The sequence below is a fragment of the Strix aluco genome, chromosome 2 (assembly GCF_031877795.1).
Source record: "Strix aluco isolate bStrAlu1 chromosome 2, bStrAlu1.hap1, whole genome shotgun sequence".
Classification (NCBI taxonomy): Eukaryota; Metazoa; Chordata; class Aves; order Strigiformes; family Strigidae; genus Strix; species Strix aluco.
The window spans coordinates 44,581,347-44,653,435 of record NC_133932.1 but is presented as its reverse complement, the minus strand read 5'-3'; the positions used below and the strand labels follow the sequence as shown (position 1 = coordinate 44,653,435).

General features: G+C 40.1%; 1 protein-coding gene across 1 annotated transcript; it reads right to left on the bottom strand.

Annotated features, from left to right (window-relative positions):
* Window positions 1–19,964: 19,964 nt before the first annotated feature.
* On the bottom strand, window positions 19,965–47,579 carry TMEM47 (transmembrane protein 47). The gene is made up of 3 exons (XM_074814585.1): window positions 45,282–47,579; window positions 31,404–31,544; window positions 19,965–23,772 (listed from the first exon to the last, which is right to left on the bottom strand). Exons 1-3 carry the CDS (start codon window positions 45,505–45,507, stop codon window positions 23,594–23,596), a joined length of 546 nt encoding a protein of 181 aa, XP_074670686.1. The 5' UTR covers window positions 45,508–47,579; the 3' UTR covers window positions 19,965–23,593.
* Window positions 47,580–72,089: the final 24,510 nt, after the last annotated feature.

Genomic DNA, 72,089 nt, shown 5'->3' with positions numbered 1-72,089 from the left:
ATTATCTTCAGTTCCTACACTTCAGAAAGTTCAAGAGCTGTACAGATATAATAAGTTTTGAATTCAAGTTATCAGATCTCAGCTAATGTAATCTGTTCAGATCAATTCATAAGATAGTAGTAACTGTGTGTGTATAAGGAGCCCAAACTTATTCACAATGGAGTTGTTACGAAAGCCTTCAGCTACATTTGTGGTTATATGACTCCTTCCACCACAAGACAGCATGCAGTGTTGTTTTGGTTTTTGTAAACTAACTGGATAAGCCTGGGCAATGCTAAAAGCAAAATATGGTTCTACTCTGAAATAGCTCAGTAGATTTGCTCCGTCAATGTTCAGCGAGATTTTGTCACTTTGATAGCAGTTTCTCAGATTTCATTAAAATTAAGGCCTAAAGCTTTATTTTCTTGGGTTTTCCAACCACATCAAGATGAAGAAGGTGACTGGGAAGAGCTGGATGGAGTTATCAAGATGCTTGACCAACCTGACTGCCTTCTACCAGTCACCTACCAGTTGTGAGGACTAGTAACATGGATGACAGGAGAGCTGTGAATGTTGTTGAACTTGGCTTTAATAACATCTTTGATGTGTTTTCCTACAGCAGCCTTATAGCCAAATTATGGAAATATAGACTAGAAAAACAGACAGTAAATACGATTGAAAATTGGCTGGACAGCCTGTCTCAAAGGTTCACCACCACAGTTAGTACTACAAAGTCCATTTAGTGGCCAGTAACTAGTGGTACCCCTCAGGGACCACCACTGGAACCAATAATGTTTGGTGGTTTTATTAATTAGCTGGACTACAGGACAGAAAGCACTCTCAGCAAGTTTGCAGATGACAACAAACTGGGAAGAACAGTAAAATATATTGGAGGACAGGGCTTCAATTCAGAAGGATCTCAATAGGCTAGGAATCTCACCAAAAAGTTCTTCAAAATCAAAGCAAAGCCCTGCATCTGGGATGACACAGCCCGCTGCACAGGCTTACAGGATGGGGAATGACTGATCTGGGAGTAGCTTTGCTGAAAAAGACCTTTGGATCCTGGTGAACAAATTCAACACGAACCAGAAATGGACCCTTGAAGGCCAACGGCCTCCTGGGCTAGTGGAAGTACAACCAGCAGGTCCAGAAGGGTGATCCTTCACCTCTGCTTGGCAACTGTGAGACCATGTGTGGAAGACTCTGCAGTTTTGGGATCCCCAGTACAAGAAAGACATTGACATACTGGAGCAAGTCCAGCACAGGACAACCAGTGTGGTCCAGGGGCTGAAGCACTTGTCATATGGGGACAAGTTGAGAGATCTGGGTTTGTTAAGCCCAGAGAGAAGATAGGTCAAGGGTCACTTGATAGGTCACTCAGTCTACAGCTATTTAATGGCAGGATGTAGAGAAGACAGACTCTTCTCAAAGATGCACTGTGGAAAGATGAGAGGCACCAGGAATAAGTTGGAACACAGGAAATGAGATGCAAGGATAGTGGGTAGTGAGACACTGGAACAGACAGAGGTCCAGAGAGGCTGTGGGAACTCCATCCATGGACTTACTCAAATCCTAAGTGGGCAACCTTGTCTAGCTGACCCTTTTTCTGAGTAAGGACTGGACCAGCTGGCCTCCAGAGGACTCTCCAAACTACATGATGACTATGAGTCTGTGATTCTAGCTCTGCAGATTCAGCAAACATAAAAGAGGTAAATGAGGTATCTCTCTGCGGATCTCCCAAGTGCCTCAGTGTTTCCACCTAAACGATCTACAGAACTGTTTTCTAAAATTCTGGTTGTTTTCACCCTTAGAAATGAACTCTGTCTACTGAAATGATCATTGGATCCTCTTTAGTATGCTTATCTGATCATGTGGTATATATCTCCTTATTGTTGGCTCCTAACCCTATTAAGTAGAAAGGTACCAAACCATCACCCCATCATAAGAATGAGGAAGACTATTATGAAAAGATTCAGAGATGCTCCCAGAAGCACACAAGAAGTTTTGGGGAGACCTGGGAATTCCACATATGCTCCCTGAATCTTAGGGTAACCCTAAACTTTAAAGTGATGTTTCTTCTTTGTAGTGAGGGAAGCAGACATAATTTTACAAAGGTCAAGCAACTTCTGAAAAACCCACAGCCCTCTCAAATTACCCAAGAAGAGTTAATTTGATGGCTGATTATTGCAGGTGACAGCGTGTGACTGCCATGGCCAGGGTGCAGGGCTAGAAAATGGAAGATAATGTAAATAAAAGTAATGCATAAGCAAAGTGAAAGAAATGCAATATATCACTGTGGAAAGTCTCCATACTTTACTTATATAGAATTAATTTCCCAAGTCTAGCCTCATTTTAAGCATTATATGTTGAATCAGCCAACCAGTCACGGGTGCCGTGGACTGAGTGTAACTCTTTTAAAACAGAAGCCATGCTTTTTAGTTCTGCCTTTTAAAGGGATGAGCTGGCCTAGCCAAATGCACAAGGCCATGTTCCTTTCACCACACAAGATAATGTGAAAAGCTCTTTAACATATAATATGATAAGCTTCTAGTGGTTAACTAGCACTGATAAATGTTTTGAGTGCATTACCTGGAATATATTATCCTCACCCTCTGATTCCCACAATAAGTTAAAAACTGGATCTGTTTTAATTGTATGTGTGTGGGGAGAAAGCTCAAATTCAACAAAGTGTGACTGTATTGTAAAGTTAAATGTGTAGGTAGTTCTCATCTTAAAGTTTTATGGGCTTGCAAAGATTAGATAATATGTCAGAACAGTTAGGAGGGGATTGGGAATCCTATTTGCAGTTCTTCTCCAGCAGGATCACTCCTCAGGCTGACCTGCTAATAAAGTCAACCCTGGACCATGGAGAGAACTATTGAAGCAGAGCAAGGTGTAATGGCCAGATGCAGTATTAATACCAATTGTGAATTACATATTATTTAGGCCAAACAGTAATATAGAAAAGGATATTTCTAGTGGTGGCTAAATGAGGGGAGAGAGGAGGAAATTGCTGACTTTAATCATGACTTGGTATGATGAAGGAATGTTTCTCTTTCTATGAACAACAGGAAAAAATACACATTTCTCAAACTTCTCCATGTGAAGAAGGCAGACCAAGATCTCAATAAATATCAGGGTGATATATCAAAGACTGGTGAATTGTTTCAAATAAGATGATGTTTTTCTAGGAATTCAAGTAAAGCAAATCAGAGACAAGAAATGGTGGGAAGTGGAACCAGGACAATGAGGACAAATCTTAGAGCTGTATTTTCATTTAAATACCTGTAGCATCTGTAAGCCATATGTACCAAGTATGTGTGATGTTAAGGTTAGTCATCAGTGTGGGGGTTTGTAATGAGTCCCTTGACATTTTCAGAGGGACTTGACTTGTCCAGCTGGTCATTGGAGACAAATGGAACATCATAAAGCAAAGCAATTCACCTTTTAAAGTATACTTCAGTGCTTCACTTCACCCAGGAAACATAAGGCTCCTCTGAAGAGTGTGGTCTTTGTACTATGCAGTATTAGTAAGCTTACAAGACTCTGCCCATGTACAAAAAGGAATTTGCACCAGACTTTTATGAAAATATATTTTCAGCTCTAAGCAAGCAAGATAGCAGAAAATCCATGGGATAAAGATTTGAAACAGTGCACAAAGCAGCAAAACTTATAAAATCCTAGTTAATATACATGAGACAATAATTAGTATGCATTGAAGCCTTGGGAAGAAAGCAGATGCACAAGCATTTTTACTGTAGATAAATGCAGTGTGGCTGCTGCTGAATGTAAAATACAGAAGACAACTTTTTTCTTCTCATTCTTCGTCATGCTTGATGATCTTGCAGCAGTTTGGGATGGTAATGAAGTAGTGAATTCATGGAAATTAATGTTTTACCTAGTCCATTTAATCTCATTTCCAGGATGTGACTGTATGGAATGGAATCCAGTATCCCTGTAGTATCCCTGTTGTCTGAAAGATACTACTGCTATATGCTGAGAAAAGATGCAGACATAATGATTCTCCACATTTAGGATATGAGAAAATTGTGGGAAGGGTGTGGACAGGTTCTGTACTAAAGACCAGTAACTAGCTCTGGCAATTATCATCATCGTTATAAAAAGTATTATTATTATTATTGTTATTATTATTATCATCATCATTATTATCATTATTATTATTATTATTACCACCTTTGCTTTCCCTGCTTTCCTTGCTTTTACTGCTCCATTGTACACATTGTTCATTAACACTCTTTTCAGGGTGTTTCAAGATCTCACAGTCTTCTAGCCTTTTGAAAGAAAAGTGGATAAATCACTCTACCACCATAAAAAGCTATGGATAAGACAACTTCCTTTCCCATTCCCAGAAAATGAATGTGCAGACTACACCAGGAATAGATATTCTGAGCAGCTGCCCCCATCTTGGTTTGAGTTTACTATAGGTATTCACAATATCTGGGATCAAATATAATCCTTCCCAGGTCTCTTGACTGGTGGATGATGTGGCGGTTGTAGGCCAACTAGGGCACAGCGATCATGAAATAATAGAGTTCTTTATTAGAGAGGCCAGGAGAGGGGGCAGCAGAACTGCCATCCTGGACTTCCAAAGGGCTGACTTTGATTTGTTTAGGCAACTGCTTGACAGAATCCCTTGGGAGATGGTCCTGAAGGGTATAGGAGTCCAGGAAGGCTGGACACTCTTTAAGAAGGAAGTCTTAGTGGCACAGGAGCAGGCGGTCCCCAGGTGCTGTAAGAGAAGCCGGTGGCAGAGAAGGCCACCCTGGCTAAACAGGAAGCTTTGGCTGCAACTCAGGGAGAAAAGGAGGGTTTACGGCCTTTGGCAGAAGGGGCTAGCCACTCACAATGTTTCAAAGACACTCTGAGGCTATGCAGGGTGGAAATCAGGAGCTCTAAAGCCGAGATAAAATGAATCTGGCTTCAGCAGTCAAAGATAATTGTTTCTATGAGTACGTCAACAGCAAAAGAAAGACCATGGAGAGCCTCCATCCCCTGCTAGACACAGGAGGAAACATGGCAACAAGTGCTGAGGAAAAGGCTGAGGTGCTTAATGCCTGCTTCGCCTCAGTCTTTATAACAAGACCAGTTGTACTGAGGGAATCCAGCCTCCTCAGCCGGAAGACAGAGACTGGGAGAACGACCCTCCCACAATCCAGGAGGAGATAGTCAGTGACCTGCTGCATCACATAGACACACACAAGTCTATGGCACTGGACGGGATACACCCGAGGGTGCTGAAGGAGCTGGCCGGGCTGCTCGCCAAGCCGCTTTCCAGCATTTACCAGCAGTCCTGGCTGACCGGGGAGGTCCCGACAGATTGGAAATTGGCCAGTGTGACGCCCATATATAAGAAGGGTTGGAAGGATGATCTGGGAAATTACAGACGTGTCAGCTTGACTTTGGTGCCCGGGAAGCTGATGGAGCAGCTCATCCTGAGTACCATCATACAACACATGCAGGACAACCAGATGATCAGGCCCAGTCAGCGTGGGTTTATGAAAAGCAGGTCCTGCTTGACAAACCTGATCTCCTTCTACAACAGGGCGACCTGCTTACTGGATGAGGGAAAGGCTGTGGATGTTGTCTACCTTGACTTTAGTAAGGCCTTTGACACCGTTTCCCACAGCATTCTCCTGGCGAAACTGGCTGATCGTGGCTTGGATGGGCACACGCTTTGCTGGGTAAAAAACTGGCTGGATGGCCGGGCCCAAAGAGTTGTGGTGAACGGAGTTAAATCCGGTTGGCGGCCGGTCACGAGTGGTGTCCCCCAGGGCTCGGTTTTGGGGCCACTCCTGTTTAACATCTTTATTGATGATCTAGAGGAGGGGATCGAGTGCACCCTCAGTAAGTTTGCAGACGACACCAAGTGGGTGGAAGTGTTGATCTGCTCAAGGGTGGGGAGGCTCTGCAGAGAGATGTGGACAGGCTGGAGCGATGGGCTAAGGCCAACTGTAGGAGTTTCAATAAGGCTAAATGCCGGGTGCTGCACTTGGGCCACAACAACCCCCAGCAGCGCTACAGGCTTGAGGAGGAGTGGCTGGAGAGCTGCCAGTCAGAGAGGGACCTGGGGGTGTTGATTGACAGCCGGCTGAACATGAGCCAGCAGTGTGCCCAGGTGGCCAAGAAGGCCAATGGTATCCTGGCTTGTATCAGCAATAGCGTGGCCAGCAGGGACAGGGAAGTGATCCTACCCCTGTACTCGGCACTGGTGAGACCACACCTCAATTACTGTGTTCAGTTTTGGGCCCCTCACTACAAAAAGGACATTGAATGACTCAAGCATGTCCAAAGAAGGGCAAGGAAGCTGGTGAAGGGTCTGGAGCACAGGTCTTATGAGGAGCGGCTGAGGGAACTGGGGTTGTTTAGTCTGGAGAAGAGGAGGCTGAGGGGAGACCTCATCGCCCTCTACAGCTACCTGAAAGGAGGTTGCAGAGAGCTGGGGATGAGTCTCTTTAACCAAGTAACAAGCAATAGGACAAGAGGGAATGGCCTCAAGTTGTGCCAGGGAAGGTTTAGACTGGATATTAGGAAGTATTTCTTTACAGAATGGGTTGTTAGGCATTGGAATGGGCTGCCCAGGGAGGTGGTGGAGTCCCCATCCCTGGAGGTGTTTAAGAATCGGGTTGACATAGCGCTGAGGGATATGGTGTAGTTGGGAACTGTCAATGTTGGGTTAATGGTTGGACTAGATGATGTTCAAGGTCTTTTCCAACCTAGATGATTCTGTGATTTTGTGATTCTGTTTCATCTATGACTAAAAGGTGGTTAAGCCATAGTAGCTTTCTTCTCACCTGGTACTTATGTAAATGCTAAGTACATTATAATAATGTTCTATAACATTCTAAGCAGAAGTAGGATTTGCCTTTTTTCAAGATTTGAAGTGCAAGAAAGCTATCGTTTGCTGTAGTAGTGGCAAATTTTAAAAGTAGATATAGATTCAAAGATACAGCCTATGACACAATGAAATACTCAAGAACTATTTAAGGTTGACTTTTCTGATACATAGCATAAAAGGAAATTGAAGTTTTGGTCTATTCTTTGTCATTGTTGAAGAGACACTGAAAAGAAAGCAAATCTAGGGCCAGACTGTAGCCTACACTGACAATTAAGGTGATTGATTTTATATTGGTTTCAAGTGCTTATGTTTGAACCCCAAATTAAGTCTTGAGGGGCTTTCATTGACTCTCTTCTTGACTGATGAGGCTGTCCAGCATCTAGCACACCAAGAGCTCAGTCTTCCCCCTGCACAACTGATGGCACTGTGCTTGAAGAAAGGTACAAGCCTGCAGAGACAAAGGGTTTCTGTGTGGAGAAAAGGAAGTGATAAAATGCAGTTCTGTGATAGTTTGTATAAATCTAATCATATTCCTAATTTCTTAACAGCCCTGGCACAGGGAGCAGCATCAGCATCTGAATAGAGGATATTGCCCAGTCTTCCTGTGAAAACCTTTGCCAGTGCCACCCACAGTCCCACTGAAAACCAGCTCTGAAACATAAGCACTTGTCTTGCTAAAGCATCCTTTTCTCCGCAGTAGTCCAAACCTTCCTTCTCTCTCTCCTTGTCATTAAGCGAGCATTACAAGCACATTCAGCACTTTCTGTTGTTCCCAGAAGCACATTTCTACTACTGAGTTATACAGCAGAAGTACAAGTAGCCACATGTTCATCAACCATCTTAATTTACACTCCCTCTGAAAATAGCACATATCTGAAACCTCATCAGTTTCTAAAACAAATTACACATCACTTCTGACTTGTATCAAAATTGAAGCAAAGCTCAGCAGGACTCATCAATTCTCAGCAAAGACTAAATAGTATAGTGAGAGATTTCTAATGCCTGTTTAAAGGTGTTTTTTTTTGAAATATGCATATGGACACCTTTAACTAGCATATTTCATCATGAGTACCTAAAGACAAACTGCAGTTGTCAAAATCAGAGAACAAAGAACATCTTTGTGATATATTAATGTTTTATGATAAATTTGTCAGTAGCACATAGCATATTATATCTATCTTATCTTTCTGATATTTCAGGCCAAATTGTACCATTTAGGAGCTGATTTCCACTGTCATTCTTTGTGCCCCTTCAAGTATCAGGAGAAATCTGTCCTGCTATTCTGGGGTACAAAGAATTCTCCAGTACCTTGAAATAAAAGTGTAAAAAGGATAAAGAGGAAAAGAGCTATCTTATGGGCTTTGTGCATGTATTGCAAAGAAGAATTTGTAATTTTGATTCAAGTTACTGCCTGACAGAATGAGATGCAAATGGAAGTGAAGCTCAGTAGCTCTTCCAAATGTTACCTACTCTGCATTAGTTCTTTAAAAAAATCTACCTTAAAATATCAATGGAACAAGAAGATATAGAACACACATATTTAAAATCAGTGTCTCCACAGAGTCAGCATCCATTCCCCATTGTCTATACTTTGACACGGGAGGTCTCTGTCTTCCTTCAGTTTTAGTTACCTTTAGACTCTTCAAACACTGTTGGAGGAGGCTGAGAAGAAGAAATTTCTGCCTGTTGGAGATGTTCCAACCAGACTCAGTCATAGGGCCTGGATACCCCTTCTGATGTCTCTCATCTCTTTCCCAGCATCCAGTGCTTGGACTCCCAAAAAGGATGTTTTTCTCTTCAACTATACCCCTGAGTGCTGCCACTCCAAGGCACAACCTATTGAGTATATTTCAGATTAGCATTTCAATTTACAGTAATTTAGGGTTACACCCATATCTGTGAAGTGTCATTCTAAGATGGTGGACAAAATTCACATCTAGCAGCTAACCATTTCAGCCCTGAAGTGCTAAGGCTTGGACAACAGGCCCAAGCCAGACTTGACCTATAGATGAATCCTGTATATTTTATAACTGATTACCATTGTGCTAGTAGGTATTGTGATAGGTTATAAAAAACCACCTATGCTGATGTAAAAAGTGCTCAAGTGTTGAAGTACTGAAGCCTGAACAACAGGCCCCGAGCTGAAGCTGCTAACTTAGCATGTAGTCATTAACAAAGTATGTATGCTCACTAGTGAAAGATGCAGCTTAGACAGAATATAACCAGTAGTGAGGATGAAATGCTGAGAGAATGTATCCAGCTTTCCTTTCTCACCCTTGTTCAAGGCTGAGAACCCAAGTATTCGGCCTTGTTAGAAACTCCCTTGGTTTTCCCGCCCTGAACCCTGGCCAGGCTTTGGGTGGAATCCAACAGGAGAATGAAGCCAGATATCTTCTGCTCAAAACAAAGGTGCCAGCTATTCTGGCTTGCTGATTTTTAGTATATAAGGCTGGACCCGCTCACAGCAACTTTGGATGACTCACCTACGGATGGACGCATTGCATAGGACTTCCCACTTGCCGGGACAGGCTCTCCAAATCCTCGCTGTAACCGGGGCTCCCCACTGACTGTGGATCTGGATGATGGTAACATATGTAAGTGGTGATGTATCTTTCTTAATCACTATTCTCTCTCATGTAGTAATGATTTGATGCATTACCCTATATTTTCCTATTTGTTTGCTTTAAGGCATTATTCTGTCTTTTCTTACTGCACGTTTTTTGTATTACTCTGTTACATTATTTAGTTATCACCAGTAAAATACACCTACTCTTTTCACTCTGGTGTCCAAGTTTAACTGGTATCCCTAATCAGCAAAACATGCCCAAAATTTAGATTTTTAAGCCCATATTCTATAGGCAGCCCTGAATGTCAAGGTGAGAGGATACATGCATGCGCATGCCTCTGTGGGCACACATGCAGACTGGATGTAACCTCTTCTATCTGAGGTGAGCTGTTAAATTAAAGATTGTAGTTTTGTTCTATGTAATTAGACTCATAGAAGAAAAGGCTAGGAAGCAGCTACAGTTCATTTGGGCCAGACAGAGAATATTACTCACTTTGGTCCAGAATTGTGTAAACAATTTACATTGATCGTGCAACTTATACTTCACAGATGCAAGCTGCTCTAAAACCCCCAAAGTCAAAAGAAATCTTTCCATTGACTTTAGTGGCTTTGAATCTAGTTCATACTCTACAGCAAAATCTGTATTTCCCCCTCAGATCAATAAAACACAAACCAAAATATTAACTATGTAGTGTAATCCATCGTGTTCCAGCTCTGTAACAGACAAATAAGATGCCGTTTATTGAAGCTCACAATGAATAAATGAGACTTTCTGCAAGTTTTATATGTTCATCAATGTTCATTACTTCTCAATTGATTTTCTAAGGTCTGAAATATTCTACCTGCATTTAATATATGCCCTTACTTTAGTTTCTTTGACTGCAATTGAAAGTCTCCTGGCTCTGATTCCAGGCTGAAAGTTCCCTATTTTTTTATGACTATAAGATGAAACAGTGCTAATTGCATCCTTCATTAAAGAAGGGTGGATACCTTATAACTCATCATTTATAGGCCAATGAATGAGTTTACTGAATTGCATATCTCTAGCAACAAAAAATTTCAAATTAATATTACAGAATATTCCCAGAAAACAAAACTGGAATTCAACCCTAGGGCAGCATTTTATAAATCCCTTTCTATGAATTACGTTCATTGAATCAAGGAATGAAAATGGCAGCACTACAAGTCACACAGATAATTTAAATTATCTTGACATTTCAAAGCCAAACATTCAGGATGACTATCTGACTTGTGCTTTTCAGACCAACATTTAGTTGCAAGAATTATTAATTATTTTGAAAGATAAGCTAGTTTCCACATTTTCATCTACTGTACAGTTTGTGGAGGCCACTGATGCAATAAGATAACAGTAAGGAAAATTACATGTTTCCGTATGAAGTATGGGAGAGTATGTGGTGGCCTGCAGATAGTTAAGACAGTCATGACAGATCTCCAAACATGAGGCTCACACAGCCGATCCTGCCACGAGTTGAAATATCTGCAGGCATTTTACAAACTCCCAATGCTGCTGCTTGCTGAAGATTGTGTTTCAGCCAGTCGTCCTCCCAGGAGTGCAGAGAGTGCACCTGAGGGAACTACCTGCAAAACGCTGGGCTCCTCACCCAGCTGTATGCTGTCACTCCTGGTCCTCCTATCCTTTAGCTGTGAAAAAACTCAAATTTTTAAGACACTTGGGATGTGGTTTCACACTGACTCCAGGCCTTGCCTCGTCCTAAACAGAAGCCCTGCTGAAATCTAATGACTGTGGGTTTCATCCTCTCTGGGATTAGCTGCCGCAACGTCCCAAGTGCACAGCAGCATGGATGCGAAAATGTGGGCACGTGAGGAGGTGACTGAACACGTGGCCTCTGCTTGGTGGGAACTGACCTTTTGGCAGCAAATGAAGATTTAAGCTCATCATGAGACTACTAGCAAGACAGACGTTACAAGGTTGAGCCAAAGCCATGCAGAGGCTGGATGTACTGCTCAAACAGAATTTAAGCAATTGCTGCAAAAATTATTGGGGGAGCCTCCTAAGTCTGTTGGGAGGTCTGGTTATATCGAAATAGCTGATTCTTACTTCAGACTCTCTGATTTTTGTTATTTAACATTTTCCAGGGCTTCTGATTCATCTGACCTGGAAAGGAGATATTCTTTGGAACAATCAACAGCAGAAATTAAGAGAATACCTGTTCTCTTAAGTAAGGGGTTGCAATATGGAGACTGAGGGTGTGATAATGTGGTGCGTTGGCCGCAGCAATGCAACTGGTGCCAGTTCTCCCCTGCCCGCTTGCGGGTGCTCATCCCTGCCAGTCTGTTGCTTAAACGGTCTGAGCTGGGAATACTCACTTCCTAACACCTTCATTGTGTAGTGAATCACTTCAGTGGCTCAAATTTATTATGCAATCCTGGAAAAATATTGTATTAGAACAACTGAGGTTGTGGATGTGAGTATGGTGAGCAGGAACAAGAAGCCAAAGGTAAAGGGAGAACTGTATGTCATTATACCATTAGAAACAAAATCTGCCTCAAGAAATCAAAGGAAGACCAGAGGCCCATTTTATATATTTTCTCCTTTAGCCTGAAAGGAATTTTTCTCTCCAGATGGGAACTAATTAATACCAAGTAAATGTCAATAAAGGTAGTTAAAATGATTTTTGGAGCAGAAAATTCACAGACGAGTCACCCTTTCGTCTGCATCCAGCACTGCTCTACTTAAAAAGCAAATACAACTGGAAACTCCACAGTATAGAGGGACTGGAAATTTTCAAGGAGCCTCCTCTGGTGTTGACTCAATGTTAGCACACTGAAGTCCTAGTCTTGGTTGGAATTCCTAACTATGATGAATATACAAGTAACTATAAAAATATTAATTTCAGTAATAATAGTACCCTTATTCTGATTGACCTCAATCCAAGAATACAAGTCCCAAAGATGCCAGTAGAAAATTTAAACACTCTTTTTCAAACAGTGCTGTTTTGTCCTGAAAATAGACTCTCACAGATACTAAAAATACATTCAGCATAAGGCTGTGGCATAATGGTCAACAGTTTTTAGCATTGCTTTGTGAATCATTTTAGCTATGCTGTTGTCTCCTAGAAGTGAAACCAAACTAATTTTATTTTTACTTCATTTTGCTTGGAAAGATTTTTCAATATAAGGTTGGGGGGTTCTTTTTATTTTATTTTTTTTTAAATTATTTTTTTTAAAGCACTGCTGTTTCAGGTTTTGATGGCAAATACTGCTGAACTCATTCAGTCTGTTTGCCAGAGTTAAGGTCAGTGCAGCTTTAGTTTTACAAAGAACACCATTTTTCTGTTTCTCTGTTAATCTTGGCCTGAAAAGACCACACATTACCCTTCCCAATTGAACAGTTTAGCCTTTGTTCCTTTGTTTGGGTTATACTATTAATCTGCTAGGTCGATAGCAAAAATGTGTGAACTGCTAGTGTGCCAGATGATTGACAGGCAATTAGCAGCTTCTAGAGAACCGTGCTTTGAATTCCACAGATAGGTGACTGCATTGGGAGGCAGAGGCTGCTGATCTGACTTTTTTTGTAAACTTTTGCTGCAATACTAAAAATGGGATCTTAAAAAAAACTAGTGTAACTATTCTCAGGAGCTTCAGCTGCAGGAGACCCACAAAATTGAATCAGAGGTGTGAAGAGCTTTACTTTAAGCAAATAATTAACCTGTATCTATTCAGATCTCTCAGAAAACAAGGTTTGAAAAGCAGCACTAGCTTTAAACTTTACCTGATGAGCAAGAAAACTTCCTCATCAAAATACGTATTTGAGAAAACTCTTCTCCAGTTGCCAGTTTTTGTGGGAAAGATGTGTAGCCCATGAATATGAATAATGAAACTTTCACACTTGCTAGTTTTTTGTGAGGTTCTCATTTTTTATTCCCTGTTTCTCCTCTTAATTTCTTACTAAGATGGCCACCTACTTTGTCTTCTGTTAGACTGATAAAAAGTAACAGTGTGAACAGCATCCTAGAATGGTGTCCCTATAGTTTCCATTGATACATATTCTGATTTCTTAAGTTTACACACTGAAAGCATGTATGTGTGTTTGATGGTATTCCATTTCTCTGCATATAGTATAAGTCTAGGATATGAGTTATATATCCTTCCCTGCCAACATTATAATATATTTTATTTTCTGAGAAGATTCTGCCTGTGCAAAAAGCTTCATCATCCTCAGTGTATGAGTGTAGATCTTTTGTTTATTACAGATACACATGTGCACCAGAGCACTGCCCACTTAGTGACAATTTCAACGTTCTTTAAAGAGACTTAAAAAGACTTGGTCAGTCACCACCAGGATAGCTGGTTACACGTTTACTTATTCACATTTTGTGTACAAAAATCTTCACCAACTCAAGCAGGGAAAAATCAGATACTTCTTAGTTCACAGTGGCTTTGACCATGTGAGAGCAGCTAGCCCAAAGCCCTTCAGCAGCAGTGGTGTTGGACTGCACACCCCACTGATTTGGAGAGTCGTTGCCCACAGACATGGACACGTCTAACTGCAGGGAGAGAGAATTTGTAAGAAAATTGAAATGGCTCCCTCCCAGCCCCCCTTCCCACATCTGCTGCAAAGACTTCTTTTGTATAGGCACAGAGCAGTCAAAATTTTGGTGGTTTAGCTTTTGTCCACAAGACTCAAGAATCGCAAGCTGCAAATAGTATCAAATGCACTTTGGCAGGATGAAGGCATGAGCTGAGTCTAGTTTGTATTTGCACCGTCCCCAAGAGAACTGACATTTTAAAACCTGAGGCCTAAACCATGTTGTCACACTCTTACAGCTTTAAAAACAGCCATAAAAATAAGTGTGTTAGAATTACAAGATGTTTGGTAGGGAGTATAATGGCATTGCACTTCAGTCAGGTAAGGATTGTTTTCAAACAAATGAAGTGCAATCTGTTCACACAGGCTTCTCAGCTTCTCTTTGCCTGTTTCTTTTGCAAGTTGCATGATCTTTTATGTTAAAATGTCCATGTGTTAAAAAATGCAGAATAATTCAGTACGTTTTTTTTTAATCCAACAGCTGCAAAGCTTTTCAGATGTTCTGCAGTTAAAATAATCTGCAGCTAGGGCTTCTTGTTTCATTACATGAATTCCTTTTGGTTTTCCCTCATGAAAATTTTATTGATGTAATAATTTAAGTTGCTTCCAATTAGGCCTTGGAAATTAGGTATTCTAAACATTTTCATTAGAAATGCTTGATATTAGTTTAACAAGTACTTTGTTATACAGTTTTATAGCAGGCGTACTTCAAAAGTTGATAACCAGGACAAATCCCGAAATAAATGTTTCTTTTCTTGTAGCATGAAGGGAAGAAATGGGAACAGATAGAAACAAAGTTGGTGTGCGTGGGAAAGAGGGGCCGTATTTCTTAGTTGCTATTCATTTCACTTTTTCTCAGACATTTTCATTACTGAGCTATCAGCTGATAGAGCTGAAATTAGTCCCCTCAGTCCTGTTATTCCAAGATAAGTATAATGTTCAGCCTTGCTCTCCTATTCTCTTAACTTCCAAGTGGCTCAAATATTTTAGCTTTTTCCTACTGATGAGAAAAATAGATAAGCAGTTGGAGGAAAAAAAAAGAAACCAAAACCTAAAACAGACATAGCAGCTAAGAAATTATTTTTAAAAAGTTGAAGTTTCACAACCTGAATACATTTAAGCATTTTAAATAAATCTAATATTATAAAGTTACCTGAGAAAAAACATGACTTGTTCTCAATGAAAAGAATTTAAGATAATGGTTCTGATTCTGCCTCTTGTGATAGCTCTTAGAACAGCAACCTGAAGACAAAGGTAAGTGTTTAGGGCCACAGCGGCTCTGAGTCACTCAGAAAATATTCCTGTTATTTAGGAAGGCATTTATGAATCCATTCATCATTGTTATATACCAAGGCTTGTCTGCTACTGCAGAAATTCTTTCATACCCCGCTGTACTGCTACAATTTATTTCAGTTACAGATAGTTTCATATTCACCAAGAAACACAGCTGTCTGCATCTAACCTTGAACTGTGGCAGGACTGAGGACCATCCCAAATCCCACCATGTCCTGCCCAGCTTAAGCTTCATTGCACAGTGGGCCACACCTCCCTTCAGGACAGGGTTTTAGTTATGGTGCACAGTACAGTGCAGAGATGCTCAGAAGGTATGTAGTGACCAAAGACACCTACAAGGGCAAAAGCATCACAGGAAGCTTACGTTCAGTGGGAATGTGTTCAGGGTTTGAGCTGACAAAAGCCTCCAAACCTGCTTTGGAGTCTAGCACCTCTCAGGGAATTGAAATTAACTCTACAGATCTTTTGGGAGTCTTGTAATATTTGTCACCCTTCAAGCTTGGCTCTGGGTCTGTTTCTTCTGCGAGCAAGAAGGTTGGTCACTCCTCCCAGGTGTCTCTCATACTGGCATGGGGCAACAGGCTCTGTTTACTGCTCACTCATGCTCTCGCTCTGTTTTACCCTGAACTGCAAAACCTTACCCATGTCAAGCATGCCTGGTCAACCCAGGGAAGGGCAGTCTCCTTTCAGAAGAGAATTAGATCCCATCCAGAGTGCAAAACATAAACAGACAACTCCTTTCCCTGCTGCCCTGTTGTACTACTTCTTCAGTGTGACATAACATACATGGTACCACTACAGTAAACACAATCAGATACACAATACAGTTCTGCTGCCTGTCCCAATACTCACACTTCAGGTATTTCAGCCATATCACTCTTCAGCATCTTCGACAAAAAAGTGCCAAATTATTACCTTCCCTCTCATAGGTGAGGGGGAGGAGGCTGCAAGGCAGAGGATCTACAATGCAGTCAGGAACTGAACCCAACTCAGATACTGTTCGTGAAATACAGAAGTCACCATTCATCTGTCCTAGGATACACTGCTTCCACCAAACTCATAGAATCATAGCATCATTTAGGTTGGAAAAGACCTTTAAAAATCGAGTCCAACTGTTAACCTAGCACTGCCAAGTCCACCACTAAACCATGTCCTCTTATGTCACATCCACACATCCTTTAAATACCTTCAGGGATGGTGATTCAACCACTTCCCTGGGCAGCCTGTTCCAATGCTTGACAACCATTTCGGTGAAGAAAGTTTTCCTAATAGCCAATATAAATCTCCCCTAGTGCAACTTGAGGCCATTTCTTCTTGTCCTATCCCTTGTTAATTGGGAGAAGAGACTACACCCACCTCGATACAACCTCCTTTCAGGCAGTTGTAGGGAGTGATAAGGTCTCCCCTGAGACTTTTCTCCAGACTTAACAACCCCAGTTCCCTCAGTGGCTCCGCATAAGACTTGTGCTCTAGACCCTTCACCAGCTTCGTTGCCCTTCTTTGGACATGCTCCAGCACCTTAATGTCTTCTTGTAGTGAGGGGCCCAAAACTGAACATGGTATTTGAGGTGCAGCCTGACCAGTGCTAAGTAAAGGGGGACGATCACTTCCCTAGTCCTGCTGGCCACACTATTTCTGATACAAACCAGCATGTTACTGGCTTTTTGGCCTCCTGGGCTCGCTGCCGGCTCATATCCAGCTGGCTGTCAACCAACACCCCCAGGTCCTTTTCTGCTGGGCAGCTTTCCAGCCACTCTTCCCCAAGTGCGTAGCATTGCATGGGGTTGTTTTGACCCAAGTGCCAGAACCGGCACTTAGCCTTGTTGAACCTCATACAATTGGCCTCAGCCCATCAATCCAGCCTGTCCAGATCCCTCTGTAGAGCCTTCCTACCCGCAAGATCAACACTCCCACCCAGCTTGGTGTCATCTGCAAACTTACTCAGGGTGCACTTGATCCCCTCGTCCAGATCACTGATGAAGATATTAAACAGAACTGGCCCCAATACTGAACCCTGGGGAACACCACTTGTGACCGGCCACCAGCCACTGTAAACTGGATTTAACTCCATTCACCACCACTCTTTGGGCCTGGCCATCCAGCCAGTATTTTACCCAGCAAAGTGTACACCTGTCCAAGCCATGAGCTGCCAGCTTCTCCAGGAGAATGTAGTGGGAAACAGGGGTCAAAGGCTTTACTAAAGTCTCGGTAGACAACATCCACAGCCTTTCCCTCATCCACTAAGCAGGTTGTCACCTTGTCATAGAAGGAGATCAGGTAGTCAAGCAGGACTTGCCTTTCAGAAACCCATGCTGACTAGGCCCAATCATCTGGTTGTCCTGTACATGCCACGTGATGGCTCTCAAGATGACCTGCTCCATCATCAGCAATAACAGGATCCTGTCCACCATGAACACCTGCTGTCTAGCTGTGTGCATTTAGATATTCTCTTGCAGTGGCAGGCCTAACATAGTCATTCATTTATGTATCAAATCTTATAGTTGAATAGAACGTGGGAGAAGTAAAATAAGCAATAGCAGATATTGGTGAATATAACTTTTGTGATTTTGCTATTACAATTCAAAACTTAGTTGAATACCTGTATTTCACTCACTAACGATTCATACATTCTTCACAGAAATTACAAGTTTCTATACACCAATCAAAGCAGTCGCTGTAAGAGTAGGCAATGCCCTACTGGACTGCAGACCCAGTTTATTGTGGGGGAACTATGTACAAACCATGCTGTTAATAAGACACTGAACTACTGTTTTCCACCTGGTTGTCTGCATTCAGTGTTTCTCCTGACAAAGCAAAAAACTTGGTGTACATATTAACTGAACAAAAGAAAAATCACAAAACTCATCCTTCCTGGAGGTTGCAATGCTTGCATGTTAAATTCCAGACAAACACTTGGCTTTTTTGGATAGCTGGAAGATTTAAAGTCCTCTTCGAAGCTACTGCCTGTTGGAAAAGCCCAGGAATACTGCTCTCCATCAAGAGAGTGCCAGGAAGTCAGTAACAAAGCAGAAGAATCTTCTGTATCTCCAAAATCCTACTGCACCAATACATTTAACACAAAAACATTGACTTGGGAAGTACTCCTTCAAGGTAGTGAAAGAAGCAAGCATTACAATTCCCTGTTCACAGACAAAGCACTAAAATATCAACTTAAAAGAAGATTTTGTGAAGTCCCGAAAAGTTTTGCTTTGCCTATGCTTGCCTGAGTTTGTATGCTGGATTTTCCAGTGCCACTTGCAGACCTCAAACCATTTGTTTCCACCAAGTGCTCTGTGGCTTGCTCATCCTGAAACTGCATTTTGGCAGGAACAAACTTGGACTTGTACTCCATCTTCCACACATTTTCTCTTGTTCACAACATGCTGTACATCCAGCCACACTTTACATGGTTCAAGCAGCAGAGTGCAACCCTTGTTACCAAACCCAGATACCAAACACATTGTGAGATGCCACTCAAGACTGTAAAGTCTGCTGGAATATCTTTGGTACGCCAAAGACACGCCAGCTCATGCCAGGCCAGTGCTCCTATCATTCAGCATGTTTGGATAGACAAGGTTTGAGTAAGGCACCCTCACCCTACACTTAATTTCTTCCTCTGGTAAGTCAGTGGGCCCCTCTGACTTTGTGCCAACATGTAGGCACACAGATGACCTAAAATTTGGGCATTGAACCCAAGTCAAAACCTTGGGGAATATGCCCCCTAAAGCCACACCCACTACAACCAGAATTTTAATGCAGACTTCAAGAAATACACTTTCCATCACCTCTGGCTTGCTGCCTCACACCCCAGTGGCTGTGGATTCATAGTTCCCCATCAACTTCCTCCCTCATTGCACTTGCATTTCAAAAGAAAACAAATCTTCAGCCACCCCTTGTCCTCCATCCCCATCATACTTGCTCCTTGCTCTGAATTCCTTTTTTATGACTTGATTTCCACTCTGTGCACCCCACCCTCCTGCCTGTACTCACTCATTGCAATAGTCCACTGAAGCCAAGGCTCCTGCCCTCCATTCTCCTGTCACTTTCTGCTGGTAGCCTCTTCTTCACACTGCTGCCTGCTGACGTGAGAGGTACCCAGCAATGCAGAGGATGAGAGTACATTACCAAATGGTAGAAACAACACAGTGTCATGTCTTTAGTGTTTTAAATATGCTTTTCCATTTTTGCAACACAACATTTCAGGTTCAAACACAGCATGGGGTTTTTGGCGGGGTGAAAAGGAACCTGGCTTTCAGAATCAAAATGGAAAAAAGTACTAAGTTATTGGAAACGTGAAAAAGAAACCAGTATATAATGAATAAACTCCCCCACTGGAAGTAGGTGCTCAGTACAGATTCCCATTTCAACACATGGCCTTGTTGTTTACCACATTAAAAGCAATTTGGTTTTCTGATGTTACAATACTTACATTTTTATAAAGGCAGTATGGGCTCTGTGACACCGAGACACCTAGCCTGTGCTACCTGTTCTATGGCCAGGTGAGATGGAGGGGTCACATCAGCAAGATCTTGCACCTCTCCCTCTCTCCCCGTGTGTATTTTGATAAGACTTCTTTAGTATGGTAACTGCATACCAGGCATATTCATTAGCCTAAGCCAACTGTTCCTTCCCAGCCTGCTCAACAGAAAACCACGTAATTTCACCTGCGTACATATTCTACTCAGAGCAAAACAGGCACATTTGGTTAGTGTAACAATTTTTTTATTTCAGTTACTTTTTCACATAAAACCATGTAAGCTACAAAAATTGTGAAATGCAGAAATGGTATTAAAACTGCAAACTTAAAAGTTTTGATAAAAAAAGTGTCTTTCCCTGCTAACAATGACCATTTAAAATGAACCGTATTTTGATGGATTCATTTAATAAACATACCATACACTTCTCAAAAATAAATAAAGAACAACATCAGAAAAACCAATACCATCAACAACATGAAGCATTGTCTTTTTTTTCCTTCAAAGACAGAAATGAAATTTCTAGGCACAGTTTTAGGCATTATAGAGGACACAGAGGCAATAGGTTAGTGTGCACTGCTCTGTACAAAAATACAGTCTGAATAAATTACATTGCTAGCCATAAGATTAGACTTCACTTACCAGTCAGTTCATTGCATGTTTAATAATATACAGTTACATGCTAATCCATATATATCATTTATATTTCAAACACATAGGTTCTCTATATTTATTTTTAAAATTTACAAAAGCTAAACGAAGTTGTGCAAGAAATCCAGAAGAGGTGCTAGGTACTTGTCAGCACCGGACGGTATACTTTAAGCTTAAAAAATACAAATAACTAGCCCTGCTTGCAAGTTTGCTATATATATATTTATTCATATATATTTGGAAGAAAAACAATGGATTTGTTGCATGAGTAAATCATCCTCCCAGTGAGATAAAGTGAAACAACTGAAATAACGGTGGCATGACACAAACACCACATACAAAATGATTAATTTGTCATATGTACACTCAAGACACCGATACGTATCCTTTTTGTGTCTAGAAACAAAAAATCAGCATTATGTTGTATTTACTTTTAATTCAGTGCTGAGAAACAGAATGCTTGCCAAAATAGGCCTTGTTAAGGGGGGGAAAAAAAGAAATAGTAGTAGCAACATAAGCTAAAGGTAGGTACCTAAACCCATGTACTGGATGCCCAAACACAAAGGACCTGAGGAGTTTGAGAGGTGGGTCCTAATAGACTGCATTATCTTCAACAGGAAAAGCAGCTGTTGAGACTGAAAATCATATCTTCGGCTCAAATATGAATGAAGAACCTTATCTTCAGGCATTGACGTTTGTAAATTTTTTGCCTGAACACCTTTCATATTAACAGCCGGGTGACTTTCAGAGTGCATGCCATTAATTTGCATATGCCTTAGGCCTGACAGTTGTTTTCGCTCAAACTCTACATAAAGAAAATATTTGGTGAATTTGTGGATACGATATTGGTTCAGCACTGTACCTTCTTGTCAGCATAGGCTAAATGCCATGCAATGTCAGCACCAAAACACTGTCCTCCCAGAAAGGTACAGACATCTTCTCACAGTGGGTTCTTCTATGTTCACCTAATTCCCATGCCAAACTACAATGTTCTCCATGCTGCTAAATAAAAGCAGAACTACATAGCTGTTCAGAAAGATACAGAGTTAACTATATACTGAATATCCGCCTTAAGTCAGTCTCAGGAAAAAAAAAAGCAGGGTTACAAATGCTTTGTGGTGCCTGTGAAACAAGTGGTCATAATTTTTTCTCCCATACTTTTTGTTCTCCAGCCATTACATACAATCCCTTCCAAGTCAAGCTATCGTTTTGCTCCATCTAATCTAATTAATCACAACCGGTCATGGAAAGACTGCTGATATGGAATATTCTGCCATGGTAGTAAAGATTTAACTCCAGAGAGCCCCAGAGTTTTATACTAACTCCAGAGAGCCCCAGAGTTTTATAAACCATCTCTGTACGTCAGCAATACTTTCACAACAACCTCCTAAAGGCAGCTCTGTGGTCCCACAGTCATTGTAGAACCTCTGTGCCCTGCAAACAGTGGCACAAGCATTAACACTGTAGATGCGGTCTTAACATCGAGTAATTCAGCAGTCTTTTCCGTGGAACCAGCAAAACCATTTGTGTAGAGGTGGATGTGCAACCCCAGCATATCTGCTTTTGCAGAGGTCCACACAGAATATATTTTAAATTCCTCCATTAAAAAAAATAGTTATTTCTAAAGATTAGAATTGTATAAAAATATGTTCATAATTAATTGAAAATATCCAAATAAGCAAATTGTAAACAAAAATAAACGTGATGCAGATTAAATTCATGTGAAAGTTTTCCCTATTTTATCTTGGGTTTCATTTCACAAGTACAGTCTCTCGATGTTTTAAGTGGGAAACATACTAAGCAAGGAGTAATTAGATGTACATAATCATCAGCCAGTCCATTATAAACTCAGTGTTTAAAAACAAGAGATTACCTCCTGCAGTGCTAGTGTTTTAATATGGACATGATGGGGTCTCAGCTGTATTCTTGATGATCAGGGACACTCACAACCTAACTAGATTTTTTAAAAATGGCCATTTTTTCTTTGTAACAGCCTTAGAAAAGGATTTTTAGTAAGTACTAGATTACACATGGAATAGCAAGTAGTTTTGTCCAGTTCTACCTTAACTTGATGTGAACTTTTAAGCATTTCCCATAACACAGAGTCTGTACAAGGGCATATACAGAAGACAAACCATTTCATATTTATTTTGTAACACCAACCAAAATTCGGGGTACCAATCCAAGACTTTCAAGAATGCGTACAAAGTTAGTATTTTAACCCCTGCATCACAGCTCATACTACAATTTTAAGACGAATTATCTCTCTTCCTCTGCATTTATATTTGTACTCTCTATATATTCATTTATACTAACAAATACTTTTCAAAAATATAACTGAACTTGTTCCATATGCATTCTTTTCATGACAATGTTCGGAAGTTAAATGGGTACTTAGGACAACTGCAATTCATTCATACATTTTAGATGCCTCAGGGAGAGATGAGGTCTTTTTCTACTCCCCCTTATTTCCACCCTCCCAGCAAAATACTCAATGCTGAGACAACTTCCAACTACACAGTCAGAAGCACATGTCTCCGTGTTTGGACTTCCTTCAACAATCTGCTACAGCTGGCACAGTGATGTCGATTACCAATTCATGAAATCCTGTGTGGTTGGTGGCTTGGTTTTGTTTTTTTAAATTATTCTCCCAGAAGACTGTTGAATGCAGATATTAGACAAGTCATTAACCAGTTACATTCACTGCCCTCAACACAGTCACTTGCAACTAATTCCTTAAGAGCTTTTTTGAGCAAGTAACAAGGGGCCAACACAGCCTATTGTACAAGATGCCACTGCCTGCTTATCAGACATCTGAATCCTCTATGATACAGGGAAACTTCTAAATGGAGACTATACCAGCTGCCCCCCTGAAGGCAATAGCAGATGCTGGCATTGCATTCTCATTCCAACTAGTTTTCTCACAATGATCGCTGTCACATAGATCCTTTTGCTTGTTGTCAGGAAAAATGAAGCTTATGTATCAGCAGCTTGCAGCATCTGCCTATGTAAGATCAGCAATCCTAGTGTTTGCAGTTCTTTTAAATGGTTGTAAAAGCGGGTTATAGTGTTCACACCCAAAAGGCAAAGGCTGTTTTATCAACAGAGCAGACTGTTTGGTGCTCCACGAGTGTTCTAAAAAAACTGTGAGTTAGAAAAGATGGGGTAATCCTTTTGTTATTTTTTCTTTTCATTAAATGATTCTAGTAATAGTCTTCATAGTTCTTAGGGTTCAGACAATAAAGAATGGCACCCCCAAATGAAAATATAGTTGCACCCCAAGCCAGGCCATAGCCCCAGTTGAACTCATGGTATATTTTCAAGCTGACCGTTTCGATGAACTTGATTGGGTAAAGGACTAAGCTGCACACCTGAAGAACAACTGAAAGAGGAAAAAAACACAAATGTCAGAAGAAGCCTTAATTTCCATAAAACAAGGAAAACATCACATAATTGAAATTCACATTTAAAATGCTCTTGGTGCATTTTTGGCTTCTAAGTACTGCTCTTTTTGAAAAACAGATCACCTTCATTTCATTCACAGAGAACAGAGTAGTTCCTCCATATTCCCTCATGGATGAACAAATGTTATTGCTATGGTATAACGATGATCCTTCACATGTCCATGAAATAAACAGTGAAAGCAATCTTTTCCCACTTCTTTGTATTTTAGTTTGCAGTCATTATTCCTTCCATAATAACAAAACTAAAATCACTTGTTCTATACCTATTATAAATAAGTCAAAATGAGAAACAAGAATGAATATTAAGAAATATAGCTCAGAATCAAATCATTTACTTAGCCTAGAAATAATTCATTGTAGTAGGTGATACATATTTATGTTCAGTAGAGACTCACTGAACTACATATTTCATATGCATTACTGTGTACTGTAATCAGAATTAATGATATTGTTACACAGAATACCAAGGAATCTATAAAGTTTGATCAGCCACTAAACTTCCAACTGGTAAGACATTGCCTTGTATTATGAATTTAGGGGGTGGGTCAGAAATGCTTCATGATAAAAAACAAGCTAATAAAACAGATCAAATCCAAGGCCATAAAAAGCATAAAAATCATTACTTTCTACAGCACTGTCTCTAAGAGAGCCAGATCTCCTGCAGCCTGATCCACATGTCTGCAGTGGAATTCAGCAAACCTGCTAGTTATTGTGCTACATCAAAAAAACCCACATACAGTAACCTGAAAAGGAAAATACACAGATGAAGAACCCCCATTTTCACAAAAAGATTTCAGTTTCATTGTCATCCATTCTCTTTTAAATTCAGGTGCACTGTTAACAGAAAATTGGGACAACAGTTTCCAAGGTTAGCAGGTGAAAATTACACATGAAGACAAGAACAAGCTACATGATGATTCTTCAGGCCTCTAGTTCTGCCACCCACAAAATACTAAACACCACAGGAATGTACAAAACATCCTTTTTGCCCCTCAAATATATGATATGGTCTTATCGCAATGCTCCCTTCCAGCATTTAACACTAGAAATTTTTAAAGACTTCACCACGTGACTGCCTCTGCAAACTACCCCAGCCCCCTGGTTACAGGCAGGGTAGGCACATCCACACAGTTAAGCACATGCTTAAGTATATGCAGGCCTGAGACACACTCTGATAAAAGTTCAATGGTGTGCAATGTAATGCCGTAACTACTTTCTTTAACACTGACTGGGTGGTTTTTTACAGTTTATTAGGTATTGTAAGAAGAACGACCACTATTTAGAGAATTGTTACAAAGCCAGCGCCAACACAAAAAGCCAGTGAATAACAGAGAGGAATACTACTTTGGACTACAGAAGCCCTTCTGAAATGCCACTAAGAAACTGCAGGAAAATAAATAACACTAATTATATTCTCTTACTGCTCGAACACTTTGCACACTCAAAATCTGTCATTTGCCTTTTCATTCCCACACGCACTGTTTAGTGTTGTCAAACCGGCACCTTTCATTAGCCCTGGAGACTAACGCTCACCCGCCCTTTGGATGGGATTGGCATGTGGAGATGATTTCCAATGTTCATTACACCCTCGGTGATAACACTTTACAAAACATGCATTGGAAATTTCTCCACCCCAGCCCCCCAGCCTACAGACTAGTCTTTGGACTCTTACTTGAGGCTGACAATCTGAATAATGTTTGGATAGAGGATTTTCTGATGTGGATACCAAAATCCCCAGGATTTTTTTAATCCTAAAGTTATTGAATTGTTACTTTGTGTTATTCCATTTTAATATAATTTTTTTCTGCCAGCTCACAAAACACTGTGCAACACTGGAAAAATTTTGACAGGATACACTAGGGGAAGCACCTACTCTTATGAAAAGATTATACATTCCATTTCTGTACAATGAGAGCATCATTATATCCCAAAACACCTGAACATATGCTCAGCTTTCAGACACATCTTTAAGACCATTCAAAGTCAAAAAGGATTTCCTAACATGAATGGAAATAAGCAAGTTTTTTAGTAGCTTCCTGAACTGGGGATGAAGTACCTCTGCTGACTCAGTACAGAAACTGGTGTGTGTGTGCCAAGTGACAATCAAGGAAGCTCTCCACCTTCCCCCAATGTAACATATGAAGTATGTTGAATTTTAATCTACAGATTGGACTTGTCAAAACAAAACAAAAAAGTTACTCTTTTGGAAGAGGAACACATTGCTGAAGCAGCAACACCCACAACAGGTATTTTAGACCTTTTTTATAGTGAGGGTTCCTGCTTTTGCTACTACTGGTCCAGTTACACTATTGTAAAACTCAAAGGAAGTGCTGGCAACTGGCCAGAGGAAACAGCCACACTGCATAACGTTGTCATCACCTTGCACTATTTTTGCCTCCTGTCATTGTTTCTCCCTGTAGAGTGGGAAGGGACCTGTGTGGGCTAGAATCAACAGTTAGTGAAGTTATGAAAAGTGACCAGTATGAGCCAAAAAGATGTTGAAACCAATGCTTGCAACTATTGATTTGCTTCTGATGAATTTAAAGGAATTCCATGCTATGGTGACCTGCTTATGGGAAGCGTGTGTACTGTCTTTCTTCAAAAGTGCTAGTCTTTTCCAGTAGAAAAAAAGGCTGCAAAAGAAATCTTTAAAAAAAAAAATCCACTTCACAATAATACTCAAAAAAGACTAGTCATCTCAAACTAGACTCTTCACTTCAAATTTAGACCTATTTTTATGACTAGCACTATGATGCTTGCAAGGCAATTGCACAGGAACACTAGTTTTATTCCATTTCTAAGAAATATATGCAATTATAGGTACTCACCATATTAAACATGCAGAAATCACAACAAATGCTTTAAAATTAGGAAAATATTATTTTAGTCATCTTTTTTTCCTTGTTCAAATGTTTGACTATAGCAGTTTTGCTGTCAAAAAAAACCCTTATGGTGTGGCTTTCTAATTGGTCTATATTTATGAAAATGTGATGCTGGCTAGTAAGTTCTGTATTTCTGATCTCTACACCATTCCTCCTGCTCATTCACATAAGTAAAGCACTTCATTAATAACCAAAGGGTGTTGCAGTTTCAAAGATTAACACACATGCAACTGCTCTCTAGGAAGCTGTTTGTACTTAACACAACCTATGCAATTAATTGGGAAGTAGCATGAAGAGAAAGGGGGTCCATGCTAATTTTTAAAATATTGCTAGCTCAAGAACATGCACCCTGCTACACAGGAATACCAGGAATTTCAGCAGGAGGCCCAGGTGGCCAAACAGGGAGTTTCTCAATGAATGTGCAAGAAAGGGGCACACATGAGCAGGAAACAGGGATAGACAATGACAGGAGTATAAAAGCACTCTTTTGATACCTAGAGAGAAAATCAGGAAGGCTGAAGCCCGGCTGGAACCCAATATTAAGGCAGGAAATGGCAAAAAGGGTAATGAAGAATTTCCACAGGTACATTAGTTGCAAATTAAGTTCAGAAAAGATACTCATACAATGATGGACAGGAAAGCCAGTCTAGTGAATAGCTGATGCACCATGATGCCTTCTCCAAGACCTCTAAGTGACATGGTTTCGGAGAGTGTCAGCAGTGCAGGAACAAGTTAGGGATGACTTAAAGTTGCATCCATATCTATGGGGACAGATGGGATTGATCCAAGGGTGATGAAAGAGTTGGCCACTGTGATCATGAGTCCTCTATAAAATCACAGTGATCAGGAGACATTCAGATGACTGGGAAAAGGTTAATGTTGTGTCCATCTTTAAAAAGGCTAGAAGTGAAAAATCCACAGAATTATAGGCTGGTCAGCCTCAACTCAATCCCTGGAAACATGGAGTACATCCTCTTGAATTCCACCTCCAAGCACATGCAGAATAAAGCAGCAATCACTAGTGAACATGAATTCACCAATCAAAAGACAAGGGTCCAAAGGGCTGCCAATATAATCAGAATACTTGAGCAAATAACCCTTAAGAGGAGGATGAGGAAGCTAGGTTTAGACTCATTAAGAGGCAGCTAAGGAGCAATTTCAAACCAGCCTACAGTTACCTGAAAATGTAGCTGCAACAATGATAGAAAAAACCTCTTTGTAGCACCAAGCAATCTAAGATAATGGCAATCTCAGTTTCAGAGGTTCAGGATGGACATCAGGAAAGAAAAGATACCGTAAAGAGGGTAGTATGGCACCAGGACAAGATGCTTGGAGAGGCTGTGGAACTTTCATCCTTGGAGTTCTTCAAGACTAGTACAGACAAAGCTGCAGCTGATTGACCTAGTGTTAGCAATTGTCCTGCCTCAACAAGAAGGTTTGACTACACTACATGACCTACAGAGTACCTTTCCCATCAGTATCTGTTTAATGCTATGACTCTTTTTGCCACCCTGTAGCAACTTGCACAACATCCCAATCAAGTCAGTTCTACTTTTTCAGATCATTCCATCAATTTCTCAAAACCAAATTCTGTCCTTCAATGTATCTGCAATTTTTTCTAGCTTCACTGTAAAATCTGACAAGTAGACTTTTATTCTATCTTCCACATCATTATGAAAATGGGTAATAGCACAGAACTCAAGACACAGTCCAGTCAGACTGTGCTTTGACTCTCTGGCAGAACAGAAAGATCATCCTCAAAGTATTCTCTAAATATTATCTGCATAATTTTTTTTAGTCTCTCACCTATAATGCTTTCACTTAGCCACTGTTTCCCTAGCTTACATGTAAAAGCATCCTGTGAAACGTGTTAAAAGCTTACTAACCTCAACATGTTATTTTTCTAAACATTGTTAAAATTGTTAAAGCATAGCCCCAGAAGGCAAACATCTTTTAAATTACCTTTTTTGTTTGCTTTTATAGACTTTCAACAATTACACTTTCTCTTTCTACCCCTAAATTAAGACTCAGCACTCAGTTATCTGGTAAGCAAATCATGAGACTCCTACACTGACAGGTTTCTGAGCTTGTACTTTGAGGATGCAGCTTTGAGGGCCAGTTTGGTTCATGAGCCCTAAAACACCCCAGCAAATACATAAGCTAGTGACCTCTACTAGACCAAAAATGCTGGGAAGAGCTGTATGAGCCAGGGTGGCTCCATGCAAGAGTGCCTTGCAACTGCCTCTCTGTGTGCTCCAAGTTTTTCCATTACCTGAGGTATTCCTGTTCCTCTCCCCATTACACAGAGCTGACAGTATGCATTTTAAACACATTCACATCTGTTGATCACTTGCTGGCTTATTCTCAGTATCTAGGTTGAATTATTTTTTTTGTCCCTTTGCTTTCTCATCTCTTCCAGTCCTACTCAGTCAGCCTTCTCCCTTACCTACAGAGTCGCTAACTGAAACCTGCAGCTGAGAAAAAAAAAAGAAAAATGAATAAAAATAAATCAAACTAAAAGAAAAAAATGCCTGGAGCCAACTGTTTGTACTCTGAAGTGCCTGGAAACGACTCTTCCATTTTGTCCTTTCTCCCACATAGTGAAGTTTTCTGCCTGACACCTGCACAGATCATTAAATGTCTCTGGGTAATTGACCCCATGTCCTTCTTCCAGAGGCAGCTGGTAGACTCCTAACCAGAGTCATATAGAATATTTGGTCTTGTCAGCAGATTCACGGGTCAGGGCGGGGCTTATCCTCAAAGATCTGTGAAATCCACAGGTGAAGGTTTGAATCCATGGACAGTTACATACAGCACAAACTCTACTGTGCTGCAATCTTAACTCTCCCCTCTTCAGTAGGTGATTCTTTCCATAATTCTTTCAAGATATGCCAGTCCATATTCACCTCTAAAAATAGCTGACATCAAAGATAAAAGCTGTAGGAAATGCCACTAACAATGTCAGTGTCAAATCCCAAAAGGATTCTCCTCAGATGTGCCAGATAATGAAGAATGGAGCAGGCTGTCTTGGCCTCATCATCTCTCTTCTTATATGCTTCAGGTCATGGCTATTTAAAATGCACATGCACACACACACACAGAGAAATGAAAAAGGTGAACACCACTCATGAGCTAAAGCACCAATGTATTTTCCTTTTTGATGCAAGTAAGCATTACACACTCCTACCACCAACATTTTGTAGTAAAGACTAGAACTAATTGTACGTAGAGGAGAACAGATTAAGCTTTAAGACAAACAGCATGATTTGGGGAAATTTCTTCCTTGGGAAAGTTGTTCTTCTTTTAGTATAAGCTTAACTATATACTGAATGAACAATATGGCAAGATAGGAAGTGTATGGCTGAATAATTACTAAGTTACTACACATTGTTATGAGGAATTAAGTCAAAAGTCAAATAAGAAACCACTACAGAAATTCAATAATCTCATTTCTCTCAAAGTTAACTGCCCACCATGATTTATAATCTCAGATTTAATACTAAATTTTAAAATAATGGCACCAGTGCCCTTATCCATTCAACCAAGCAAGCAATATGACACGTACAACAAAAAGATTTGATTGCTGCTCAGGAAATCTGATCTTAGGTTGCATTCATTTCCTAAAAGCAAATGAAATATAACCTACTGATATTTCTTGAGCAAATAAAAGTGCATCTTGAAGCACTGCGGTTCAATCAAGGTAACGTTAACAGCAGGGGGCAGCAGGAGCCTTTCCCGAAGCTTTGTTTCATTCCTCAATACCCTGCAAATTCTGCGCTCTTATCTTTTCATATCCTTGTCAGTGGCTTTTTTTAATACAACCCGAAGACTAGGTTCTGTCATCCTCTTCATTATGGGCTATCAGAAGGGGCTTAAGCTGCTGGCTCCAATGCAGATATGAGTGACAGGATGAAGGCAAACCATGCTTGGTGAATCTCAGGAGAAACAGAAACATCCATGCTGACTAAGCCTCAAAACACGAGAACGTACAAAAGGAGATGATTTGATATTGTAATTACACCTCACTGGACCAGTCTTATGGACAATTCAGATTCATAGGTCTCCCTTAAGATTTTGTGATAGTTTATATAAACTGTTCCATTTTCATATTTTTAAAACCAAACAGGGACTACACTGTGACAGCCTGTTAAATTAATAACTAAGCAAGCTGATACAATGAAATTAATTCCTCATGGCACAGGGGCATATATAAACACCTTGAAACATAATCCTGTTTATTTTCACATGTAGGGCTTCAAGGGTTCACATCTGGGCATTATTTTTCCTGTTTTAAAATTGTAAAAGGAAGAATATTAAAGTAACAGAAATGGCTTTGCATGAAGAATAAAAACGGGGACATCCAGCAGCACAAAGTCACAGATTAAAAATGGTACTTTGAGATTTACCCTCTGTAGTTTCCCCTACTGCATGTACTTCACAAAATAATAAATATAATGCAAATAAATAATTGTTTATGACCTAGTAATAGTGCAACTGTAAAAATGATTAATGCTCTGCAGAACCAGTATCCTGAAAAATCTCACTGGAGTTAACACAGAAGTAAACCATATGCCTCTGAATTAGTATGCAGAACAAAGCATGTCTTCCTTCACAAAAGTGGAGCAGCTCTCATGAAATTTTCGTGATGGTGCTGGTTATCTGCTTACCTGCAGCAAAGAGCATGACTGCAACTGGTCTGTAGAACCGCCTCCGAGATCCCACGCAGATAGAGATCAACCCAACCAGGAAAGCTATGAGAATAATGGCAGCACCACCCAACAGCAAAGCAAGAGTAGCTATCTGCCAGTCTAGGGGGGAGGGGGAAAAGGAGGGGAAAAAAATAATAATACAGTTTCAGTAAACCAAGCTCACAGACCTGACAGAAACAGCAGAGTATTAGGAACACAGAGGCTGCATCAAGACTCAGGTAAATAAACAACTGTGCTTTGGATTTCTTTTCCCCTAATTAGTGAAACACCTTTATACAACAGATGCAACTCAGGAGCAAAGTGCTGCAACCTCCCACACTTTTTCAAGGCTTAGTTGGCCTCATTGGGATTTTGGCTCGAGTACGATTGAATAATTTGGTCCCCTGGTTTTTGTCCAATTTACAATGAGAAATTGAGGCTGGGTCAGGATTAGCTAGCATGTGTTAGCTGACCCCCAGTCTGTCATAACTTTCTCACAGAAGAGAATGAAAGTCACACCTCTACTTGAGCTGATTAGAATGACATAGGAAGGGAAATAAATGCATGGAGGCTCATCATCTACATCTGTCACTTGGGAAGTACCAAAGCCACATAATATGAATAACAAAACTAACGTAAAGGAAGAAGATGCTCAAAGGAATAAAAAAAAAAAAGTCAACACTAAAAAAAAAAGTGGAAGTCAAGCCCTGATAAAGGCAGTACGAATCATTAGATGCAGACTGAGTCAAATCTGAAGTCCATTTTAAAACGTCAGTTATCCTAAAGTGTCAGTTTTTTGTTTTCCTCCCCCAAAAGCAACTTCCGGATTTGGCCCCGTCTATTTTCTAGTTATTTTCACACATAATGGATGCAGTTATAAACAACATCCTTGCAGTCTTAAATCACAAAAAACAAAATTCATTTGCAAGCTGATGGCCATCATGGGTCCATACAACATCCAAAATCTAACTTAAGAGCTTCTGTAGCATTTTAGAAAGGCACAGGCTTTGTGCTGTCCTTCTTTGGAAAACAGACCTTGTCTCTCCAATAACAGGCATCAAGAAAAAGAATCACATCACTATTTACTTTTTATCACTACTATTTAGTAGTTCAAGGAGGATGATCTAAAATCATCTTGTGGGAAAAGGACCTATGGATCCAGTGCATCTCATTACTTTGAAAATACCAGCAACTCATTCAGAATAAAATGTCCAAATGCATTACATAGTGCAAAGAAAATAAGATTATTTCCAAAATAAATTTAGAGATCTTATGGTTACCAAAATAATGACAATAAAAATTCACATTTTCTTGAAAAGAGAAAAAGTCAGGGTTTTAAAAAACAGTACATCCAATTTTAAGAGGGATCTAATCTGCTGAAGATACCAACAGTGCAGCTGTGGGGTTTGGGAAAGGAAGTCTGGCAGCTATTATCACCAAAAAGCCTTCATATATTATATGAAAAAGGATGAAGGGGATTAAAAGAAGAAAGCCAATAGAAGAGCTATAAAAGCATTGCTAAAAAAGAAAGTTATTTTAAAGGCGTGTTTGTGCAAGTACACACATTTATTGTCATTCTTTTTAGAAATCCAGGCACGTTGTTTACTAATACTTTAATTACTAAGTACTCAACCTTCCAAGCTATTTTACTCCCCGTTTTCTTACTGGAGAAAAACACAAGGCTGGGAACAATCTTTCATTCTCCTACCGTCAGCATGCAATCTCTAACATCAGTTTGTTGTGTGTCCCACTGCTTTACTATTATTGGGATGGAAATACAATTTTAGTTATGGATGAGAATGCTGTGAAGAGTGCGTTTTAATGTTGACATGATCCTTCAGAAACACTAAGTGGCTAGTGCACTGATGATTTAGAAAGTATTCTTCCAATATCAGAGTGCATTACAGATATAAAATACAGAAATAAATAAACAGAATGGACCACTTCAGAACAACATGAAAGCAATCCTTGCACTAGAAAATTACACAGATACAAAGAATAGACACATAAATCCATATCGCCCCAAAGTTAAAAGCCATACAAAATTGATGAAATAAATCAAAGTACCAGATGGGAAAACTCAGAAACTAAGATTTTTTGAAAGCTACTACAAATAATAAAATATTAAATGTTATCTTCACATTGATCAGACACCAAAGTCTAATGCAAACAAAAGGTATGCAACATTGGAGTCGCAACTAAACAGAAAAAAAGTTGAGTATCCCATTGCTTTCCAAACCCACATCAGCAAGATCACCAAACAAATGAAAATAACTAAAGCAAAGATGATATAAGCGTGGGGTTAGAATACAGTTTAACTTCCAGGACAGATATATCTAAGGATTTTGGAAAGGTTAAAAAATAAACAAGCTACCTTACTATAGTACTGATGTGGGAGGTAAAAGGACAAATGAGTGTTGGGAGACGCCCACACTCCCAACTAAAAAAGAACTGACTTAGTTACACAAAATTAATTTCTTGAGTAATAGAACCTACTCAGTGATGTTGACAGTAGGACAAAACTGAGGCTCTTAATGTTCTTCGCTACTAGCTGAGGATTAGGTATTGAACATTGTGCTCTGGGCCACAATGTCTGGAATTGCCTCTTTATATCCAGCCTTCGTTCACAGGAGCATACAATGGCACCAGCCTTTGCCTTGAGCTGCAGCTGAGGGGGATTCTGGCTGAAGAACATCACCAAGGTCAGACATTAGTGCACAAGAATACTGGTCTGAATTTTCCTATATTGCCTGCCATGGAAACCACATGTTTAAATCTCCTTGTCATCTTAGGAAAAACCTTAACTTTCAGTTCTGAATGCCATTTGATCTGGTGACAAAATAAAGCTTATGTTGGATCAAGGAAGTAAAATCTTCTGCATGGGCCTCTTACTTAATAGCAATTATTTTCTAAGAAAAAAATCTAGGCCACTGGACTTTATAGAAAAGAAACACCCAAAGAAAACGGAATCACTACCTCTGAAGGAAGAACACCCTGTAAGTTAGATAGCTACAACAATATAACCACATACAGCAAACACAGTTTTCTACAATAAAAATCTGTAGTGTTCCTCAGGCTACCCAGGAGTGATTTATAACACAGCATCAAAATGGGAACAGCAGATTGCTCTGTTACACAGTGTTACTGGTACACAGAACATAAACATCATAAACCTACTTTAGAGTATCCAAAATATGCTTGCATCATTTCTAGGCATGCACCAATCTTGCAAATAAGTTACTGTACTCAGTTCAGGAGCCTTGGCAGTTCAGTGGGAATGCTTGTTCTCATAGAGTAGAAACATACATACACATGAGTAAAATGGGACCTTATAGATTATATCTATTAGTTTTATGGATTCAAAACACAATTTGGTTACACTTTAAGAATGCACATCAGTATTTTTCACTGTACATCACTACAGTTTATTTACACTATGCAACCACTAAGAGACATGTTAGTAACTAGTAAAATCCCACTTCCACAAATCTTAATAAACTTTTAGATGTTAAAATGCACTGTCATCCACACCAAATGAAGTTGCTTTGTTGGTTTGTAACTGTAGAGCCAACAGAAAGCAAAACTTCTTTTCAGTGTTCCTCCATTTTAGCAGTATGTTAAGAATTACACTGATAATGCCACCTATCCCATCCAAACAACTAGAATTAACACATTTTTTACAATCTTTAAGTAACTTGAGACAGATTTCTTAAGAAAAGCCTCACTTAATGTATACTATTTTTAGGTCTGAAAATCCAAACATGTTTTTGTACCACACAAGAAGCATCACAGTGTCTATAACCATGGGAAATACACACTGCAGTTCTCACGGTGATGGTAGTGTTTGCATAATTTTTATTATAACAATCTGCCTATTAGTTTAGGGATGTGGGTTTCAATATTTGGAAATACATATAAATATGATCCTAGGGACTTAACACATTTTCAAAACATATATCATGTAAAATTTATTAAAATTACCATCTTCAGTTAAAAAATATAAATGAACCTGCAAACCATGATGATAATGTTCTTTTTCAGTTAATTCCTCATACTTGTAGTCAGTGTCTTTTTGTAAGGACAGCTTAGCCTCATTGCTCTTTGGAAATTCTGCCTGTTTCTTAATGATATGGAAGCACAGTGTTAATTGCACACTGAAATGTGTGACTCTCCTCCCTTCTTCCCCCCAGACGGAATAACCTAAGGCTTTAAGCTGTATATTCATTTTTAACTAAAAGCAGCTCTACCTGCTCTATTTCTTGGGCAAAATAATACATCAGTATTGGGATAAAATCAGGAAAAGCCATAAATGAAAGAGAAAACATCTCAAAGTTCTGAAATGTTTATTTTAATAACTAGGTCATTTTTCAACACGAGAAAGAGCAACACAAAAGGCTAGCACTGTCATAGATTTAATGTTTTCAGCAAGTTCCCCCAAAATTAAATATTTTATCTACAAGGTATTCTACAGTAAAAGAAGTGGTGAACATAAAAACGTACTGTGGAATATGTGAAACATTTGTGTATAGGGTTCTTTCAGGTAACACAAGTGAACTGAATTAATCTCTTAAGAAACAATCAAGTATGCCTCTTTCATACAATGGTTCTCCATGGAGTCCTCTCCTCATAAAGGCTGAAGTAAGAAAATGCATGCAGCTGTTACATGATGAAGGTTATGACTGACCTTCTTCCAGCACTTAACAAAACCTTGGTAAGAAACAAAACACAACACCACTCTTAAGTAAATTTTTTTCATTCATTGCAAAGCTTCCACTTATCACATACCTGCCCTCAGCCAATAAATACTTAGAAATTGTAATACAGAATTTAAATTCAAGAATAATTAATTTGAAAGAATGTGTCAAGTAAGGCATAGAAAGTTAAGGCACCCACACATAAGAAATTAAATATAACCCACTGAATGTCATATCAACTAAGATAAATAAGATAGCTAGACATATTCCTAATTGCTTCATATTCAAAACTATTTCTAAGTTTATAAACACTCATCAGCTTAGCCATCGAACAGCCAACAAGTTTAAAAAGTGTAGTGAGTATGTAAAAACACAAAAGGTAGAATCTATTGTCTAAAAGTGCATTTGTCACAGGATCAGTAAGATTTGTTCTTCCTTCATCACGATCAGATGCACAGACTTCTTGTGGAAGGCCAAGCTCCATTGAATTCAGTGGGAATACTGAGGTAAACTAAGTACTGCAGTGGCCATTGAGGTCTCGCATAAAATTATTCCACAGAGAAGTCAGTCCTTTGGAACATCCCCTGAGCCAAAATGGTGGTTTTTAAGGAGCTGCTCAGATGAATTCTCCTCTGGATGAAGGGGATATTGGCTAAAGATGGGAAGCCCAGTGTCCATAAGTTACTCGATCCATACTCCTCTGCTCTTCTACAGCCAGCACCACAAGTACAGTCTTTTGAGACCCAGTAGCATACACTCCTGCACACTGCAGAAAAAAGCGCTTTCTTGCAGGATCCATACCATACCTCCAGTGAGTTGCTCTAGACACAGCTTTCCACAGTGGAGCCTTGTACAAAAAAATCACAATAAATGAGTATTTTCTGTTCTTTGTCAGTTTGGCCAGTATGCTTATTACTGCTAGCTGCTGCACAGGTCTACTCTGGCTTTTACATTTTCTTTTTATTTTATGGATTAAGATTTTTCTAAAGTATGAAGATGATTTGTGTGTGTGGATCCTAAAGTCACTTGGACACTTAAAAAGCGCTACCAGAGCTGTGGGAGCCAGCCAGCTGCGGCTGAATGCGTAATTTCCTTAAGACAGAACTCTATACCAAGGCTTTCTTCTGGAAGCCATTAATTTGAATACCTGAAATAATGTGAGGTCACAGATATGTTAAAAAGAAGCTGCTTGTGAAAGACAAAACTATTTTCTGCTTTTTCTTCAACAGGAGCTTTACATACTGAGCTATTACCAAAGAAATTACTCTTCATCCACACACAGCAGCATGTAGGACAAAGCCCTCAATAACTCAAGTCTTGCACAACACAGGTGGGCTTGACAGTGAGGCTTTCTTATAGCTCTAATTCACCAGGATTTTTACAACAATCAAACAGAAAATTGAGCATTTTATGCTGGATGCCAAAATTCCTAAGTGCCTCATAAGGATAATTCAGCAGCTCCACGTAAGGCATCAGTCACTTTCCATTTACTGTACAAGACACTTGTAGGATGATTTAGTGTTCCTGATGCTGAGTGGAGCATCGTTAGATGGAGCTCATTTCGAACCAGCCAAAGAAAAAGAGAACAAGCACAGAGACATGTCCAAAAAACAGCTAACTGGGGCAAACTCAGGTATGCCTGTGTCTTGTCTTGACAAGACACGGAATGCTGACTAATGAAGGAGGAAAGGTAGACACCTCCTTATCTGCAATGTACCAGCGGTTAGAGGGCTTCTCAGAAACTGCAAGGTCTTTTCTTCCCAGCTCCAGCTCCAAACTTGAACCTCTGCTCCCATTTCCCAGTAGTTCTTAACCACTAGGGTAGACTGAAACGGCTCTCCTCTTCTGTCTGCTAGACCCAAGACAGAAAAAGATAAGCATGAGATCTATAGGGTCTGTGAACAAACAGGTACAAGGGAAAATAAATCTGAGTCTTGCTTTGAAGTGCCTCTTACCTAACTGATCCCTCTCAACTTTCCGGTGCTGTTGACACACCCTTTCACTGACATACAAAAATGCTAAGCGTTACTGTAAGGCAGCCCAGATTCAGGGCTGTCTCACCTTTGAGGGAAAAAGTCCTTAGCGGTCACCTACAGAGTTGCGTTCCTCTCACTTGGGCTCCTCCTATGGCTTTCCTTTACTCCACAGCAAGATAACTGTGATCAGAGGGGAAGAGGCCAGCTCCATTCCAGGCAAGGTAAACAGCCTGCTGGCAAGATGCTCCAGACAGTAGGTGCTCTACCACCTACCCTCCTCAGCCTGGGAAGGATGTGCTTGCTGGGTCAGGGGAATAATTAGGCAGCCACTGCACAGACTCTGCTCACCTTTTAATGGCAAGCACAAGCTCCCCTGCCTTCCACCTGAAGATGCCACTGAGCATCCAGGGCACAGTTTGGTTCCCAGAGAAGTGAGCAGCACACAAAGCAGGAATGGTCTCAGTTTCTCAGGGTGGTCTCTACAGCAGTTTAGCATAAAATACAGACTGCATTAATCTGTCTGATGTTTCCATTTCAGCTGCCGTGTTCATCACACTATGTGTGGCTCAGACTGCTAGACTCAAACTTTCTGTGTGCTTCCACACCACCAGAAATTTTATCTCCCCTCTCTACAGGAGATGAGGCTGAACAACAAAAGCAATAAAAATATAGTAAGCAACTCTGCTATTGCACAGAGGAGACAGATTTTGCAAGACAAGATGGTCTAATGCCTGGGGGGCAGGGGTTACAGATATATAAGCAACTTGAAACATAGCAAGTGCTTCCTCATCTGCCTACTGACACACATCTCTCCTGAAGATTAAAGCTTACATTTCTTATATACAAAATACATACACTTCGGGGGGGGGGGGGGGGGGGGGGGGGGGGAAGGGGTTGTACAGCTGTTCTCTGATCTGTGACCTGACTGTTTCTAAAATCACAGAGTAAAATCCTTTAAATGCAGTGCAGCTTCAATTGAAGAGTTAAGTGGTGCCATTATATAGATCTTTATTTTTCTATTTAAAGGTAATATGCATTGCATGTCACTTTTGCCAACAGAGGACTTAAGACAAGCACAGCATTACAGAAAATCATGTAATCTATAATTCATTCACAGAATTGTACAGCATGTACTCAGGCATTTCTTCCATTGGATACACAGCATCCTTCTGAGATTAGCTCACTACTATTCCATTTTAATTATTGGATATTCATTCATTCAATAAAAAACCAAAATGCACACACCCACAACTCCAAGAACCTCACAAAAACCTGGAAATCTTAGAATTATGTCATTAGGAGAGAAGTGTGGGAGATGTGTTATACAAGCTTTTCAAGAAAAGCTCACCTTTTCTGACCTCTTTTATATATACTACTACATTTTAGCAATCTGAAGAACGAAGAAGTACGCTTCGCATTGGAACAGGAATGTAATTATTTCCCACAGTTACCGATGTTCTTCAATCAAACCAGCAATCTTTTGTAATTTTCAAAACTCATTCCATTGTTTCTTGAGAAGAATAATTAGCATTTAAAATAGTTCAAGGAGTACTTCCCATCAAAACAATGGCCTTTATATCATAGAACTAAAACAAGTAAAAACACATAAAGCAATACAGCTGGATAGACTTTACCCCGCCTCCTGCTTGTTACCTTAAATCTTATGCGGTCATCTTTGGCCAATAATCAGTAACAGAGGCAAGGTTACTCTCTATGTGATTCTAAATATAAAATCTCATCAAATATTTAAACCACTTATATTATCCCTAACACAAGGAACATCTTTTAGCTTACTGGTGCAAGACTTCTTTCTTTAATAAACAAGATTTAAAGCAACGGGCTATATTACTGATTTTAAAATTGCAATGAACAACAGCAGTAACAATAACCCACTAAGGCTAGAAGTCTTCCTTCATTTTTTTTTTTTTTAAGAGTATTATCAATGATAAGGTGTGTGGTGCTCTTGACCTGATCAGTCAAACTCATACAATCTTCATATATTACACACAAATTTGCTGTAATCATGTCTCTTAGCTGGTTGCAGAAGGGTGGCTGAAATGGTAGCCTCCATCATACTAAAAGGTCCAGACTACTGAACAGGAGCCTTAGATCTGCTGCCCTCACAGAGCATGGCACTGGCAAGTCTGAGGCTAAAATAACCAGTCCTTTTGTAAAAGGGGGAGTATACCTTTACATATTCTATCTGGGGCTACTGTTAGGGGTAGTTAACAAATTCAAGGCATTCTGAACACACTGAAGGAGCCAGGTAGACATCAGTCATAAACAGAGTATCAGTTGTCATAGAATCACAGAATAATTTAGGTTGGGAAGGACCTCTGGAGGTCATCTAGTTCAGCTCCCAGTGGAAAGCAAGGCCAATCTCCAAGTCAGACTCAACTTCAAAGTTAGCTCAGTTTGCTCAGGGTCTTAGATGCTGAGTTTGAAGTAGTGTGGCTTTTGATTTTATATCCACCTTCAGATGAAGTGTTGGGAATCATTATGAAAGAAAGTAATATGCAAAATGACAGACTACAGTTTTCAAAACCAGTAGGAATGTTTTATTAATTCCTTCTTAGATTGTATGAGCCACCTTCTCCAGACTTAGTAAAATTATATTTGTTGTTCTTATGTTATTCTATAGCAAACTATCAGCCTTGCTGAGCTTTTTACAAATATGTGTCAACATCAACTCTGAGCAATGATCCAGATCTTCTAATGAGGAAGCTGCTTTTGAGCTAGCAATTTCCCCTTAGAACAAGTCCTTAGATTCAAAACAAGCAGATACCATCCAAGACTACTGAGCCATGTCAATTCATATATCTGCATCTAATATATAATTAAGGTTAAATCCCTTCCAGTGCTACCAAATGAGCAGACTTCGATGCTTTTTTTTTTTTTAAGAACAAATAAGAACAGAATTATAAACATAAAACTAGACTCAAATTGGTTTACTGCACTATGCTGTAAATTCAGCTTACTTTTATGGTTTGTTCATCACTAAGTTTAAACATCTACAGAGAGCCTGTTGCACTTATTTCCTTGAGAATGTTTTGTCTTTAAAACATGCATGGACAGTTCTTAAAGAGTATAATATTGTTAAGGAAAACTCAACGTTGCATAAACAAATATACAGGCTGTTAAGTAACAAAGCCATATACCCCATTCACCAGAATGAATACAGTTAATCAGTATGAAATGATTCAAATGTATTTTTATATATGCTATGTTCACAGTAAACTGAAATGCTGCAAAGGAGCCATTGTTTTCTATGAACAGCATATATGTGTACTGAAGTCAAAATATGCAATGTTTACCTGCAGATCAGATTCTATCAAACCACTTATGCCTTCCATATCATATCTGTGTATCTTTAATGTAAAAAACTATAAAGGCTGCAGTCTATTGCACAAATTCAAATTTACTGTTATTAATTCTGCAGGCAGAAGACAACCACCTGTACAGGTATGGACACAGCAGGCAGTGGCACATAAGATGTATTTAATTTTAGGCAGATGCTGTGATAGAAATAAATATTCATATATAACTCTTAACTCTTGATAAATCTGTAAATGAACCATCACAAATTAGACATAATCCACTCCAAATGAAGTCTAAAAAAAAAAGTTGTTTAAACACACCAAAGGAACACTTGAAACACTGTAAGATTTTTTTTTTAGTTTAGCACATGAGTTTAAAATACATCTGACTTAAAGACAACTTGTACATTAGCCAAGTTAAGCTTTGATCATAGAAAATAATTTTATGCTCATACAGCTGGTGAAACTGTAAAGCAGCATTGCTGGATCTCAAGATTTTATCACGAGGCTTTCCATACTAGCAACTTTGGTAGTTTTTCAGCTCTTGAAGTTGCTATTAGTGGGAACTTTAGAATTTCATCAAGGGAAGAGGGAGACGAGGAATATGCAAGAACACCTTTCTAGCACCTGCAACTACAGGAAGAAAATTGAATAGCTGATTTACATAGACCTCAAAGACTCAAAAAGAAGAAAAGCAAATTGAGATATTTTATAATCTTCAGACTTCTAAAAATTAATTTGACTCACTATTGTACATACTTGCACCATCCATATTGTGAAGTACTTACACAACTTTAAAAGCAGTATGAGAGCAAAGGATTGCTTGCAAGCTATAAAAAAAAAGCCCTCAAAGCAGTGAATGAATGAATGCATGAACACATACTCCCAGCACTGGCAATGCTCAAGGAAAACCGAGGGATTATTTCCTGATATAACAGCCAACGTAATCACGCTCTGTACATTTCCTTCTGCTCTCGACTAAGTTGCCCTTTTGATAGCAGTCAGGGGTCCTACATCTAATTACAGCAAAGGTTTTTAATTAAACCTCGAATATGCTTTAACAGCTTCTAGCATGAGCTTGCCCTCGATGGTGCCACTTGAGGTGCTCTCCTTCAAGGGATGATGAAGTAAATCTCTTAAAACCGTGGGTGAAGATGCCTTTTTCCTGTGTGTACTACCGCTTTTCACAGCTAGCTAGCTACAAAGCTGCTTGCACCGGTATCAAGCTAAAAGAGCTTTCCCTGTGGGAGCTCTGCACTATCTCCAAACTATACCACTTGCTAGATTCTCGATGTGGGAGGAAAGTGCACTTAGAATATTAAGGCAAGCACACAAAATGGTCTCAAATATGAGCCCAATCCAACTTACTGAACTTACTGGGAGCCTTCCTATTGACTTTAATGGGAATTGTAACAGACTAGAAGAAGGCAAAGCCAGAACAGTACAGTTTCTTGTATTTCAGGTCTCCTCAGAGTGCAGCATTGTGTGCCAAACATGAGGCAAGCAAAGGGTTTGTTCCAGTTACCTCAAATAAAACAATCATTCACTTCTTCCCCAGTAGCTTGTGAAACCTGGCTCCACTAGACTGGAAAGTAACTGAGGAAAATAAGTAAAGCTCTTTCAAGGAACTTGAATAAAACGGGACAGGCAGGAGTTTTTGCACAGGATGGAAGAAAGCACCAGGGGAGGGCAAATTTTCAACACATAGCATCCAACAAAACTACATTTCATTCCTATCCATCCTCACCCATTCATCTTCCACCTTCCCATAAACAGACAGGTGACCAATAAAGTAACAAGAGAGATTAGTGTCCTTTTATGCTGTTCTATAAACTGTCCTGCTTTTCTTAATGTCCCACTTGTGTGTGTGTGTGTACACGCATGCGTGGCAGGGAGATGGATTGAGGGGGGAGCCCAATAAAATGTGTGCAGAGGTGTGTGTAGGGGGGGGGGGGGGGGGTATTTGAAGCAGGTTCTCATTCAAGCCATCTGAAAAGTCTTTCTGCAATCAAGGGGATACTATTTCAGGAGACAGGGAGAAGGGGCAAAGGATTCACGTTGCTAAGGAGACACGTAGAAGCCGACATTCCTACATAAATTTCCATTTATACTGAGGAAGGAAAAGAAAGCTGTCCAAAGTTTGTGTAGATACCCTGGTAACTGACTGAAACTGACATTTCTTTACAATTCATTTTGGCATTACGTGATTTAAAACAAAACCCCAAACAACATTCAAATCATCAAATATTACTCCACACAATGACAGAAAAAAATAAGGACAGAAGCAAAGGAACTTGTGTGATTTCTACTCAAGCAGAGATCAGTTATTTCCCAGAACCTATACAAGGATTTCAGAGAAGCGAGGAAAAAGGAAAGCGTCTAGAAGATACAGTCAGCCCCTTGCCTTCTTTCCTAAAACAAACATCTTGTCCCCTTATGATTTACCCAACTGGAGAGCACAGCGATCCAAATGGATGATTTAGCAATGCAAGTGTGTGTGTGTGAAGGACAAGGATGGGGATGAAAACGGAGGAGGAGCGGGGGGAGCACGGCGGGGAGAGGCTGGCTTTATTTGTCAATGTTTCTATTGAGACTCCAGAAGTTGCTATCAGGCATAAAGTAAATAAAACGGCCCATGAAAATTGAAACAATTACGGTACTACAAAAGAATTTACTGAACAGTACTCAACAGGCAGCTTGTTTATATCATTCACAGCTCGGTTTTTAAGTACTCCAAGCAATAGTGAAATGACATTAAATTAAAAAAAAAAAAAAAAAAAGAAGAAATCTATGACCAAAGACCTAAAAAAACTGAAGAACGAATGAGCATCAAGAAATCAAAACAGGGACTGTGGCAAGAAGGCAAAGAAGTATGAAAGACGATGGGAAGATCACTACCTGCTAGAGAGACACACACACCAGCACACCCAGGGGGGATGGAGAGAGCCAGGGTCCAGGCGTCCTCCCTCGGGACGAAATAATAAGCGGGTTTGGTTTAGGGAGCCCCAATTCCCAGGACAGTGAGTTCGGGGAATGGGGGCGGAATTATAAGATACTTGACCCCCAACAGCTTCTCACTGTATGAGAACAACTGCCGCACAGAAAAATAAAACTAGTCCAAACTCGGCATCTCTTGTGAAAACACAGTCCCAAGGCAGATACGGAATCCGTCACCCCCTTCGTTCCCAGAAGCCAGCCTCACACCTCTCCTGCACCCTGGACCAGCTCGCCGAGCACGGCCCCTCGGGGCTCCCCCCTTAGCACACGCTATTTACAGAGACACGCCGCCGCCTCGGCCCCAGACAGGGAGAGGAGACGTCGGGGCCGCGCAGCCCGGGGAGGGCAAGCGCAGGGACCGGGGGCGGCAGGGAGGAGGATGAGGAGGATGGGGACGGACGAAGCGGCTCGGGAAGGGGAAGGGTGCGGAGGGCGGGAGGACAAAGGTGCCGGGGACTTTTCTCGGCGGCGGCCGAAGCGGGGAGCCAGGCGGAGGGCAGGGGCGGCAGCGGGGAGCCCGGAGGGGCGGCGGGGGGTGGCGGGGCAGGACCCACGGGACCGGGAGGCGGGGGCAGTCCCGGGAAGGGGTTGGGACACAGTCCCGGAGGAGGCAAGGGTGAAGGAGAGGCGGCTCGGGGGGTGCTGGCCGGGCAGCCAGGGCACGGGGAGGGGTGCGGGGGTAAGTCTCAGTGGCCGGGGGAGCGGGAGGGGACCGGGGGGGGGGGGGAGGGGGGAAGACAGAGACGAAGGAGAGACGGGGCAGGGACCGGGCGGAGGGCGGCTGCACGGTCGGGGTGCCGCCGGCGGAGGGGAACGGCGTCGGGGGGAGGGAGGGGGGGGTCCGGGGCAGGTCCCGGGGCAGCCGTATCTCACCGCTGTGCAGGGTCGACTCGCAGAGCCAGCTGTCCAAGTTGCCGGGCTTGCGGCAGGACTCCCAGAGGGACAGGTAGTACTGGTGGTCCGCCGTCACCCAGGCGGGGCTCAGCACGGCTCCCAGGTCCAGGCACAGCGCCAGGAAGATGCACACCAGCCCCACCAGCTTCAGCGGGGTCAGCACCGAGACGCGCACCTCCTCCATGCCACTGGCGGCCGAAGCCATGGGGCCCAAAGGGAAGGAGGAGGAGGAGGAGGAGGAGGAGGAGGACGCGCTACCGCCGGCCCCGAGGGGAACAGGAGCGAGAGCCCAGCTCCGCGCAGAAGGGGCGGGAGGAGGGAGAAGCAGCGCGACCAGCGCTGACTAACGGCGGGGAGAGGCTTTCGCAGGCGGCGGACAGTGCCGCTCCCACCCCGGTGTATCAGGTGCAGCAGCTCCCCCTAGTCCCCCCGGCGCCGCCCGGCCCAGCGCGCTCCTCCCCCTGCCCGCCCCTGCCGGGGGAGGTGGCGGCGGCCGCGGAGGGGCCCGGCCCGGCCTGACCGCGCTCCGCCGGCGAGGGGGCGGGGCCCAGCGCGCCGGGGTCTCGGGGTGGGGGGGCGGCCCCAGCCAGCCCCGCCCCGCCGGGGCGAAGTTTGGGGAACTTTCCCCCGTTCCCGCAGGCGGCGCCGGGAGCCGCTGGCCTCGCGCTCCGCCCCGCCCCCGCTGCCCGCTGCGCCGTGACGCGCCGCCGCGGCGAGACCCGCGAAAGCGGCGGAGCCGCGGGCCGCCTGGCGAGCGGGGTTGGCGCTGTGTGACCTTGGTTCTTCGTCTGAAGTGACCTTTAAATCACCAGTTATTAGGGGAAGGTTTAAAAAAAACAATTCAGCGTTTCACCGCTCGTGCGCGGCCGTACTTGCAGTTCCCGCTTCCCTGTCCCGTTAGCGGTGTTTCTGAGCCCAAATTAAATCGTGAGGAAGGATAAGTACTTTGCCCGGTTTTCATTTCATCTCTGTTTATTTTGCTTAATTAGCATTACAGTGCTGAGAATGTCAAGGGCAAGTGTTCTGGTTAGTTATTAAACATGGGCACTAGTACAATTTGCCGTCTAAAGCAGCTCTCCCTCATAAGATAGAAACACAGACACAGAGTATAATGTTCATCAAGGATTATTAAAAAAGGAGGAAGGTTCAACCTGCAGATTTTAAAGCGAACGCTGCTACTTACATTTGAGGGAGAACTATAAAATGAGAAGAGAAAAATCGAGCTAGGAAACCCATCATCTAGTGAAGAAACAGAAAAAAAATCTGTTCCGTAAGTGCTAATTATTATATCCCTATTATTTAGCTTTTTTCCCCCCAAAGTTTCAGTTTTCTTTCTAAGATCCTGGTCTTTCTTTCTAATGTTCACATCCAACTAATGTTCTCAGTTCCCAGCATTAAATCCTAATGCTTTACACAACTTTCTTCCAAGTTTCATTTCAGTCTGTTCATAGTCCTTTAAGGCTGAAACAGAGAGGAAGAATATTATGTACATTGCAAGCTCCTCAGAGCGCAAACAACTTTGCTCTTACAGGCGTTCAGAGGCGTTAGTGTATGATGTCTAGTCCTGGTTTCCTAGTGGTATTATGTTAGAGAACACTTCACGTATTGCAACAATTTCTCCATTTCTTAAATATTTAGGTGCCTCCTCTGTTAAAAACACAACCACCAAAGCTCCCTGGTACCGTTGTAGGTGTTACCAGGGTGCATATACCAACTGTGTGATGTTGGCAGAAGTTAGGTGTATTTCTTAAGGGCTCTTAGCCGTGGGTATCTGTGCATCAACTAACACCAGTCTGTCATTAATCCTGAAGAAGAAATGCATTTCCTTGACCTGTCACTGCTAGAACTTCAAAGGAAATTATGTGTTTGGGTGTAGGGGTTTGTGTGTTTTGGGTTTGTTTTTTCTTAATGTCTGCTATTACTTCAGTAGGTATGTACTAGACATTAATGTGTTAGCCAGTTAGTTTGAGTCATGTTTCTATTGCCTCCCAATTGTAAAAGGTTAATTATTGGAATTACATAGCAAATATAATTAAAAAAAATGAGAAAGCATTTAAAAATTGATAAAGATCATAGGTGTGTCAAGCTAAACACACTGTCTCAAAACTGAAATGCAGAATCATGGTTCTGTTCTAGTATTTCAGAAAAAGGAGGAGAAAATGTCAACAGTTTACTAGTATATTTGAAAACTTGCGATATTACATACGAAAATAGCACCGGCGCCTATAGTTAATGTTGCCAGCACTTTCTGTACAAGACAATTTTTTTTTACTTTATTAAACCTTTGCTGTCTGGGCTGGAGTTGCCTCTGCAAGATACCTGCCTCAGGTTGATTTTTTTTTTTAAAGTTCCAGCTGAAGATGAGTCATATGTAGTCTGAAAAATAGGTATTTTCTTTGTCTACAAAAAACCGAAGACTTCAGCATGTTTGTCAGTGAGAAGCAGAAGGGTGACATACAGCCCCCCCAAAGCACAAACCTAACCACCACCTGCACACTGCGCTGCAGTTTGCTATGCTCGAGAGATATGTTTGCATCTTAAATTCTCCACAGATTTCATCTGTAGTGAGCGTGCTGCATCCATTTACGGCTTCTGTGTTTGAATGAACGGTGTATCAGAAAATGGATGCTTGGGCATGCTCCAGCCTCCACCTTCTGGCCACCCACTGCTCCTGAAGCACCAGAAAGAGCCTACTCGGGGCATGAAGTGGAAGAGGGAGATTTCCCCCCACCTCAGAGATGTTCTGCTCAAGGAGCACGGGAGAAACAGTCCAAGAGGTGAGACTACTTGGTCCTAAGGCCCCATCAGACATCAAGGGTTCAAGGGTTAGGAAGGCAGTCTGGGCTTCACAGAGGAAAAGGAGGGCTGGAAAGAAGGAGGCAGAGACAGCATAAATGTACAAGCAAAGACTGAGAGAATAGAGGCAAAATGGGAGAAGACATCAAGGAAAACACAAAATAGCAGAATTCATAACAAAGTAACAAGCACCATTGCCTCAGAAATTTGTCTTTGACTTAAGGAATAGTGTGACCATCTTTTTTCCTTTAGTGAATGGATATGAAATCAACTGGAAAAGTCTCTGCCCTGCCTCCCTGGGGCATCAGTCCAGAGCAGGAACAGCTACTGAAACTATTAGTTGAGGTGATAAGGATCTCCTGTGTGTCACTACGAAGACCTGATCATTGCTGATGACGTAAGTTGCGGGTCAGTGTAATTTCACACTACATGCATTTCCACTGTACAAATTATTCGTTTTTGAAATGTCTGAATGACTTACCTGGATTCAGGTTTGGAGTCCTTATTGACAAAAGAAATCATTTACAAAGATGTTTTTAACATATAAGATATTACAAGCTTGTTAAATATTCCCAAATATCAGTTGCAAAGCACCCAAATTTCTCTTATCATCAGTGGGCAGTTTCAGTGAATCTCAGTCTGTACATTAAATCCCTCTTAGGAAACAAATCTGACAGAGATGTTCATTACTGTTTATGAGAACCCATATGCTAAAGTCACACAGACCATAGAAGTATCCCAAGAGAATTAATACTGTTTTATTCAATAAAAAGTCAGTATGGAGGTAAAATGCAATAAATAAATAGCAAAGCTTCTAAGAAGTACGGACTGCCTGCTTCATTTCCTTGGAGAGGCAGAGATCCTCTGGAAACATAGCTCATACTCATGTTAGTATGCCACCGTTAACATTATTCAGTACATATGTAGAAACACTGAATTAAATCAGTCTAAATCTTGTCTTTTCCAGACTTCTAAATGCTACACTTTGGTTCAACAATATCTTTAAGAATACAATATATTATTCTACATATAATTTAAAATAGAATAATTCTAATTTAAAGCATTTCCAATGAGTAGTACTTTTCTAAGATATTTAAGGGTGTTGTAAAAGTGAACATTGTACTACATTTCTAAAATGACACCCCATTTCTCAACATAGGCATTTTTTCTTAGGATATCACTACAGCATCAGCATTTACCCTTTCTCTATTGCTTTTTCTCCAGTTTATGTTTTAACTATTATAACTCCTTTTTTTTTTTTCTGTTCTCTCTGACTTCTCTGTTTTTCTTCTGTTACTCTCCCTCTCTTTCCATTGTACCACTGCATTCATAGACCATAGACTCAGAGAAGAATTAGCCTAGAAGGGGACCTTCAGTGGTCATCTAGCCCAGTCTGCTGCTCAAAACCAGGTCTAATCAGATCAGGTTGCTCAGGGCTGTGTCCACTCAGGCTTGAACAACTCCAAGGGTCGAAACCCTACACCCTCTCTGGGCCCTGGTGCCATGGTGTTTGAGTGCCCTTCTGGTAAAAAAGCTTCTAATAACTAATCAGAACTTACCGTGTTCCAACTTTTCTCTATTGCCTCTTGTCCCATCACCATGCACCTCTGTGAAGAGTCTGGCACCACCATTTTTGTGTCCTCTGGTCAGAAAGTATTAAGATCTCCTTGAGCCTTTACTTCTCTGGACTCAACAAACCCATGTCTCTCAACTTCTTCTCATACATTGAGTGCTCTGACCATCCTCATTGCCCTGTGCAGGACTCACTCTAGTATGTCAATATCTTTCCTGCACTGGGGAGCCAAAGTTCTGGACAGAGCACTCCAGAAATGGTCTTGTAAGTGCTGAATAGAGGTGGCAGATCACCCTCCTGGACCTGCTGGTTACATTCTTGCTAAGGCAGCCCAGGATGCTGTTGGCCTTCTTTGCTGCAAGGGTGCATTTCTGGCTCTTACTCTGCTGCCCAACTTGACCACCAGCTTGTTTTGTGCAGACTTGCTTGTTAGCTGGTCATACCCCAGCCTGTACTGGTGCATGGGATAATCCCTCTGCAACTTTCAAGACGTGCATTTGCATTCTTGAACTTTATGAGGTTCCTGTCAGACCAGGGTTCCTATTCAGCATGACCAGGTCCTTCAGAATCACAGTCCTGCCCTTCAGTGCATTGACTGCTGCCCCTCCAGCTCAGTGTCATCTGCAAAGTTGCAGAGAGTACTCCTCATGCTGTCATAAGTCACAGCTGCAATGACTGTATACCTTGTCAAGGGACCTTCCAAGTCAAAAAGCTGAAGAGATTGACCTGAACATGATAGACACTGCATAAGGAAAACTGAGGGAGACAAGCCTTTTCCCCCTTCAGTCGCAAAGAAGACTTTTACATGAGAGCAGTAACAAGCAGTTGAAGCCCAGTCCCATATGTACCAAGCTGCCTGCTACCTCTACTGTCAATTCTTTGCAGAGTCAATAGGAAGAGTTGTGTAGCAGAAGTCCCCTCAGAGGGTTCCAGCCCTGCAAACTTTCAACAAGTATCCATGCAAGCAAGATGTTGATTTCTGTGGTACTTCTTCCATTATGCATAGTATCTTAGGACTAGACCCTGTGATAATATCAGTAGTACTGAGGCAGCAGTTCAGTTATCTTTCCCTGAAGTGGGTTAGGGTCTGAATTATGCATGGGTTGAGGTTGCTGCTGCTAGCATGCTTGGTTTTAAATTAGATTCTGAAGCCCAATAGCACCCAAACTGAGAAGTACATCACCACCTAAGAGCTACTGCATTTTCCTTAAAAACGTGGACCTGTCACTATGCAGCAGAAGAAAACCTTTAGTTTCTCAGTAGTGGTTTAGTACTGACTGTGTCACAAAGTGCACAATCACTGAGAGAAAAAAACGATGCAGATGCTGAAAAAGCGTGGGAAAAGTTTTATCTAAGTAGGAACAGCAAATAGTGCTCTTTCCATACAAGAAAACAAAATGTCATTTGAAGACTGTGTTGAAGCTGAATATGACATATTAAAGAAAATAAAAGGTAAGTAGAAACTACTCTTTGCAACAGGTGGTAGATATACCAAGGGAAAATGTAGGGTTAAGCTTGTGACACACAGAAAATTCAATGTGACTGATTTATCCAAAACTAAGATGATGAGCATCATTACTGCAAATTTTGATATCCTTTTTTTCTGCAGAGGCAGGGATTGTAAAAATGTTATCTCCTGATATATCATCACCTCATATGGTCAAATGAGCTACTGTGAAACCTCCCAGACATCATCTGAGAAAGTGTATTTGTTCTGATTGTTGATGCCTGTTGGAATTTCTTTCACAATGTTTTGAATCTTTCCCCAAATCGTTGTCATTTGTACATCTGACTGAGTGCATTTCCTCACTCATATATTTTAACACTTCTCATATGCCCTCGAGCATCAACAGAAATGCATTTTTCATTGGCTGGATTGATGTTGATGTTTTTTTCATTGCATTTGTAAAGTGAGGTTCGTTTTTGTTTTGTTTTGTTTTGTTTTTTCCTCATGGTACTCCACTTAAAATGGCAAAGTGTTTAGAGAGAGCAAGCTGGTTCACTTTATTCTGCTGTATTAAGAGAATGTCTCTAACTGCAACGTTAGAGCTAATCTAATTAAAATTAATGACAAAAATCAGCATTTGAAAAATGTTTATATGGAAATTTACAAAACACAGCAAGGTCAGGATCTGTGTTATATATATGCACCTTGATTACTTTGGTTAATGTGAAGGTCACCTAGAAAGCCATTCCTACCCAGCATCCATACTATGGACGTAGCTGCCCTGCTAGTCAGAAGGACAGCCAAGGCTGGAAGTTTCACTGCTATTCCAGGTGTGAGACCAATCCTAGGACTGTGCTCCCTCAGGCTTTTACCTTCCTGTGGTCCACTTGGCATGACACACACCAGGCACGTCTGCCAGCAGCAGTCCTTCAGTTCCCTTCTCCTAAGCTCCAGCCCTTTCGTCTCCTTATATTTCCTCTCTTTCTGTGTTGCCCTTAAGTAGAAATGCAGATGAGGAAGGGCAGCTAATGCTTGTTGAGGACAATCCTGGAGACTAATTCTAAATATCTTTTTTTTTTTTTTTCTTAGTAGCAGTCTAGCAAGGTTATTGTTTTATTATTATATGGGAGAATTACAGTTGTACTTTTTGCACTGCCTTCAAGCAAATTGTTCAGCTCTTTCTCCTAAATGAGGGAAAGGACTGTCTCCTGGATGGTTTTTTTGGGTGCCCTGAGAATCAATAATGTGTTTTAGACCCATCCTCTTTATTGTAATCTCCTTTTCTTTCAGATTAACTTAATGTATGTTTAACTTTTAAGAAAAAGAAAATTGAGACCTACCAGTTCCCTTTCCTCCTGCTCCCTCCTCCACATTGTACACTCACCACTTGTTTTTAGCCAAGGAGTGGTGCTCTACAGTTCCAGTTGCTTTGTTGTTCATATTAAGACTGCCAGTAAAGGATTTTCATTTGGCTTCTCTCAATCATATAAGTAGTAAAAATAAAAGTAAAGGGAAGCTTGCAGTCAGAAACACAGCCAAGAAGGGCTTGCAGTGAGCAGTCTTAAGAACTTAAAATAAATTCTTAGGAGAATCAAATAAAAAGCTTCAGCAAATAGAGCAAATTTTTAGACGATTGAGAAAATAGTGGATGTTAACTAGGATGTTTGTCTAGATCTATTTGAAAGAGGTTTTTAATCAAAATCTTTCATTTTCATAAAGAAAAAATGCACACAAAATCAAGTTTCAAAATTACTTTAAAACCAGAAAAAATAAAATTAGTTTGAGTCAGAAAAATCAGTTTGAGCCAAAAAAAAAAAAATTTAAAAATCTCTCATGGAAGATGACTGTTACACTTTCTTTTAACATGTGCCTCTCTCTGCTAGCTGGTTAGGTAAATTGCTCAATCCCCCAGTCCACTTCATCTGGTCAATGAAAATCCACTGGTAACATCACTGAAAAAACAGTGAGTCATTTTTCCTAAGTCTGTTTACCACAGTCCTGTGTTTCTTCCGTCACTGTCTGTCTCCACATTAAGAAATATGGAGAATGAAGGAGTCTGTCATGGTCTATTGAGAGATGTCAAGGCACCTTTGATGTCTTCAAGATCCTTGTTCACTTGAAGTAAAACATTAGTTTAGTTATGAAACGAGGGACCAAAGAGCTGGTGAAGAATGTGAAATTAGTAGAAACAGTAGTACAATACAACTTAGAAAAATTAAATTTGTCATTCAGAAGACAAAAACAGCTCACACCAATGTGCAGTGTATTAAAACTACCTTCACTGGAGCACAAAGCATGTACCAGTCAATTACTGATTGAGAGAAAAGCCATGTGTCAAATACAGTATATGACAGATTGAAGAAAAATCACTTTGACTAGCATGAAAATTAAACCCAGTCCCAGATTCTTTGCATACCCCAAACTCTTACTGATTTGTGTAGATGGATATGGTAGGAATGCAGACTAGGTGCAGAACGAGCACTGGTAATAAATGTCCTGTACATTTTTGCAGTATCATTTCATTCCCCTTTCTCCCCTTCGCAGCCCCTTGAAACATTTGTGTTTTGGTATTGCTTTTTAAAAATCAATAAATGAAAACATTCAAGTTCCTTTTCAATTTCAGGAGTGCAGGGGTGCGCTGAGATTTTCCTGTTTCTTTTATCACTTACAGAAACATTATATAATCCCCACAGCTTTGTGTCCTTCTGGGACCACAGTGGGATGACAGCCAGCCTCTGGCACCAGTGCTGCTGGTTTTGCCCTGCTGCTGGAGTCTTGGCTGTAGGCAGCGTATGCAGAGGCACACTAAGAACAGATGTCTGTGGTACACTGCTCATTTTGAGATGAACCATTGTAGACCTTTTGCACTGTGCATCCCTCCATCTCCAAAATGCGGGTTAGAATTTGGCTTTCTGTTTTGAGTAGGATTCAACTGTTTGAAGAGCCCCATCACGGTGAAGAATGAAGGAACCGATACACAAATGGATGCAGCCTGAATGCACAAGGGGCATTAGGGAGCGGGGGAGCCATGTGCTGGGCACTTGCCTTTGCATGAAGACAACTGCAGGTTGGCAGTGCAGGTCTGGGGTTTGAGAACAGATTCCCTGAATGTGTTGCATCTTTAGTCTGGCTCTCTAAAAATGGCATTTGGGATCCAAAAACTGACTAGAAACAGTGGCACTATACCAAAACCAAATTAATTCCCAGCACTGTGAAAAAAGGGTGCAAGACAGAAGTTGGTTGGAGTTTTAGTCTAGATCAACTCTTATCCCACTACCCTGCCTCCCCACTGAAATAGTGTGCCCCATAGGGAAGTTCTCCATGTGTATGTCAATGATTTTACAGCAGTGTTTGGTCAGACTCTCCTCTATAGAAATTCACTTTATATTGTTTTGGTAGAGTGCAGTGACATAAAGGTATCCTGCTGGCCTCTTTTGTGCTTAATAACACCAATTCCCGCTCTGGAAGAGATATTCATAAACTTTAGTTTAGACATGTCATCAGTGCCCTGGCAGACAGAGGTAGATGTTTCCCTCTTTGCGCTCCATCTGGCACAGAGCAGGGCTGGAACCAGCCTCACAGGGTGCCAGAAACAAGTTACTAAAGAGCAGAGACTTTTAAACACTGCAGAATTTGGCCTGACTATTACCAATGAAAGTAGGAATTAGTTTCAAAGTATTTACCCATAATTCTCCATTCCTTGCTATTTTAAGTGAGTTACTCTATTTTGTTGTCTATAACTAGCCAAAGTTTTAAATTTATGGGGTTTTTTGTGTTTTGTTTTGTTTTGTTTTGTTAAGTTTCAGCTTTATGGAAATTGCGTGACATCCTTGAGGATTGGGATCAGATCCAAACTGTCTGTGCCATAATTATTTTCAAACCTTGCTGAATTGTGTGACAACTTTAGCTAAACGCCAGTATTTCTGTTTAGCACATAAGCATCAGATGGTGCTTTGTATGAACAAGTGTATGTGGACATGATAAACTAGCATCTCCATATTGACTTGGAGTGACTCCATGTCCCTGGCTTCACAACTATGCAAATTAGGGTTTGTCATACTGAATTTGTCTCCTCTTCCCACTCCAAGAAAGAAGCAAGAAGAACATGAATTTCAAAATGTAGTAGCAAAATGTGCCATTTTTTCCAAATTGATTTCTTAATTAAAATTAATGAATTCTGTGGCAAGAACAGTCCTTCCCAGTGGGGGGAGGACACAGAGGACTATTGTGAGAATTAGAAATAGCCATGCAATTTGGAGTCAATAATTTCTGTCAAATATTCAGCGGCCTCCCTGCCTCAAAGCACTTTAAAATGATGACTCTGATTTCCACTCTATGCATTGGTTTATTTCTTGTATTAATGAGCCGTGTGCATTTGTTCTTGCTTTTGGTGGCTGTTACATTTACATTTGGAAACTTTAAAAGACAATGTAATGTCTAGCAGGAGTTTAATAAGGCTTTCTGAAAGCTCCTGGATCAGGATGACCTCTCATACTTAGGAGGCTGGGAACTCTGCCTTTTTCTTGCTTCTGTGTGCTTTTTCTTCAGAAAGAGAGTACAGAGAAATTAAAAAAGAATAAATACAACAGCATTCCAAATACTTTTGCACTGCTAGCTATGAGGAAAGCTGATGAAAAGTTGGGGAGGTAATAGGGAGAAATGCAATGGACACTTAAAAAGGCTGGAGTGGAAGCTGAAGAAAGGTGGGGATTAAATGTCAAGGATCCTGAACAGAAATTGTAAAAATAATTTTAACATTAACACCAGGAATACCTGCAAAATTATTAAAAGAGTAATTATGTACAAGGAGGTATTCAGAATGTGCAAGAAGCAGCAGCAAGGTTGAACTGCTAAACTGAAACTGCTGAAATATCGATGCAATACAATGGGATTTATAGTCCCTATGACAATATTAAGAGTAATCAGTTGTGGAAACTCAGATACACTCATGTATTACTGAATTCAAAGGTTTGGATACCTGATTGTGTATGTGCTATCTGTGACTGACATGGAAAAGATGGATTACATATAAAAACACAAAAAATTGATGCTCATTTAATAGGCATATTGTATTAAAAAAGTCACATTTAAAAGAGAATGGAAAGAGCAAAAGGAAACACGTGGAGTTTATTTTTGATGCAGTTCATAGTGTGATCAAACTGTGAGTATAGGGCTTTAAGAAGAATATAGGCTAGGAGAGATAATAGATGCAAGGCATCCTAAGTTGTCAGAGCAAAGTCTAATACTAGTGAAAGTTATAACTCAATTCAAAGCATTAAAAACCCCCATAAAATGCAGCACTAGAATGTATATGCTGGCATCAGAGGAGATAGCACATCCAGTAACACTGATACTGTAAATATGAGAATGACAAAACTGAGAGAAGCAATGCGACTAAGCTCATACCATCACAATGAAGGGCCATAAAATGGGAGGGCAAAGAATATTTATAGGAGGAAAGACATTGAAAACTGCGGAAGACATGGAAAGACACCAACCTACAGTTTAAATAATATATATGTCAAGCAAAAGAGGCAGAATGAAGGAGATGAAATATCATCCAATAACGCATCTGGGTCACCTAGAAATCCACTGAACAGTCTTGAATAAAATGCTATTACTAGGGAATTGTTCCGTATTTCTTGATATGGTATTACCAATAAAGAAGGATGACAAAATTGAGTCTGCATTTAGGTAAATGTGATTAAATTTGATTTTAAATATAAAATTGTAATTGGAACAGCTGTTGCCACTGTTAAAAATACCAGCACACAAGGAAGAAAATATGCAAAAACCCAGTGTGACTATTCACTAGTCCATTAACACATTTGATTTATTGTTTTTGGTCAAGCTCTCAGAATACAAGGCAATGTGGCATTGTCTATAGGATTATCAGCCATATAAATTCTTCACATATCCACCAAAGAATCTAAAAGACCATTTAAAGCAAGCTATCCAGCTGATATATTTGCAAATCTTTCAAGGCTCTGAAAGAGGAAGTACAGAACAGAGGTGATGCTACCAGCACTGTCTTTGCTTTAAACTTTCTTGATGTTTAGAATGAAGGTGCTTAGAATAGTAGTTTAGTACTAAGAAATTAAATATCTTTAAAAATAATTAATTAAAAATTAAAAATTATTATTTTAATGCATTTACATACCCAAGGACTTTTAAAAAAAAGAAAAAAAGGCATGTGGAATTAAAATGAAATTATAAAATTCAAGGGTCTTCAGGTCCTTGGAGGATAATTTAGTATTGATAAACACTGATAGAGTGAGGGACAGGAAGGAACCCATTCCAAAAATAGGAAGTTTCTTTCCCATGGGAACAACAGCTATGGACTATTTCCAGTAACTTATCTTACAAGAATGATTCCAAGAAATAAGGACCAACCTCTTACCAGAAGAGTCATCTCACTCTTTGAAGCAGCCAAAGATGACAAAAAGGGAGCAGAATAGTAGGAAGTGAGGAGGAATATTAGTATTAGCATTCTGTATGTAGCATATGCCAAATTTCTGGAGAGCACATTTAGGTTCCCTTTCTATATGCTGAAGAGATCAATGTAATGAGTACTTGATTTCCTTTTGGAGGGACTATGAAGTCTAAATGACATTTTTACCCATCTTATATCTCAAGCTTGTATAGTTTTTGACAATAGCCATCTAGAGGATGATGAATTGATAGATTCCAAAATACTGTAATTAAAACAATATACATTTTATACAGCCAGAGAAGAGAATAATGCAGCAGAAACATTTAATTAGGATTATTTTATATTATATTAACAACTTGGTTGTATAATTATGAGTCCTTATATTTCATAAAATGAGACTGCTATACTATCCATATTCTGTTGTATTATCGACAGCCACAATATTCAATGCTGATTTGTTGGTCCAAAGTCTTTCCACAGCAGATCATGATGCACTATTCCTAAGAGCTGAATGTTGACTCTAGTCTAAAAAGAGACTTGCAAAAATCCTCAGTAATTAGGTATTTCTTCTACTGACTGTATACTCTAAGAAGCTCATGTTTGTTATTTACTGCTACCTGCATACTGAATAATTACACTCAATAAATTGTTTCCTGCTATGCCTTTCTCAGATGGTTGGATAAGATTAGTCACAGCAGAAGGTACCTTCATCCTTTTAAAAAGGCAATCTATTTTTTCCAGAAACATAGGCATTCATTTAGATGAGGGAACTGCCTGATAATCTATTCTGAGTTGCAATGGTTTTTTAATCACCCTTTCACATACCTATTGGTTGTGGAAAACAGTGTAAATAAAGAGAAAATGTCTTATCTTATGGTTTTACTTTACCTTCAAATGTATGTACACACACACATATAAAACACATACAACATACATGTAATATGTTTAAATATAATCTGCCTATAAATACATATATATGCCACACATTTTAAGTGGAGGAAGAAAAGAGTAACTGTCAGAAATTCACATCTTACTGTCTTGGTAAAGCCCCAGATGTATGCATAATGTAGAAATAATAGCATTGATCCCCGCTGTTCCCTTCACTTTATGTTATTGTGGTGCAGAATCAAACATTTAAACACTGGTAAAAATTAATGTCTGCACTTGAGCAGGGAAGTTCTAACATAGCAACATGTATCCAGCAGCAGGACCTGCTGAAGGCTCCTGTTTAACTATATGTCATATTTGTGGTAATTGCATTCACAGGCAATGAGATTTAGTATAACTCTATTAACCTTGATATAGCTTAGGATAAATAAATTAGAAGATATGGGTCTGTATATAAATGGAGAAACTTGTCATGATTGACTATAAACTATATATCTTTGTGTATTAATATGGAACTCCTAAAATAAGTAAGATCGGATACCCTAGGCACTTCGAAATGCCTAAGCTCACTTTGAAATTAAAGTAAAATTTAGTTTTCTTGCAAGTGGGATTATCATTGGGTTGCTAGTATTCCTGTTCATTTTAAAGATGTGGGATGAAAAGCATATCCCATGGGGCAAGCTGAGAGGGACTTCAGTGTCTTAAACGAATCATTATTAATATATTTTCTTGTGAACACCTTGGTACTCTAGTCCCACTCAGATAAGCTTAGCCACATGAAGTACAACTATTAGCAGGAATCCTTGTATTTTTGTCTTCTATCAGACTTCGTCAGCCAGACTTCTTTTCTAATAGTTGATCTAATAGTTTTAGACTTGAGCATTGTGCATAGATTGCTATCAAATGGTTACAATAAAGAAATAGATTATAGTGCTTAGCTATGATATTTGGCATAGAAAAAATGAATTGTCATTTTTGTTAAGCATCAGTCTCTGAAGCAGTTATGACTCTCAGACCAGAGTCCTTTTTAAATGCTTTTCCCCATGTTAGAATTCAGTAAGTCAAAGATATAACAAGAAGTGCTTCGATCAAAGGTAAAAAGGGTCACAACATTGACTCATCAGCACTTGTTTTTTTAATGGCAGTAATTTTGTGCAAGTAAGAGGGTGTGCATATGTTTTTATGTACCATTGTTAGTTATATATACTACCAATGTTAGGGTTTTTAATATATCTTTTCAAGGTTTATAATGTTCTAAATCTTTTAGCAGCTTCACACATCTGCAATTTAATTAAAAACAAACACTTACCAGAGGAATATTTCATTGGTTCGTCACCCAGCATTAATGATCTGTTTGGACATTTACCTTGTCTAAAGCCAAGGCTGGACAATGCTATATCCATCTTCAGTACTGTGCAGTTGGTTTGAGGGGTTTTTTTAGGTTGACTGGACACCTGACATCTGCAGCTCATCTGGGTTCTTTTATTCAAGTGGCATCAATCCACCCTGCAATTATATGCTTAATGCCTCTGGAAGCAAATTCATTCCCGGTCTCCAGCTAGTCCTGAGCTCGGGAGGTCTCTGGATATCTCACTAGAATCATTCGGTTGGGTGTCAAATACTCATTCATATAGATGAAGAGGCTCAAAAATATTACTTATTTAAATTTTTTCTTGTAGATATGTACAGTTAGACTCATGGTAATTAGAGGCCTAAGTCTGTTCAAGCTAATTTTAATGGGAAAATGCCAGTTAACATCACTGGAAAGAACACCAAGTTCTGGTGGCCTTGCTAGTGCCTATGTGTACACAGGAATTGCTTCATCCATCACTGACACTCAGCTGTCACTGCCTGTCTAGAGTAGGCATCATCACCAGTAAAATGTCATTTTATTATTTGCCTTTCAGAACAGTCCCCACACTTCTTGCTGGATTTGTGGTTGCTGTTTTATTTCCAGTGTTATAATGTCCTTAAATGTACATCTTCCAATCTGGGGTATACTGCTTTTGCTGGAAAAAATAAAATAAAATTAATCTCTTCTGGAAAAATAATGCTATTTTCTTTCAGTAGATAACAATAAATACACATAAAGTAACCATGTCTGATTATATGAATCCTAACAGTGGCAGACAAGTTTTCTGTTCAGTTCCCTGTACGATGAGGGTAACTGTGGTCAAAGGATTTGCTCTGAGCATCATTTACATGTTGAGGTTCTCCTTAAAGCATGGAAGAAACAATTCTCCACCATCCCTCTGAGCAGCTTTAAAATCATGGATTTAGTCTTGTGTTGAAGAGAAAGAAGAAAATTGTCCTGAGAATAGCACTATGTGAAGACATCCTCATCTAGCCATACAGACTGTTGTTATTTACAGGAGGAGATGCAGATGCTGGTTATCCAAGCTGGTGGCTAGAGCTGCAGCCTCTGGCGAGGCTCAGGGTGTCACATGTGTGAAAGAGGCATAAATCCACTTTGCTCTTCCTAGAGACAGCTTTTTGTTGGAGGGACAGTGCAGAGCATTCTGCAACAGCAGGGTGAGGAGATGTGTCCCTCACGTGCAGTCCCCAGTGCGGGGCTCTGAAGCAAGCAGGCACACCACCTGTGGGGAAGCAGCTCTCAGGGAGGGGTCCAGCAGTACACAGGTTGCAGCGTCCAACCCCTCACAGCAGCAGGCAAGACTTTCGCTCCTTGGAAAGGAAGATGTGTTTTAAAAATACAACTGGGACCAAAATAAAGGGGTGTTTCTCTATAGTCACTTGTCTGTTTCTCAATTGTCGTGTTGCAACTTTTACTGTTATTTTTCTGAACTTAACCTTGCTGTGTCATAATTACCCTTCATCTGACAATTAAAAAGGAGCTTTTAAACTCTCAATCTCAGCTCCACAGGGTTAGGTATTATCACTTACTGTTCTGATGTCTCTTTCAAAGGTTTCTTTTTTCTTTTAAACTTTCCTTCTTTGCAAGCGAAGGAGACACTCTTGACTTCATTTTCTCCTTCACTAAACGAAGAGGAACACATTTAAGATTAACTGCATGTGAGGTCAGGCAGAGCAGCCCACATTCCTGTGACTTTGGACACTGGATGGTCTCTAGGAAAATGTTATGACTTATCGGCACATTTTAGTCCCAACTATAATGAGTTTAGAGAAAATAATGTGATATAAGCCTGGGACTTGAAAGGAGAGCCAAGCAGAGAATAAACAACCACACTGACTGTTGACATCAGGCAATGCTCATAATCACTCACTGAGATGGGAATTTGCAATGTTCTTCAGCAGAAAACCTTCATTTTTAGCCTAGCATTTAAAAGGTTTCCTGCAAAAGTTTGAACTTGCATCACAATGAAAACCAGTCATAAAAGATACTTATTTCCTGATTTGATGTCGTCCATGATTTGCTATTTACGACACACATTTGAAAGGCATTAAAGGTTGGTTACATATTTTCTAATTCCTGCTTTTGTGAAATGTAATAGTGACAGGTAGCATTCAGATGCATTTGAGGGATTATCATGGGATTTTGTGCTAATAAAAGTAATTCAGTAGTATGTTATTCAGTGCAAATATATAATTATTTCCAATATTTTGTCTGCCAGAGTATTTTGAAAGTATCCACTCAGATCTAACAAAAACTAAATGTATCCCTCACTTCAGTAGAAAATCCATTATTTATAGAATGTTGGCTTTGGTTCCCGTGCCTAACATTTTAGATTTGGCTACTCACAGGAGCTCTTTTTTTAAAGCCTTTTTCTTTTAAACCAAGTACCTATCTAAGTTGCCTTTTTTTTTTTTTTTTTGTCTCATTTGAAACACAGCCATGGCAAAGGTGATTATCATATATTATGGAGCACTAAGCTGGCATTACTTAATTGTCTTTGAAGCTATTTACCAGTTGCTTACATCTGAAGAGAAAACTAAAGGAATAACTGCTTTCTTTCTTTTTAGAAATCAAATCAGAATTAATGGTGTAAAATTAAAAGATCAGAATTAGATAAAAGGGAACATTTCTTAGCAGACAAGCAATTAGATAATGGGAAAATGCTTTCTACTGATGAACCTGAGTCACCTTCATTAACAGTTTTCAAAAATAAGTTAGATACATTTCTTGTTGGCTTACTGTGCAGGAACATCATGCTCCACACAGGAGGTCATACCACATGATCTGAGAGATCTTCTCCAGCTGAATAATCAAAGGTTTTACAAGAATCAGAAATCATTACAGATCAGCGAGTTTTCTTCATTATTGTTCAACTGGAATATAGTGATTTACCACAAATACTATTTAAAATAATCTCAGCATCTCTCATTTGGCTAAGTAAAAACTTTTGTAGTCCTTCTACATGAGCTCACTGCTTTGACCCAGATTCCTGACATAAATTAAGGGGTCCCAAACTGTTGCATGTGTATACTACTAGTGGTACAGAGAAAATTCAGAAATGGAAAATGGCCTGACATAAAAAGCCTTACCACACTGGATGCTGCCTGCTACCATCACTGCTTCTAGTGGTGAGAGTTTGAAAAAAAAGTCTGCAAAGAGATTACAGTTTAAATTCAATATACTGACAATTCCTGCTATTAGGATCTCCTATGTTGTAAAAGGTGCTATATTTGCTAATATCCCATACATTTAGAACTAAATATTTATACCTAAGGGAAAAATGGAGTATTGGAAACTCAAGAAATATTATTTTTGTTAACTTAGGTTCTACATTAGTGACTTAAAGCCTCTCTGTTAGAAAGAATACAGAATTTACACAGAATAATAGAATTTCCTTGTGATGATAGTGTCATTTTTTGTGTGTTACAGTGATACAACAAGAGTTACCTTTCTAAAAGCTTTCCTCAGGCTTTTGTATCTATACATTTTGCTGCCTGGCACCATGCTTAGAGAAAAGAATTGTGTGTACTAGCCTGGTTACTTATTCTTTGCAGCTACTTGGTAAGCAAAAATTCAAACTTGGACTTCCATGTGAACATGTAGTATTTGACTTCAGATCAGGGGAATCGTTTTTAAACATTTATCTCTGGGACTGTGTGTTTATATAAGAGTAAGATATTTGCAAAAATATGAACTTTTTTTTCAGTATTTTATAAGGTATCAGTTACATGACTTTGCATGACAACATCATTTACTCATGTTCATTCATCATGTATGGTAAGTTACAACTCCATTCTTATAGTAGATATAACATTAGTGTACAGAGAAATAAGAGATAAACAGAACTAAGTTTTCACTGAAAATGGGGCTATATATTTAGCAACTCAAGAAAAAGTCAGAAGCTTTGCTCAGTTTTGATTTTTAAATGCAAGATTGTTGTTCTGTTTTTATCTGCCCTTTCTGACTTGCAGGAGAGTAGGAGATACGGGAGTGTACGTTCTCCTATGCCCTGTAGTCTGTGTTGTGCCAAGCCAAGAAGACTTGTCCCATTTGAGGCCTGAGAAAGTCTACTGAAACTCCAAAAGACTTTAATTTCTCCTGTTTCACTATGTAAAAAATTTTGGTCTAAAATATTGTATCCACTGTTGGAACTGAGTAGCCAAGCTGTCACTGAAAGGAAACTCAAGACAAAGTGAAAGATTGAATTTACCCATCAGGAAAATCAGTTCTGGAGAACTCAGGAAATAATTTCATCTCAGCCACGAAAAGAGACTGGGAACGTCCTCACACTGGCTGCTAGCCCCAGTGGGAGACGGGGACCTACTGCAACTACCTGTCAAATTCTCCCCTCTTCCAAGTCCTGCATCTCCTATACAGGCTTCACAGTCAGCCTTTTGCAGCACAACCACTGCTGCTTTACTGAGGGAAGACTGCTGTCTCCGGCCATGGTCCAGGGATAGACGCCTCTTCCCTCTTTTCTCGATTAGATTCTTTAGGTTAAGAAGTTACTCAAAGCAATGAAACCCCCCATCTGATAGCTATTCTGTGCTTCCTGTGCACATACCTGCTTGCCCTTGTGTTTGTACAGCACAGAAAACTGCATCAAGAAGCAGAATCAACAATGTTCAGTCACTCATTAAACCTGGGGCATTTTTTTAAATGCACATATACATTTTTATAGGCAAATGTATTATTTACATAGCTCTAAGAGTGAGCTATATTATTTGATCTATACACATTGCCTTGCAGTACTTAGAGTTGCAGACACTTTAGCAGCTCTGCTGAGTCTGTACTTGAACATGGTTGCTTCTGCTTTCTTTTCAATCTGAAGGAAGATTTTAGGATAGGAATTACATATGATTTCTTCAGTTGGGGTAGCAGTTCACTTAAGGTCAGCCCTAGGGAACAGAGCCAAACAGTGCAGCCTTTAAAGCCCAAAGCTTAAAACAGAATAGCTCAAAAAGCAAGCATTCCAAATAAATAAAAAAACCTAAAACAATCTGAACACAATTCCTGAGTTAAAATGCATTAAGCTAGCTGCACTTTTAAGAACAATGTGAATTATTTTCTGCTAAGCATATCTAAGGATTTTTTTATTTCTTTTACACAGATTATGCTGGGGCAGGATGATAAAATCAAACAAAAATATTATTCATATATATATATGGAAGATTAATCTCTGAATCCAAATCTTTAACTCCACATTTAGAATATAATCATCATTTTCAGATTTTCTTCATATACATATATACAAACACACACACGCATGTGTGCACATGCGCATGCACACAGTTAGTACCCATAAATATTTAAGAATTTCTATATTTAGACATGGATTTGCTATATAACAACACTTTGCAAGCTGTGTTTATAGAATTACATCTACAATGTAACCTGCAGCAGGACTGCTAATCAAGTAGGAAAAGAAACCATCTAATATTTGGTGATGAAAATTGCTTTAGAGTGACTGATTGTGCTAATCAATCTTCGCCAAGTAAATCACCACTAAAAGATAGTCAATAATTGTAGGATCTTTCCCTGTAACTGAGTAAGAAGAGGAATAAAAATAAACTCTCAGAGCAAAGCTGTCCTCTTCAGTAAACACAGCAGTTTGCTTTGCTTCCAACATGTTGGAAAGAAATTTGGGTAATGTGTCCAAGTTGTCTTAGCTTTCAGAAATATAATTCTTGTGCTGATTGAGCTAACAGTGGTAAAATTGGCCATTAAAACTAATGTATTCAATGATCCTCACAAGCCATCTACAAACAGGTTGCAATCTCACTAATTTCTACATGATTCACAAAACTTTGACAGCTTTTATAAAAATGTGGCCACTTATGGCATTTTACAGTTTAAAAGAAAGGATTTTTCCTTTCTCCACTGTTCACAAAATTCTCAGATAAAAGCAATTGTCAGAGGTCAGTTCCAGTAGGAAACAAATATTTTGATAAAATTGTTGTCATGCAGATTATGATAAATAAATATACATAGATAAATCATTGAAGTGGTGAGCTCAGCAAAGCAAATTCACAACCTTCAGCCACAAAAGTGTCCCAAGAAAAAAAATTAATTGGATTGTCATTAAAAGCATAGGACACCAATACAGTGTAAGAACCTATACAGACCAGATCAAAATCTCATGTAGGCAAGACAGAAGCACTGAAAGCTGCAGCAGGGCAATAGTCTGAAAGAGTTGAGCCTGTGCTCTTTGTGAATTATATTTGTGAGAGTTATGCAGAGCTCTGGGGTCCTGTTAGTCTTTCACTTAGCACGGACAAACGTCTCCTAGCTCAGGTGGCTGGGAAGGCCTCACAGAGCTCCATTCAAGTCCATATCCCAGCGTCAGAAGTCCCAAAGTGGATCATGCCATGTACCATATCAGGGATGAAGGTAGCATGTCAATGGTCCAGGCCACTGCTGTGCTTTGATTATTCAGTGAGCTTCTTGCAGACTTTTAATGCCAACATAAGGTTCACTTTCAATACCTTCAGCAAGCTGGGGTCCAACTAGCCAAGTCTTTGGCCGTAATCTGTCAAGGTAGTTGCAATCTTGTGGGAAAAGGTAAAATAAAGAGACTACATCAAAGTATGCAAGAGTAGGAAATATGTAATTTCAGCTGAAATATTTAGCTGAGAAATGAACTTCCAGACTAATGATGACATTCAGGGTGCACTGCAGGAGCCTCTTTGAGAGAAGCTTTCTCACCATCATTAAATTAATGGGGGATGGAGAAGAGTAAAAATGCCATGTTTACCCAAAGCAAAACCTCCTAAACTAGGAAGCAGGCTCCCAGTGAGGAACCCATCATGCATATCTAATTAACCAGAGGATACATAGATACTTCAGTGATGAGTGCCACAAAAACTAGGAAAGAAAAAGCTCAGAAAAAAACTGCAGGCTGTATTTGCCCAACTTTATGCACAAAGTATCACTACCAGATATTGTTATAGCTGCAACTGTATTGTATAGTCATCCATTACAACAAAGTGGCAAAACTTCCAAAACTTATTTTCTTAAACCAGCTTCAAGTGTTGCTGCCACCCATAACATTAAAATGCAGATAACATTTTGCTGGATGAATAGCTCACAGTGCACCTTTGTGTCGCTCCATTAGCCCACTTCACTTATCTATCATTCCTGAAGATGACAGGAAGGTCATATATCTTATTCCCAGCTTCAGAACAAATGCTTCTCTAGCATCTTTGGACCTTTTCTATCTCCTCTTGTAATTTGTAGCTCCTGAATTCCACCATGAAGATACCAAGTTGCTATGTGAGGGGAAATTTCAAGTAGTCATGAGAGATGTTTTCCACAAGTGAACTATCTGTGGTGAAAATCTTCAAGAAGATGGCCTCCTTCAGCCATTTGAACATAACAAAGTGTACTGAACATTAAAGGGTTTAGCACATATCTGGTTTTTTTAGATGAAAGTACTATTTTAATAGATGGGTGCAAAAATTTCTGCCAGCTTATTTCTAAGAAAACTACTTCTCTGCTCTTTCAAGTTTTCATTTGTGAAGGCAAGAAAAATAAGGGACAGTTATTCCTTTTTTTTTTTTTTTTTTTTTTTTTTGTGTACTGGAGTTTAAAGCCTGCACTTTCCCTTCAAAAACTAGCAGAATTTCCAATTTCTGTCCAGTTTGGGATATGAGCAGTGATGTCTGTTTCCCCTTTGTCCTTGTGGGACAAGCCAAACATCATGTTTAAAAGCAATACCAGTGTTGACGAGACTTTTTTTTTTTTTTCTGTACTGCATTCTCAACTGTCATTGGATACAAGATCCTGGTTACTGCTTTTGGATGACAGCGCTGACACTTTCTTGGAAGCACCTGTTCTGCTCTTGAGTTTCTGTTGCTGCTCTCTGTCCTTTGTCAAAGCTGCTGCTGAAAACTGGGTCTGCAGCAATTTATAGCTAGTTTACAGCTCAGGTTTGATTTTCCACAGTAGGCCCTTTTTTTTCTCCTTCAGCTGGCCTTTAACAGTGCCTTAAAGACCAAATTTCAACCTTCAAAGCCAAAACAATTTACACTTTTAAAGATCAAACCCCACAGTCTCTGAAGGCACTTCTCTCAATGTACACAGTAAGTGATACATTTCCACCTGTGACAATCAGTTACATACCCTTGTCAATTATCAAGCTCATCCTGCTGATATTGGCAACTAAGTCAAAAAGACCATTAAGCCAGGCGTCATTAGATGCATTAAAATTAAAATTGTTAATATGCAACAGATGGTTGTTGTTGATTTGTTGTTATTATTTACACAGCAAAGTACATGAAAAGAGTTTTAAGAGTCTGTTTAACACAAAACAGAGAGGAAAGAAATGCACAGCTAAGCCTGGGCCTTCCAAACATAACTAATTTCACATATTTCTCTATGTGCTTCAATTTATTTACATGGTCAGATTTTAACTTCAAGTCTCCAACATTTTGTTGTATCTTGTGTCATATCCTTATATGACTGCGTAAGATACAATCTCAGGTAGATTTTGGGCTCCCCATGTGCAGATCCTGTAGAGCCATCAGGCAACTTTCCTTGCAGACAATAAAACAATCCCTGCAGAGAAGCCTAAAACATTTCTTTTCTAAAGGGCTGAGCAAAACTTGGAGTGTCCTTAATGAGATCAAGACAAAGACCTGTCTCTCTTATGGCTGCTGAGAATCGTAATCATCCAGGCACTAGAACAATCTTATAGTTTTCATATTATGTATCAGTTTCAATAAGATAAAATATTTTGTTTCATGAAAGAGAACTGTATTGCAACTGAGTTCTTTTGGTCTTTGTCAGTGAATTTACTTCAGCCTTGGTCTTCCCTGCTGTCAGATTGCATTCTGTTTTCTCAACACAAGCACATAATTCCCAGTAAAAATTCTCCCATTCTGCCTTTGAATGTTCCCTTTTCACTTAATATACTGACAGATGAAAAGAATTCAAATGCTGCAAATGTGGCAATTAATAAGTATTCCAGCTCTATTTAAAATCACAATTAAGTACCTAATTTTACAATATCTGTATTTGAATATATGAAATAAAAAGTGATTTGCAAATTGAAAAGCTAAGTAAGATATGAAATCTCTTCATCTTTTCCATTCAGATTAAGAATCCAAAATTAGACTCCCATTTTCCTATTTAAAAGCAAGAGTTTTTCAAAATCAGTGGTTTACTGGAAATTTCTGTTAAAGTAAACAAGGCATTCATCCACAAGACTCTAACAACTTATGTAGATAGCACTGTACCAGTGTTTGTGAAGTTAAGAGAGCTGGATACCTGACAAAGACCTCTAGTTCCTGCAGAGCTAGAAGCTTTTGCACAATACCCTTTTCAACATGACCATCCCTAGATTTGACAGTTGAAAAGACCATCTAGTCCACACCCCACATCAGGTTTATGGCCAGTGATTTCAGCTGAAGAAAGTCTTTAGCTGCCTTATGACCTCCTGGTCCCCATCTCCATGCAACAGCAAAGCTTCTCTAGATATGCCTGGTGCATTTGCGAAGTGGTGGTGGTGTGCTGAGAACATACAAGTTCCCACACTGTAGCCAGGGAGCAGGTGGCATGTTCCTAATAGCAGCACCATGTGCCAATTCCTGTGTACGCACCATAAATTCATGGGTTTAGTTGCATTTGCGTAGCATGGACTTCACCCAGGGATTCCTGCAGCTGCTAGTGAACTATCCTGAAATTTGCTTCCAACTGTTTTTCCACTTAATCTGCTTTAATCTATCCGGACTGTGCAATGCTTCCCTCCAATCTTAGGATGCAGTTTAGCCATTGCAAGAGACTGCTCTTCTCTTGGCACCCATGAAGCCTTCAGGTGCACAACAGGATAAGGGACACCTTTGATTTCAGTGTGAACACAGTTCTGGAGAGCTTCCTCAGTGCATGCTTTCCATATAGGACAGGTAATGAAAACATTGATGCTGTTATGACTTCAATTTATTTTCTAAGAGACTGAGATATAGTCACAGAATTATTTGCTTCTAATGAAAATGCCAAAGGGGTGAATGTGCTGTACTACAACCCTTATCTCTACTGGTATGGCTCATTAGTATTCTCCCAACACAGGCTTTTGATGAAATCCGTCAGGTGTAACTGTGCCTCCCAGGCTGTGTAGCTCAGGTGCTGAGGGGATCCTGTCAGGCAGACCCACCCAGGCACATGCACTGATATATCAGTTGGTGATATATTTCTTCTGACAAACAGAAATTCTCCAAGCTCACACCAGCTTGAATAGTAGAATAGCACCTTTTAATGCAACATGTGCCCTCCTATGTAACAAACCAGGGGTCAAACTGAGGCCATTCAGGACACAAAGTTGAGCTATCCCAAATCAAGGTAAGAAAGCTAAGGCTTCCGAACTATGCATATGAGTTCAGCACATAGGTGCTCTAGATCAGCACATAGGTGCTCTAAACCACACACTCTTCAATCCCTTATGTTGGTGACTGGTTAGGAGAACATCAGGCACATTTCAAATTCCTATTTGACTAGAGGAAACCTGACTTTCCTACTTTGCATATTGCCATGAGTCAATCATGAGGGGATCAGAGTGTGGAGTTGCTAGCCCTGTGTCCCTCAGACGTCAGAGAAAGAGGAAGACTTTACAATCTAACAATGCTGATGTCCCTTACTTGGAAATCCAGCACCCACTGTGGGCACCATGCTCAGCTGATGTATGAGGCTGTAAAGTGAAGTGCAAGCAGAATTACTCCTTAAGTACCATTTACTAATGAACAGGATGATTTACAGAGCAACTCTGCCTACTGTTCTGTGAGCTTCGCTACTCACTGCTGCCATATGTAGCTCAGAGCGTCATAGGCCACCACGCTGTTAGCCATCCTGGCCTTGGGAGCAGGTGAAAATGAAATCTTGCCACACTGTGCATGAGCTTAAAGGGGAAAAGGAGAGTCCTTTGGTTCCTTGCATTTTCTACTGCATGTGAGAACAACAGCGTGGGCAGGATCCATTGAGTCCTGGGTGGGTGGTGGAAAGGGGAGAGTGTGGTCAGAAGCTTGGCTCTGGCAGTGGCCAGCAACCTGTGGGGAGCTCAGACTTTATGTCAGGGCAGGACCCAGTGCCAAAAAGTGGGCTTGCAAACTTTACTTCTTCTGTGAGGCTGGGCAGAGGCAGGGATCAAAGGACAGCGCAGTCACAATTCGGTCTACGTTTTTTCCCTGCAAGCAACCATTTCTTGAGGGCATAATACTGTTACCATCCAGACCACAGGACAGTTCAAAGGGGAAATAGTGCCCAGAGGGGCAACTGTACTGTGCCATGTCATGTGACAGCCTCTGCCATCATATTTTAAGGTTCCTATACATTCTACTGTGCAACTAAGCTAATGAAAAAATAAAGGTTTAAAAAATACTGAAATATTTTCAACAATGAACACTAAGACTCCAGTTCAAAAATGAAACATGCACTTTTTTTTTTTTTTGATAACAAGTAAGTCTAAAACTTTGTGCTCAGATATTAAATTCTAAAAACTCTCATGGAGAACATAGAAATAGACCTCAGGACAAGGCAAAACCCATTGAAGTCATGGTATGGTATGTATGAAGTGCTGCTGAAGTAAATAGGTGCAGAATATGCACTTGTTCATTGTTGCATCAGAGCTGAATTTCATACCAGAGTTTTATTTGTGTTTTTATTATTTTTAGGACAGTTTATATGGAAGCTGATAGTTTCACTTTTTATGAAGAAAACGATAGATTTTAAAAATATATTCAATATGGAAAGTATGCTACACTGGCAACAAAATCTAATGTGATGTTGACCTATCCAGAGCTTGCTTTTATAGATTTAGATGACTCAATATGACTTTTGCTTAGTGCATTCTACTGTTTTCAAATCCATAGCTTCTGTTGTACCATCTCTCTTGTCTTTCTCATTTGTGCTTTTACTCTGCAGTCTAAAAGAAATCAAGATATCCATCCACCAACAATTTACCATGTTTTTATGTAGATATATTTGTATTCTAATCAAAATATGGAGAAATGCATGATATTTTTGCAGCTTCCAGAAATATAATCAGAATTTGGAAAAGTGAGAGATATATGATGTGTTAATATGTGATAATAAAAAGTTAATGTTTTTTTAGAGTGAATGTCTGACTTTGCTGGTCTTCACTGTTATCTGTCCTTTGGAGGTCACTGAAACACTAAACAGTGATGTAAGCCTTTTTTCCTTTAAACATTTAAATACTTAGGCAGCTTAATATCTTATTTACATTTTCAATTCCAAAGCTTATAGAAATGGTATTGCTAGTAATAAAT

Excerpts from the sequence above, each read along its gene's own strand:
- TMEM47 (XM_074814585.1), bottom strand. The coding sequence starts at position 45,507 with ATGGCTTCGGCCGCCAGTGGCATGGAGGAGGTGCGCGTCTCGGTGCTG. Across the intron at positions 31,545-45,281 it reads CGAGTCGACCCTGCACAGCG|ACTGGCAGATAGCTACTCTT; the intron begins GTGAGATACGGC and ends CCTCCCCCCTAG. Across the intron at positions 23,773-31,403 it reads AGTCATGCTCTTTGCTGCAG|TTGTTCTTCAGGTGTGCAGC; the intron begins GTAAGCAGATAA and ends TTCCTCTTTCAG.